This window comes from Poecilia reticulata, linkage group LG21, assembly GCF_000633615.1.
Source record: "Poecilia reticulata strain Guanapo linkage group LG21, Guppy_female_1.0+MT, whole genome shotgun sequence".
NCBI classification, from domain to species: Eukaryota; Metazoa; Chordata; class Actinopteri; order Cyprinodontiformes; family Poeciliidae; genus Poecilia; species Poecilia reticulata.
In genome coordinates, this window is record NC_024351.1 from 7210894 (window position 1) to 7282982 (window position 72089).

The following is a 72089-nucleotide window of genomic DNA, read 5'->3' on the forward strand; positions in this document are numbered from 1 at the left end:
ATAGCAATTTAAGGTATCATGCTCTTTTAAAAGACCTATGTGGTCTCCGAGTATTACTTGTGATTGTCATGGTTTCTGTACTAATCTTCTGGGAGCCACTCTTATTTATCTGTACATGTTGCAGATAGTTCAACTGCAGCAGCTGGAGCCGCGACCTCACCCATGTTCATCTCGAGTCGTTTCTTATTCCAACGTCTCCCCCTGCTGGACTTAAATTGACATTACAATGCAAAACAGGATTTATTGCTGGGCAATTTAGTAAAGATTTCATATTTAACAATTTACTGTAGACACTTAACCTGCAAGTATGTGCGTGACCAAGGTGGCCTACAAACTTAAATGAGTTATCTCAGTTATGGCAAAACGAAGGGGTCAAAATTCCAACAAACTATTATCAGACACTAGTGGAAGGATGCTCATTACATTTGACCATAGGAATACTGTTTCAAAGATAATTATATCAAATAATAAAGCTATGAATATAAATGTCTCAATTAAAAAAAAATCTGCAAATATAAATGATTTTGGTGATCCTAATTGATCTTGTAATTTAAATATCTGGTTTCGACTTTATGTCCTTTAATGTAGTTTATCCACATTTTAAATAATTTTCTTCAAGGATCATCATCATCATTAGCGGTTCATGCAAAGTCCTTCTTTAAGTTATTTGGAAACACTTTACTTCTTTTCCCTTAACTTATATGGTTTGCGAGTTTAATGTCAGTAACTAGAGACCCTGCACTATTCACATTCCGACAAAATGAGGTTGTATTGACTTATGAAGTGTTTGATATGTGAGAGCATTTTGAGGAGGGAGGGAAATAGGAAAGATACTGCAGCTTTCAGTTTCGCCATCTCCTCATCGCCTCCTCGTATATCAAACACCTGAATCCCTTTGAACTGTCAGCAGGAAGACAGTAAAAACGAGTCATTATCAAATGGTGAAGAGCTGCTGCTGCGAATGGGTAACATTTAACCAGAAAATATAATCCACTGACCAAAAGAACAAGCAAATCCTTGACACATGGTGTTGATGTAAAATAATGAGACCTTTAAGGCGCACAGAATTTCAGTGCTCTAACGTTACTCAGAAACATTCAATTATGTGGCGATTTGAATATAATATAAACAGAAAAATAAGCTTACGCTTCAAAAGTTGGGGCTTGTTTTCTCGGGAATCGTACAATGACAAAGCACTTTCTGCCTGTATCACTTGAGCTCATCTAGCAGTGCAGGTGTGTCACTGAAAGGGGTAGGAGGGTGTTTGGCAGCTCCACAGTCATTGTGCTCAGTGTCTAGAGTTCCAACCTTGGAGAGACATCATGTCTGCCCCGCTGTGCTTCGCCTCCATCTTACTGGCCTGGACGGCAGGAGCTTGGGCCACAGACTACAACCTGCCTTTCATGGAGTACCTGGACAAAGACAGTTTGGTACACCTGAAGTGGGGATTTGATCATTTGCAAGGAAACATAACATTCCAACTGACAGTCAACACCACAGGCTGGGTCGGCTTTGGTTTTAGTCCTCACGGAGGCATGGATGATGCAGACATTGTAATGGGGGGACTTGGATCTGATGGAAGCTATTTTGCAGTAAGCAGATACTTTAAGTATTAGGTGTTGATATGATTTTGTCCAAAAGAACTGGTTTCAACAGAAACCAGGAGTTATTGGTGCCTTAAATTTTTTTTTCCTTCTGTCTTTTAGGATTATTATTCACTAGGGGAGAAAATGCCTGAAATGGACAAGGAGCAGAGCTACACCCTGCTCTCCATGACAGAAAATGATGGACAAACAATAATGACGTTTCAAAGGCCAATAGAGACCTGTGATGAAAAAGACTTCCAGATCACTGTAAGGCAACTTATTCTGCACAGTTACAGGCCAGCATGTCAAAATATTAAATAAGCTGTTGTATTCACTGAGCTTTCACAGCTACATCCTGCTGGTATGGTTTATTTACAGGGTCAAATCATATTTTACTTCTATTCTAGACTTTGTTGCATTTACCATGACCGTGAAAAGAAAATTTATCATTTCTGTTGCACAATATGTTGCTCTGTTGATTCTCTTTAACCTATTTCTTCTATTCTAAGTGTAAGCGTACAGCTCAGGTTTCTCACATTTCACAATGTAAAATCAGCTGTCTTTGTTCAGCTTACCTTACCCCTTGCCTGGTCCAACTGCTAAAGACAAAAGAAGCATAAAAAAACGTCTCAAAAGATTTCAATAGAAAACTGTCTTTCTATTGAATATGTGAAATATAATACTGTTCCTGTGAGAGAAAGAACAGTTTTGTGTGTTTTTTTTCACCGTACATGTTTCTGTAAGAGAAACTTGCATGTTGTTTCTGAAAAGTTTTTCTGTTTTTTTTATTTATTTATTTGTTTTTATTTTGTTGTAAAACCTCTTGTCCAACAGGCTCAGTCCATCAAACTGATCTACGCATACGGTAAAACAGATGACATCAAATACCATGCAGGCTTTAGAGGCACCAAGGGAATAAATCTTCTCAACTACAAGTCAAAGACCGTCTCACCTGATGCCAGATATCTCAGTGTGAAGATGGACAATGTAAGTAAGAAACACAGAAAATTGTGGAAGAAACTGACCAATACACAAATTAATAATTGCATTGTATTTAAATGCAATTATAGAATTTCAGTAATAATATTTGCAATAATACGTCAAAAAACCCTAGCTTGTTTTTTAGCACATAGTATAAAAGAGAGGGGAAGAGAGATAATAAAAATGGCTACTGATCACAAGAGTTTACATGATACACTGTCAAGTGTACAAACTTTAATGGAACATATGTAATTGAAAATTTTATTTTATTGATTACAATAAAACAATGTGCTATTCTTTTTTGTTTCTAATTTGCAGATCTCTGTCCCTCCCAACACAACCTACTATCACTGTAAAGTAATGAAGCTTGGAGACTTGCCCACCAAACATCATATTTTTCAGGTAATGTCACTGTCTTTAAAGTAAATATATCAGTGTTGTACATTTTAGGTACAATGAAGTATTTTATGTTAACTTCTAAACTGCAATATTAGGTTTTGCTAATTTATGTAGGAATATCAGAATATATTGGGATCATACAAATCCACGCCACAGTGTTCATTTCTATAGGAAGTGGTTTTGAAAACTACCTTTTTCACTTCACAGTGTTGCTCCTATTTGATTACACTGAAATGTGTTACTCTTTCAAAGCTGCAAAAAATTACTGGTGGCTTTTGCTGCTGCGATGTTAAATACACTGTTTCATTTGAGTCAATCATTAAATAACTTGTTTCTTAACTTTTAGATTGAGCCAGAGATTGAGCACCAGGACGTCGTCCATCACATGCTCCTGTATCACTGTCCCTCTTTTGTGAAAAAACCATATGATAAACCGTGCTACATGGGTGACCTGGGAGACGCCTGCTTTGGAGTGGTGGCTTCATGGGCAATAGGAGGAACAGTAAGGGAACATGACCTGTAGATATTCTCAAACAATCCTAAGACTAAAAGGAACTCCTAGAGATGTCATTTTAGGAAAAATCTTAGAATTTCTGGGGTTCAACGATTTTTTTTCCCCTAGGATTTTACCTTAATAAAATAAAGATTATTCACAAAGCATTTTAGGAGCCTTGGCTCCTAATGTGACAAATTGTTAAACGAAGGGAGGTTAATTTTTAGTGAGCCTAAAAATGCCCTAAGCAGGGAAGATGGTGGAGAGACAGACAAAAAGGATCCGAAAATAATTCTTTGACCCACAGACTCAGTTTATTTTTGTTGGATAGTATGTTTCTACCTTCTTGGTATATATTAATGCCAATCCGTCTAAATATTTTACTGTCATTATTATTGAGTGACCTATTATCATTGCAAACATCTTTGTCTGAATTCTTAGGCATATGAGCTTCCTGAGAATACGGGTATTCCCATAGGAGGAACTCAAAGTGACACATACTACAGGTTGGAAATCCATTACAATAACCCACAAAAGAAAGAAGGTAACATACTTTTTGAACAAAGGCTTTTTGTTTGCCATTTTAGGAGTCATTTATTTATATTCCTTTCGTTGCGTAGGTATCATAGACAGCTCAGGACTGAGACTTTACTACACGGACAAACTTCGACAGCATGACGTGGGCATTCTAACCACAGGAGTGTTCCCAGTGAGTCCCATGGAGTATGACATCCCTCCTAAAGCAGAAAAGTTCCACTCGTATGGCATTTGCAACACGTCTTTGTTTTCACAGGTACGAAACTCTGTATGCAATAGATAAAACTGCAATTGAGTTACTTATTCTACACCTACATTTGAAAGTATTTATGACCCTATTGCCTTTTATATATTAATACAATATCATAAAAATAAAAAAACACATAGGTTTGCAATAAGAGCAACAAATATAAACAATTAAAGAAAATAAAATATTAACTGAAACAGGACAAATTGATCAGTGTTGATTACTGACCAACTATTCCTCAAGCTGCCACTTAAACGAGAAATAGATGGTGCCGTCTCCTATGGTGACAGCCTGGTAATGTATTCCAGTAGCTATTCTTTAACAAATAGAAAATTATGTAAAAAAAAAAAAGGATTTTCTGATTTGAACCTCAAAGTTCTGTTTATGTCATTTTCTTCTTTATTCACATCCTCCAAGGGAGGAGGGACCTTATCTCTTGTTGACTCATAATTGAAACTGTTGTTTATCAATCATTTGAAGTTCTCAAAACTGAAAAAAAAATCCTAAATTATGCAAATATGATATGACTGCATGATAATAGAAATCATTGAATATTGTGGTTTTAACATAATAAATCACAAAAAAACCCAAAAAAAACAAAAAAAACGTGACTATGTTTGCAAGGCACTGTGTGTTGATGCAAGTTTTCATTTCCACCCACAGCTTGTGGACCCCATACCTGACCTTCAAGTGTTTTCAGTGCTCTTGCACACTCACTTGGCTGGCAGGAAAGTCAGAGTGGGCCACTTCAGGTGAGGAAAAACAAGATGAGTACTTGCTTCACGCCAGCCACCCACTCTTTAACCTGAGGCGTAACATCATACCAAAGAAAATACATTTGATCTCTAAAGCACAGACTGTTTGTTTTTCATACATAACTTTATATTTTGTGGTTGATCTTTCCAGAAAAGGAAAGCAAATAGATTTCTTGGGAGTAAATGAAAACTACAACTTTGACATGCAAGACATTGCCGATTTAGGAACCATCAAGACAATCAAACCGGTGAGCTTTATTAACTTCTTTCAGCCAAGAACATGTTTAGTAAAAGATTAAAATACTTTGGGCTCTCATAATGCTAAATTACTTGTTTCTTTTATTTCAGGATGATGAGATCATTGTGGAGTGCGTCTACAATACCTTAGATCGCACTCAATCCACTAAGGTGGGTCAGCCTTGTTGTATTAACAGATGTTTACAAAAAATAAAAAATAACAAAAAGAGAAATTGCTAATTCAAAGTCAGAAACCAAAACACATCAACATTGCTGCAAAATCTTTATTATTTACGTTGATCGTTAAAGAATCATGCCCTGTCAGATCTTTTAACAGAAAAGCAGTTGGTAGAGCTGTTGCCTTGCAGCAAGAAGGTTCTGGGTTTGATTCCCGGCCCCGGTCTTTCTGCATGGAGTTTGCATGTTCTCCCTGTGCATGCATGGGTTTTCTCCGGGTACTCCGGTTTCCTCCCACAGTCCAAAAACATGACCTTTCCAAATTGCCCCTAGGTGTGAGTGTGAGTGTGTGTGTGCATGGTTGTTTGTCCTGTGTGTCTCTGTGTTGCCCTGCGACAGACTGGCGACCTGTCCAGGGTGACCCCGCCTCTTGCCCGGAACGTTAGCTGGAGATGGGCACCAGCACCTCCCAGCCCAACTGAGGGACAAGGGTGAAAGAAAATGGATGGATGTAATTGGAGAAGAAACAAGAAATGTTGATTGTTATTAGATCCTACTCTTTTGAGTAAAATTAGGAAGTACAGGTTCGTCTCAGGAAATCAGAATATCATCAAAGTTCTTTTATTTCACTAATTTGATTCAAAAAGTGGATGTAACACATAAATTAATGAAATACAATGTCACATACTTCAAGTCGTTATTGCAGTTCATTTTGGTGAAACTTAGAACTAATATAAATCCATAATTCAGTTTCTCAAAAAAGTTGGAAGATTTCTTACAAATTATGAAGAATTTTCACAAATCTCATGTTATGGTCCGTACAATCCAATGGAAGACTGTCAATTTTTGTTGAAAGTTGAGTGGAAGATAACCTTTTAGTGTGGCTTATATGTAATCAGTGCGTCAAGACTCCAAACACGTATCGAAGACACGGGCTACAACGTTGGAAAACAAAATTACGGGAGCACAAAGGAAGAATGGACACACAGAAAATCCAAACTGTGGTCCAATTTAAAATTTTCACCTTCACTGTCGATTAGGAGAACAAGGTCATCTGCTGGTGTTAATCCACTGTGTATTCTCAGCAAAGGCATTTTTTTTTTCAAAGTTAAGCTCTAACTGCTGATTAACGTCATGGAGACGCTGGTTTCATTTTCCAGCAGATCTTGCTGACATAAGTCCTGTAGGGAACCTTTGAAGTATCTCCAGACAAACTGAGGGTTGATTTGCTTTCGTGAAGCACTGATGCTGCTATTCCTGCAAGAGAAACCTGAATGTGTGTATATACCATAAAGCACAGAGTTTTGAGTAGGTTTTCATTTCTGTCATAAACATTATCATTTTATTATTGGTCTTATGGAATATTTTGGATTTTCTGATAAACTGACTGAACACTTGTGATTTTTCACTCTGTCTTCTGTGAATCTATTGCTTAGAATTTAAAGTGAAAGACTAAAGTAAACTTTTTAAAGTTGTTTGTTGTGTTGGACCTATAATGGCATTATATAGCTGCATATTACAGTAACGGACAATTCCGACATATTTTTGTTAACATTAAGCAATGTGTTTTGAAAAATAAGGAAACTTCTATTTCATATTGTCAACCTTTCAGATGGGTTTGTCCACCTCTGACGAGATGTGTCTGGCTTTCCTGTTCTACTACCCAGCTATCAATATTACTTCATGCACCAGCCGCCCAAATACAACACTTCTATCCACCACAGCTGATCAGTAAGAACAGTGGAATCAAACACTTGGCGTTTTTGCTAAACTTAATGATTTAAAGTGTAAACGTTTGTTGCATAGTTGTTATCTTTTTTTTTAATACAGCTTTAATTATTTTTGACAGAATCGCTGAGTATCAGAGCTTGATGAATGCCCTGCCACAAGTTCAATACATCACTGATGCCAATGTAAGTTGACAGTGTTTCTTTGGGTAATTTACTTGCTTTTCATATTGAGCAATCATAAGTTTAAGCAAATAGGTCCAGTCTGTTTATTAAAATGGTGTGGTTATACAATAATCATTTCAAATCGACTTTTGTTCAGTTGTAACCAGTATGGATTTTCTCTTTGTCACGTCATATTTAACATTTTCCTATACTGGCTACTTTCATTGGTAATGCAATATTTATAAAAGTCTACCGCATTATGTCACATATTTATTTTAAAATCACAGCCCGTAAAAATATTTATTCAACAGCTTCTTTTACCATTGCAGAGCAAATTATCGCTTTACAGATATGGCACTGTCAGGAACGTAATGGAGACGCCCACTGCTACTTGCAAAAATACAAATGCTGCAAGCAGACTCTGTACTTCCTGGATGGTGAAAGCTGGAGGAATCATCCTTCTGCTCCTTTCAATTGCTATAATGTAGCATGGCTGTATATGAAACAAATCCATAAGCCAACTTAGGACAGAATGAAATAGACAATTTTGAACTTAAATGATGTTTATGATCAATAGGTGTGTTAGCAAGTATAAGAGATTTTATGAGCGGATCAGTTTATATTTTTATCATAAAGTACAATAGGGGCTCATTAGCTGCAATTTTAACTCTCTATATTAAAAAATAAATATATATATCAGACAAAAATTATTTTCATGGTAATAAAGCAATGAAATGTTGTAAATAGATTTTAGTTCCAGAAAATGTTTCACATTTACTTTTAATTCCTCTTCATTCCTCGCACTTTCACAGTAAATTGATCTATATGTAGTTACAGCAGTCTGCATTCATAAATGTTTGTTTGACTTAAATAAAAAGGTTGATGCAAAATATAGATGTGTTGTATTCTTTTTTTAATACTTGAAAAGAATGAAGCTAAAACATTAAATTCAGTTAATTAATTTATTTATTGTATATTGAAGCAGTGCTTCCCCAGTTCCGTTACTACACGTAGTACTTCTTTTCTTCCTCAGGGAGGCGCTCTAGTTTAAACTTCACGCCGAATGTGATTACAGAATGAATGTGTGCGGCTAGCCGGCTGATAGCTTCGGCAATGTTGTCACTATCAGAATGATATCACAGCGGGACAGAGGAGAACTCGCTCGGTTTTATACAGTGACAGATCCTACACGGCACCAGAAAGGCTACACTGTGTATAAAGTCACAGCCAGGGTAAGTAAACCGAAGGTGGCCTTTGTGACAGCTCGGGAAATGCTAAATGTTATTAGCTAGCTTGCTAGCTAGCTTGTTAGCTTGAGCTGTGCTAGCAAAGCCAATGAGATGAAGATTTCATGCAGTGATAACAGCAATTTAAGCCGTCGAGGACGACTTTCCTATTGTAACAATTCATATTACCTTCCCAATTTCAATGCTTTAAGAATCGGGTAGCATTTCTGAGTGGCTAGCTTCTAATTTTTAATAAAACAACCTTTATTACGAATCATACTGCTATATATCAAATTTAAGACATTGTTGACACGGAGTGACTGACCTAACCTAAATCTGGACAAAACAGTTCTGTTATTGTTGTCACAGTAATGTTTCACAGTATATGTGCCTTAATAGAGATTAATTGAGACTCCTCAAGTAAATCACAGCCTTAAGAATAGAATCAGTTTCGCTTTTACCTACAGGAAGAACTATACACCCTGTAATGAACATTCTTGATATGTGGGGAAATCACGATAGGAGCAAAAATATGGTTTCTCTAAATACCATATTAGTATAGGAATATATTTCTTAAATCATTGGCTGTTGTCCCATAACATGTCTGTATCTGGAGCTGTGTGTTTTTCACAAGAACAAGCTGACACAAAATAATCATCCGCGCTAAAGACAGCTGATTTACAAAGAAAAAAAGGAACAACAATTATACACGTTTTAGTATAATTTGCTGTACAAGCAGGCATGCTTTCTTGGCTAAAAATAAACCTAAGGAGGACTTTATGCAACATTATCATAAATAAGATTGCACAATTATTTTCAGAACACCAAAAAAACGCAGAGAATGATTTATCGTAAAGTAAATCTTTTGAAACATGGTTTTCAATTTATTTTCTAAGAAGACATGTAATTTACTACTAAATTATTTTTAAAATGTGCAGTTCCTGTTGAGTTTAAATAAGGTCACATGTTAAACAATGGTGAGAAGACGCATTAAAATGAACACGCCTGTACATTTGTTATTCTCATTCAGTCCAGACTTACCACATAAATTACCATGGCAATAACATCCCATCATAAAGTGAAGCACTATTGTGAAACTAAAGCCCACTGCTGAACTGGATTTTACCCCATTAAGCTACTAAATCCGACCCCAAAGTTTAAATTGCTCCTGAAATGCCAAAGTATTTTTGTGATTGTTTTGATTTTGTTTTTTTCAGATTTTACTTTTTTCTTTTTTTTACTTCTGATTTGTTAAGCTGAAAGTATCTCTGAAATATTGAAAGCTACCCTTTCAATAATAAAATATGAGAGGTATTTCATTATTCTTTCAAGCACCAGAGCTCAGCACTAGTTTTAATAACAGCTGACAGAGGAGTTGAGTTTGTTTGTCTCCCCCTAGCTGCCATGTTGTTTATCAAGATTTTGGAGATGTCCCGTTCTAACACACAAGCCTTTCGTCATGGGCTTCATAATGAAGTCATTGTGACACTGTGGGCTGTCCGCCCCACTCGTCCTCGCATCTGCCTGTTTAGAAAGTCTCTATCGTGCTAAAAATCCCTAATTCTGCTTTTTCTCCTCGTTACAGTTAATCTCTCGGAAGAACCCAGAAGATGTCCAAGAGGTAAACACTTATATTTCTGTATTTCTATTTACAGGGGGAAAAAATACAAAATTACAGACTTTTTTTCTGTAATATTCTGCCGTTGTTTATTTTTACGATGGCATTTATTTGTATCTATAAAAAAAATGCAAGTTATGAAAACCATTCAGGGACTAGGTGAAAGTAATCTTTCTTTTGCTGTTTTTTTCAGTTTTTGTTACTTTAAAAACAGGATTTTACCATCTAAAGCTACATTGTTTATGTTTACAATAGTTTTACGTAACATTTTGGACCTTTTATAGAGCATGTTTTCGCAATTTGTTTTTCTTTTGCATCTTTCTAAGTATTGCATGTCAACAAAAGAAACATTCAGTTCACACTCATGACTACACAGCTTTCTGTCTCATGTCAGAAAAGCTTCATCTCCCCACTTTATTGTGTATCCATTAATGTGCATTAAAAGCGCAAGCATCCATTTAAAACGGAGAGGAATTCAGCATTGTCTGGGCCCAGAGCTAATTCAGGAAGCATGATGTCAATTACATCTGTTTCCTTCAGACTAAGTTTTGCCTCAATGCACTACATTCCTCAATAACTGAGAAGTCCTTCAGGTCAGCCCTGGTGATCTGCTTAGTTTCCCTTTGAACCAACTTAAAGTGTGAGATTTTTGAAAGCCAAAATTTCATCTCAACATAAGATTACTGTGTTTTGTTGTGTGGAATGTCTTTATCTGGTAAAGACATTCATCTTGAATGTCTTTACAAGACATTCAAGATGTCTTGAATGTCTTGATTGATGCGCATCTGATTGATGTGCATCAATCAGATGCGCATTTGTTTGTGATTGTACACATGAATTTAAAGCTTGAATTTAAAGGTTTATTTAGGAAAAAAAATACAAATGAATAAAGACATTTAAGTTGTAAGATAAGCCAGATTTGAGTGGTGGCTTAAATTCTTTACAAAATGGCGAACGTATATAAACAAATCGATGTTAGCAACTCAGAATTTGTATTTGAACAATGATAAAATTACATTCATGCACAACTTTTATTTAATCAATAAACTGGTACCTTTAAACAGAATAATATTGATTGGTTCTCTGTAGTTGGCTTCCTCTCCATCTCCAGCAACGCACTTCTGTTTCTCTCACCACAGATAATAGTATGGAAGAGATACAGTGATTTCCGGAAGCTACATCAGAACCTCTGGCAGCTGTACAAGAATGTATGTAGCCATTCTGAGCTATTTCCTCCCTTCGCCAAAGCCAAAGTATTCGGTAAGATACTAACCATTTTTACCCATTTACATCAGATGTTGACTTGTAATTATAAAACTGTCATAAACAACACGGTTAAAATGTAATATTTTTGAAAACACAACGAATTATCTGGAATGTCTTGAACATACACTTGAATGTCTTTTTTTCTTTTATTAATGGCCTTTAGTTGTTTTTGAAAAGAAAATGAAACAATTCTGTTTCATAGTTTGTTGTTGCTGTAATTTATTTTGAGGGATTAAAGAAAAAGGGGCTAAATGTAAATGGACAGTACACTTTTCAGAATTTTATTTGTTAAATACTTATTTTAAAAAGTGTGTATTTCTTTCCTTTCACTGTACTGTGAACTACTTTGTCTTTGTATTGTGTAAAATTGTACACGTGAAAAAGCTGCGATGTTATGAATGCATAATGTCAGAAAAAGGTGTTTTTAAGTGTTTCTGTGCTTATTAAGGTCGATTCGTTGAGTCTGTGATTGAGGAAAGAAGACAGTGCTCTGAGGATCTCCTGCAGTTTTCTGCAAACATTCCCGCTCTGTACTGTAGTCAACACATTCAAGATTTCTTCAAGGTATTGGACAGTTTATGCAGAAATAAGTATTAGACCACATAGTTGAGCTTTATCTATTCATTTAGAGTTTTTTTTTTCCTCCTAGGGTGGGGAGATCCACGACGGCTCAGATCTCATTGGACCAGCTGAACCTTTTTCTGACTTCCTGGCTGACAGTTTATCAGACTGTAGTTCTGATGGTAGGCGTACACATAAAACGCTTCCAAAATGTTTCTCTTTCTATTGTATAAAATCTTATCAGTCATGCTTTTTTCAGTACAAAGAGACATCGGTGGTGCAGAGGAGTTGACTGTCACATCTGAGTATGGGGGTAAATTCAGCAGATTTTTTTTTTTAGAAACATGTTACCCTATTATTTGTTAAACATTGTTTCACTAATCTATTTTGTATCTCATCTTTCAGGCCCTTCTAGTGACAGCGACCTGACCTCCCTGGCAGTGGATACAGACTCTCTGGCTGAGTTGGATGATGGCATGGCCTCAGGTAGCACCTCCCCAAACCAGCCACAGGGGGAAGCCAACAACATCAGTAGTAGCTGCAGTCCTCGTTTGCCCTCGCTGCGTGAACGCCGTACCCCGTCCCCTGCCCCCGTCCCCGCCTCGTCAGCCCCTAACCCAGAGGTCAGCTGGCCAAATCGAACACCACTCTTCTCCCGCAGTCTAAGGAAAACCAGCGGCGTCAACGCTACGGACGTAAAGTCAGACTACCTCGACAAAGCCAGTGAACTGATCGGTTTTGCTGTACAAAAGGAAACTGAGCAGGATTACCAGGCAGCGTTTTTATACTACCGCAGTGGAGTTGACTTGCTGCTTCAAGGAGTACAAGGTCAGAGAGTTCAGAAACATTTATCTACAGGAAGTAGACTTGAGAGCTGAAGCAGTTTCAGTAATGACGTTTAATGTGCCAGATATTCAATTTAAATTTTAACGTGGTCCTTTGCTGTTCTTCTAAAAGGTTTCTAAAAGTTGCTCAGTTTCTTTTGGCATTTGCTTTTAAATGTCTCTCTCTTTGGTGTAAACACAAAATAGGGTGCACTACCTCAGAGTAAAGGGTTTTTTCACTGACTTTGTCTTTGCCATAAAAATCCTACTAATTGAAATATTTTCAATTACCTCTGTTCAGGTGAACCAAGTGCCTCACGACGAGAGGCGGTGAAGAAGAAAACTGCTGAGTATCTGATGCGTGCAGAGCAGATTTCAGGTCTGCATCTGAGAAGCAATATGGGTCAGGGATCAACACAGACTGTGGTGAGTGGTCACTTCTCTGTTTGGTTCATGCAGGAGTTTTTTTTGTTTTTTTCTTTAATAAATGCTGTTAAACACATAACTTATATCGCATTTCTTTTCATTTGTTATAATTTAAACGTTCTAACTAAAATGTTGCTGTTCTTTTTGTTTTGCCAAGGCCTTTGGAGCTCAGTGCTGTTCTTCTTCAAGCAGAGGAGGGCAGCAGAGTCCATCTGATGAGCTGATAGCTTACAGGGTGATAGGTGTTATTAACAAGGTAAGCTTACAAGATCTGTAACCTGCATAAACTCATTTCGATTTGTTTTGATGTTCTTTAATTCCAAAATGTAATCATGAAGTGAGCCTCATATGTCTTTTATAAGGTCAAGTTCCTCTGCTTAGGAAATAAATCTGTCTTTGAACGCAGCATGATTTAAGGTTAGATTTGTTTTAAAATGACAACAGTCAGGTCGAGCTAGCGGTCATTTGTTTCATCATAACCCCTGACCAAGAATGCGGATGGTATCCATCTTCAGACTTCTCCTCCTTGTGTCCTACCTCATATTCTCCCATCTCTTTTATCTGAGGCAGTAAAATATAATAGATTTACTAGATGTATGGCAAGGGCTGAGTGTGTGTATGTTTAGCGTCAGTTATGACTACCACAAGGTCAGTTTGGGTAGTTGGTCCTCTCAAACAGCTGCCGGCGAAGCAACTTCACCACTCAGCCATGAAATGACTTGGCACGGAGCTCAGAGAATGACACACAACATTGAATCGATGATGCTCAGCCTGTGTATACACACACACACACACACACACACAGAACCCGAAGGAAAACATTGACACTGCACCAACACGTGTTATATCGCACAGTATTTCAGAAACTTGCTCAAGTGCAATGCAAAAACAATTTACACATTATAGACCTGGTCTCCTCCTCCTTCTACGTCCTCTGTTTTTATTTTAAATGAGGACAGAGGGGACAGATGGTGGGAGCTCCTCACCCTACTGCCCCTCCCTCACCCTTTCTCTCCATCTCCCCCTCCTCTCTTCCCTGATGTTTATTTCTTAATTATATTAGCACCCTGGCTAGCACTGCCACTCTGTTTACTCACAGCTCCATTCATATCCATTTAGCCTGCACCTGTTTGGTCCCAGTCAGGGTCGCCTGGCGAGAACAACACACACACACACCGGGTCACACACATATGCTCAAGCTCTCCCCTGAGATGGTTGGAGACCAGAGCAGCAATGGAGATGTTAGGGAGGAAAGCAGGGATCATGGAGTGAGAAAATGAAGATGTTTTTAGAAAAATGTTTAGGATTGAAAGGGAAGGAAAATGATAAATGATTAGACTCTTTATGAGAAGGTTTACATTTCTTGATGATATAGTGAGGATATTTTCAGTACTTTCCACATGTAGAAAAGTATATTTTTTCATGTTTTTTGTCTGAAAGTTGTACATAGATACACATCCATGCATACATTGACAGATACATAAATTCATGCATTTGTTTGATCATTTCACCATCTAACCATCTGTTTTTATCCAACCGGGAATTTTTTTTCATATTCCACATTTAAATCCTGGTACCTGCTCAGAAATCTGCCAAAAATAATAAGGGTCCTAAAGAAATTTGCTAAAATCTTTGAAAATTAGCTTACAAGTTTGACAGGAAAAAGTGGTATGAAATACTGATTGGCGAGATTTATTATTTTTTGGAATAAAAGTAAGTGTCAATTAAAATGTACAAATGCACCACAAACTTTTTTTGGCACTTCAGCGATGACTGTATACAACCAGAGCCCTGCGAACATAAACACTGCTCTCAGAATAAAGTGTTTACAGCACACATGGTCACTGATTCAGTCATGTTGCTCTCATGGGGCCAGTAGTGGAAACCACAGTCAGTTATTTTAGTTCGCAAATATCATCAATTTAAGACCTATTAAACCTTTTTGTTATCATCATAAAATACACTTCTTTTCAGCATATTGATGACAGTAAGCAACACAGTAGTTGGTGTTTTTATAACCCTTCTTTGTCTTTGCCCATTCCTGTCATTTTCAAACAGGAATGTAACTTTAAAGTGATTTTTAGTCTACGTTATTTTTTAAAATTTGTTTTCAAGTAGTAAGTAAAGATGCTTTTTCGCTGCAGGTTCTTCTGGTCATTGACAAGAGGACACAGGAGACATTCATCCTCAAAGTTAGTATCATTCCTGTGCTAGTGGGTGTTTGTGAATGTTTTGCTGCATTCTCGTTGTCCTGGCCATGAGTGTGAAGTGTGCCAGAAGCCCCTGTGTGTGACCGGTGTAATTGATTCTAATGGGCCTGTCTCTGTCAGCCCCTCTGCTCTCAGGTGTGAGACATGCGCCAGATGCTAACGCACAAATGACTACATACGCACACACAAACAGGCGAAACCCACACATTTTCTCACAGAGCCTACCTAATGCGTGGTGCTCTTTTAAATCAGATGCTGCATATAGCTTGATGAATTCAACGACTTTGGGTTGCCCTGAGGCGCAGACGACACTTTAATGGAAGGTTTCTCCTTAGCCAGTTTCTCTTTTTTTACTAAACCCAACAGCAAACAAAATCCTTCCGTTCCTCGTTTGATCTTGTTGTGCAACACATGTTCTGTTGTAGGGACTGAGGAAAAGCAGTGACTGTGGGCAGGCTAAGAAGACTATTATGCCTCTCTCCGTGCCCCACATGGTGCAGCTGAGAAAGTTCATCATCTCTGAAGACACTGTTTTCCTTCTGCTCCACTACGCTGAGGGTGAGACATAACCATTCTACTTATAGGCTTAATCTTCTCAGCTTCTTGTTATTTCCCTTGCTCATCAGATCTCCTACCCTTTCTGTGCCCTTGTTTCAGACGTATGTTTTATTGAGATGGGTGTGTGTCACAGGTCATTATTCTGAATACCAGGTGGCGCCATGCTTCATTACCTATCGCAACACCTGGGCCTCCTTACAACCTACTTACTCTAGGATGTAGATGTACGCTGTGTGAATACAGGGAAATACAGTCACATTTTTTAACACCCTCATAACCCTTTTAACCTGGTGTACTCCATAGTTACATTTTGCTAACATTAGTAGTAAATACTAACCCTAATGCAAAGTTGGTCACCAGTTTTGTTATTCAGTATTCTTTTCCGTTGCAAGATCCTGATGAGAAGAGACAGGCAATGACCTAAGTTACATTAGACCCGACAACATGCGGATGGGTTTACTTCTGAAAGCATCGAACTGCCCTGACATTATCATCATGACTGTGAACTCCATGTTCTTTTCAGCCACGCACAACAGATGCTGATTCCATCTGTCATAGCTTGACCACCAACCCCCTAAAAGTTATGTCTGTCCTTTTACACACACCCACCACAGATACTTTATGGAAGGACCCCTGTAGTTATCTCTCAAAACTGCTTGGTGCTTTCATTGCCAACTCTTATATAGGAGGCATAGTGAAACTTTGTTTGGGATAATGACCAAATTTTAGAGCAAAGAATTTGTTTACCTTGAACCAAGGATTCTCAGACAGTGAATTTCCATCACCTTTTAGGAATTCTTTTCCTTCCTGTCTTTTCTGATTTGTAATAGATTAATTTCAGAAGGACCAATAACTCTGGAAAGTTGAATCAAGAAATCAATATGATTTTCTGAAATCCCTGGGAATTTTATGAATTTTGTAGATATTTAAGATGTGAACTTCTGTTTAGTCTTCAGATTTTCTGTTTTTCAGAAATTAAGATAATATTGAAAAATATCAGTCTGACCAAATAGCCATCTTTCTTTAAATATTTCATGAAGGATTCTCACATTTTGAAACCTTCAAAACTATTATTGCAAATAAGCAGCTCCTCACAGCAGAATTTATGGCAGGAACGTTTTCTTAAGAAAGGGATATAATGATTTGAGCTTTTTCAGAAATAGAAAAAAAAAAGGACTTAAACGTTTTCTTGGAAGTTTTGATTTAGTGGAGACCAAACTCTGTCTTCTTTGTTCTTCTTCCCTCATGTGTAGTCCTTGTTTCTTGAATTTTAACTGTGTTCTTCTTTTCTCTTCAGGTGGGAAGCTGTGGTCTCACATCGGAAAGTACCTTCGTAATTCCAGCCCAGAGGAGAGCTTTGACATTCCTTTCATCCAGAAGAGCCACACAACGGCTGTACATTCTCCGCACCACATAATACCACAGCTGGATGCAGGTTCTGCCAGCTGTGATTCGGAGCCGTATGCTGGTTCACATCTTGCTTTAGGCCTTCAGAAAGAAGGGGAAATCCCTTTCATGTCTCCTGTTAAAAGTGCCGTCCCTTCAGGGCTCCGGGACCAAATTGGAGCTCAGACTGACTCTGGTGCGACTTCTGAGGAGGAGTGCACAAACAGCTATTTGACTCTTTGCAATGAGTACGAACAAGAAAAAGTAGAACCAGATGCACTAGAAGAGGAGGTCGATGAGAGGAGCGAACAGGAAATGCTGTCTTTGGAGGTGCCTAATGCAACTGCAACAGCGTCTTCATACAGCCGTTCGCTGCTCAGCAATGACAGCCTTTCTTCCCCAGGAGGCTCTCAGGAGCTCGGCTTCTTCAGTGAGTTTTCTGATAAGAGCGGCCAAACCCTTGAAACGGACCAGACCCGCAGTGAAGGACATGATCACAGGGAAGTTTTCAGTCCTTTACGATCCCCCACAGAGCCTCTCTCTTTGGATCAATCCAAACACACACCAATGGAATTTTTCCGCATTGACAGCAAAGACAGCACTAGCGAGGTCACTGGCCTCGATTTGGGAGAGCACTGGCATTCTCAGAAGCAGCCGCCTCAGTTTTCTACGTCTGACCTAGGTTCAGAGGTCACCGAGGAGCTACCAGAACTGGCTCGGGAAGTAAAAGGCCCAAGCTTGGAGTTGTGGGGGTTGGACAGTAGCGATAAGGGGTCTAATGAGTCAGTGCCTGTCATCTCCTTTAAAGAGGCAGTAGTCGAAGATGAGGGTCATCCACCAGACTTGTTGGTCAATCTTCCTGTAATAAGTGGGACTGCAGACTTTACACAGGAGGAATCAGAACCTTCAGGGGTGTGTTTGGGCCTTGAAGTTGCAGCCACTTCTCAAAAGTGCATCCAGCCTGATGTCTTGCAGCTACATAGCCAGCATGAGGACCTGGAGGAGCAGCACCTAGAACAAGAACTTTCATCTTTCTCTACAGCCTCTGCAACTTGTGACAATAGTCTTGCATGTACTTCTCTATGGGACGACAGCCTGGCATTTGGACTTGAGGCATGTGACAAAGTCTTTGACCAAGACGACAGTCAAAGCAGTGATCACCACCTAGAAACAGGAGTTTTAAGTGAGAAACCTCAGCCTTGCATGGCAGGAAACACAGACTCTGCTCCAGTCCTCGGTGACACCTCCACAACCTCTATCTCAGCTATGAACGGTACTCAGGCTTGCACAGTCGTTGAGAGTTTATTAGATCTTGATGGTGAATCATCAGGAGTCAATAAAGCCACAAGTGGCAGCGACTTTGATAAAGAAGTGTCACGGCTGTTTGCAGAGTTAGACGAGCTGTCGTTGGCTGCCACCCAAGCTCATATCCCAGAGGAGTTTGTGCGATGTTGGGCAGTAGAGATTGTTACGGCCTTGGACTGTCTGCATCAAGAGGGCATCATCTGCCGGGACTTGAATCCCAATAACATCCTGCTTGACCATCAAGGTTAGATATATTGGTTATTGATTCATTGTACGCTTAGAGACTTTTCAAGCTCCCTTTTTTTATTCGTGCTTACGGTTTTATTTATCAGTGTAACTTGAGATTACTTGATTAACTGACAATGTACAGAAAAATTAAAAGTATATATAGTATCTGTATTCTATTAGAGACATGCTGGTAAGTTACTGAACACCCATGCTTTGCAGAAATATTCACATTTTGTCTGTTTACAGCCACAAACTTAAATGACTTTTAAATGATAGATAAACACAAAGCAGTACTTATGAAGTAGTAGGGAAATGATCTTGATTGGCTATAATTGTATGGCTGGTTGTGGTCTCACATCAGAATAGCTTACTGATCAGGCTGTAAGGTGTTCGTTGTGTTCATCAAAGAAATGGCCTGTACATTCTCGGGAAACTTTCTGTGATGGCTTATTTTTTTGCAAATACTGGTCTGTAGTGTCTACCTGAAGCTAATAGTTAGATCAGTTTTTTATGTCCAGGATGCGTGAGAATGCAAAAATGTTAGCTACCCTTGTCCTGAGACTACAGTTCTTAGACAGAGGGAAATAAGCTAAGCCTAATGATCCTCTCTGCAAACCTAATTGTTCATTGCATTTTGATTCTGTCCTTTTTGTGTGGTTTAGCTCATCCACAAGTGATTGTTGTGCATGGATCAGACAGAATATGACCAGCTGCTGTGCAAGGTTGTATTTCTTTGAGTTGCTGCAGGAGGTAGAGTCTCTGTTGGGCCATCTTATGAACAGTATCTACGTGAGGACCAGCTCAAGTCCTGAGAAAGGGTCGTTTAGGGAAAGTCCATCCTCATCTCCAAAAGATGCATAAATATTTGCAAGTTTTTATGAAATAAAATGTGAAAACTGTTTAGTGCATTTGGATTGTGCCTCTCCTGAGTCGAACTCTTTAGTCCTACAAGTCTGTCAGATTTTCAAGTCTTGCCACAGATCCTGAGTTGTGCTACTATTAGTTTTGCCATACCGCCCAAAGAGAAGCAACCCAAAGCGTGATGTTGCTATTACCATGTTTAATAGGTGGATGGATTGTGTGTTCACATGGCCCGTTTCAAACTGCAAAGGGGAACTTCTTGTGGTTCTCTTTCTCTTCCCAGACGATAGATTAAGCAGTGATCAGTGAGATGTCGGGTTACTGTTTTATAAGCTGTCTGTGGTGTTTCAGATTGCCATTTGTAAAAAAAAAAGTTTATTATGCAATACTTTATGTCTTAAACTCCAAATAAATTAAACTAAGTTTGTGGTGGAGACATGTGAAAATCTGAAAACATTTCAGTGGTGTGAATAAGTTTGCAAAGCACTATATATTGCCTATTTATTGCAAGAAAAAGAAAATCCAGCAGCCGTGAGTCTTACTTCTCACCTTCAAAATGACTTCTTACCATTTTTTTAAACCCACGGTGACCTTTTATTGCTTAATCACAAACTGGTTTATGAGACTGATGGCGGCTCCTCTGGCGTTGTTTTAGCCTGATGTCAAAATTTCCCCCAACAACTTCTTTTGTCGTCCTACAATCATCTCTCTCCACCTCGTTATCAACAAGCGTCTAATTAGCTGAGTGGCTGTTTTCGTCTCCCTTGTGGTAATTATTGTTCTAAAGGGCCCATCAGCGGCCTAGTGTGGTGCATCAGTCTGGCTAGCCTAGGCTAATGGCTACGGCTACCTAATGACACCATTAGTTCTAATGATAGCGTTAACGGGTAGCCACTAAACAGGAGTAATCGCAAGGGCTGTTTGCTTGAAAAGCTCACAGAGGGCTGTAGAGGGGTAGAAAGGAACGGAGGAAGGGAGCTCTTCAGAGGTCTTAAGTAGTTTGGAAAGTTGAGTATTTTGTTTTCTTCTCTCCTTAGGGCATGTGCAGCTCACCTACTTTTGTAGTTGGTGTGATGTGGAGGAATCCTGTGACAAGGAGGCAATGGCCAATATGTACTGTGCACCAGGTGAGAGACAAAAATGTTTTAACACTTCCTGAATTACTCATCATAAGCGCAATTTTTATTTTTATTTTTTGGCTACTTTCTATCGCTCAACAAGCTCTCATTCAATTCATTCAAGGTTCTCCCTTTTAAGCGTGAAGTAAATATTTAGATTTTTATATAATCGGTATTATTTTTGGACTCTCAACAATATAATACATTTTTAGAATTCTGATGAAGCAAATACATCAGTTTTTAAAATAATGTTTGGGTTGTTTTTCTTTGCCTATTTTTATTATTACTTTTGCTATAGAAACAAAAATAATAACATGAGGAAGAAAGCATCTGTTTTATTTTAAATACCTGTGAATCAAATATTATTTAATTAATTTCTGCAGCAACATTGGGTTGATAAGACACATATAAAAGAGATTTTGTTTTCTGGTCATAACAGATTTCTGGTTGTCTTTGTGGTAGAAGCTACCCATATTATTTTTTTCCTTAAATGTTCTTTTAGAAAATGAAGCAATTTCAAGAATATCTCTTCAAATCATCTGCCACAAACCCTTGTCTGATCTTTGTCAAACAGAAACGTGAATTTAAGTATAAAATGCATTTATAGACTCCAAATTCTTCTTTTTTTTATTAATTTAATGAACTGGGTCAACAAAATCAGTTTTTTTAGTATTTGACCAGCTGATCAGAAAGGAACATTTAGATTTTCTAATTATTGGCTAGTTATTTGCACTCTGCCTCAAACTAAATAAAAGATTTTGCAAAGTTCAAACCATCACATAAACTGGAACTTCTGGAGATGGCTGTCCTTCAAGGATCTAAAACTCATATAATGTCTAAACTGAATATTTCATCCTACTCATTCCCTCTGTACCAAACCAAAGACAGATCTGGTTTTATCTTGTGAGAACTTTGGATAAAAGCTTTCTCTGAACTTCCAAATTCAATCTAATGTAGCTTGAATATTTATTAACAAAAATCTGAAACAAACAACAAAAACAGTGGTGGTGGTTTTACGTTTGAATATTTAATCTCCTAAATTTGCTTCATCTCACTGTACTTCTCATGTTGTCCTGGAGAGGGCGGTGTTGTGCTGCATTCAGCCCTGTCGCCCCCAGCTGACTTGTGGCAGCTCTGGCATGCTGTTTAAAAGCTGCCTAAAACAAGCTGCTGCTGGACTACAGCTTCAAGTTCCTATTTAGCACTTCTGTGTGTGTGAGGGAGTTTTTTTGTTTGTTCATAAGATTTCAATAGGTTGTCATTTTTTTTCCTCATTAATATATCGCGCTGTGCATACATCTACAAACTGCACTGCATGTTATGTTTTATTTCGGCAGGTTACTCTGGATTGTGAGCTAACTGAAAACTCCCTATTTATTCACTTTTACACACTTTTACGTCCTGCTTATCTGTCTTATTTATCCACTCTCACCAGGAATGCTAAATCCTTATTTTGTGTAGAAGCTACACTTCTTACAGTAGATCACTTTTTGAGAAAGATGGAAAGCTCACATTTGGAGCCTGTATATTATAATTATGCAGCTTAGAGTCTAAATGGTAATTAGGCATGAGTTTCTAACTATAAAATCTTGACAAAAAAAAATCATGTTGTCCCAGTAAATCTGTTTTACACAAAAAATGAAAACAAAAAAGTTTGATATGATAACCACTTATTTATAAGAAAAAAAAACACAATAGATTCCTACTGCTTCTGATTTTTACAGTTCTATCAATGTTGCTGCTTTTAGCTGCTTAGTAGCTTTCTCGCGGCTTTAAAGCGGTCTTTAAAACGGCTTCATCTTAATAAAAGTGATCATATTTAAAGTTTCCACACTGTGAATGTAAGAGCTTTTTACCTCTAAATATTTCTGAGCAGCCAAATTTGTCTTACTTGTAAACAAAGGGAAAGTGTGGCAGCCTTGTTTCAGCCAGCTGATGGTAAGGAACCCAGAAAATGGTATGGGACGGGAGCATTTTCTCTGGCTTAATAAAAGGGCTTTAAACTGTATGAATGGTGCATCACGACGGCCTTTTGGTAAATTGAGGGTGAACAATGACGTTTGATTCCTGAACATGTGAATCTGATCCAAACATGCTTATCCTCTAAATGTAGGATTTTATGTGTATCATCCAAGCAGTGCTGCGGTTTAAATCGGCTTGTTTTGATTTTAATTTGACAGCTTCTACGCATCATAAATGAATATCATGTTGCTATATGCAGCCACTTTAAACTGCTGGCTCTTGTGGATCCAACCAGCCCCACTAAACATTAAAAAGCCCTCGTACAAGGTGTGAAGCATCTTGATAGTTACGCTTGATCCCCAGTGGATTATTGGATGCAATGCATAGTATTTCCCAGCAGGGGGTGTGTTGCGATACCATAAAGTTTAAAGACCACTACGACATTTATTGACTGTTCTACTGAATCGCAGACAACTTCCTCCCTTTATCTCGTTTCTCATTGTTCACGTTTACCTTAAACTTGATGATGACGCCACGTTGCAAAAAATGCCTTTCCCATACTGATATTTTAGTCCATACGCCCATACATGCATCCACTCATTATATTTAAGTACAGGGGAGAACACACACACCAATGTAGAGGTTAGTGAGTGTGTGTCTCTGCTGCCCTTGTTATGTATTGCTGTTTATCCAGACAGGGTCAGCTCTTGCTATGGCTTCATTCCTGATGACAGATTTATGAGTGTTTGCCAGAAACCTAGCAGGGCGCCTGCTGTGACTGAAGCTGCGTGTGTGTGTGTGTGTGTGTGGGAAGGAAGATGGCATGTTTTTTAAAACACACTCATTCACACCCAAAAAAACACGGGAGTGTACTTGGAAAATATGGCGACGGGGAATTAATCTGTTTATCCTGCTCTTGTGCTTATTTATTTTCTCACTGTTTTGTCATTACAGATAAACATCAGATGGCTAATGTTTTGTTCACTGATAAGGAAAGAAAAGGTGTTGACTTTTTTTTTTTTTCTGTAGGACAACCTAGTTTTAGCAGAAAGGGGAATTGTTTATTGTTCCGTTTATAAGGAAGCAAAGCTGAAACTGATTGTCTTGGTCGTCTAAGAAAAGGGAAATTCGGTTTTCTTCCTCTCTGAGGGAACAGTTACTGAGGACTTCATCATCCTTGTTTTGGATCCTTTTACCTACTCAGCCAAACATGATCTAAAAGAAGATAAAGTTTAGTTCCTCTTTTGTTGCCCGGCCGTCATGTCATTGTTTTTTGAAAGGCAGTTCAAGGAAAGCATAACCTGGCAGGACTTCTGCTTTATTTTTAACTGCATGTTCTCATACTTCACAATGAAGACACATACAATAATTTGTTAGGAACAGATACATTATTTGATTACTACAGGGTTTCTGTCCAGTCATGATGAATTAAAGAAATCTCAATTTCAGGTCTTTGAAATTCCTATAAATGCCGATTTTTTTTCAAATCCCTGCCTGGGCTCTTTCTGAATGGATTTTTCATATTCTCCCTGTTTGTGCAGGATGAATATCATAGAAAAGTGAATTTATTTCAATTATTTAATTCAAGAAGTGAAAGCTGTTGCTTATAGATTCATTATAGATGGCGATGTACTTAATTTAGTTACCTGTGATGATGATTAACAGGAAGTGAAAACTTAGATTTCTCAGAAAACGTTAATATTACATGAGACTAAAAAAATATATATTATGTCAATGCCGTGGCCTACACGAAGTCACTCACATAGTCTTTGAGAAAGATCACTTAAGTTGAAGGCATGCAAATGGTTGTACTCCACCATGTTAATGGAAAGTTGAGTGGAGGGAAAAATGTGGTAGAAAATGGCGCACACTAGCAACATGGAAAACGTAGCCCTTAGAGGACTGTGAAAAGGTAACCCAGTCACAAAGCTTGGGATGTGGAGTGAGGCTGAAGTCAGCATTTTAAGAGCATCACACAGACATATTGAGGACGTCACCTGTCCCAATGCTTGTGTTAAGCCACTTCTATACTTCAGACAGTGTCAGAACAATCTTACTTGTGTTTGGGGGGGAAAAAAGGACTGGATTGCTTCTAAAAGGTCCAAAGTTCTCTCTTCAGATGAAGTTTACGTTTCATTTGTTATTCAAGGTCCCATAGTCTGGAGTTAGAGTGGAGAATCAGAATAGCTTTTGAAAGACGAGACACCAGATGCAACATTGCAGATTAAATGAAAGATACTAACATATGTTAGTACTGAATTAAAACTATTATGAATTATTTCATAGCAATACATTATTTACATTTTTTTTCAGAAAATGAATTAGAATATTGACTTTGTGTGCTATAAAAATATTTTGAAATCATGTCAAAACCTGTCAATCACCAATCAGAGCTGATCAAAGAAAAATAATTTAATTGATGTATTAATAGTTTTAAAATACTTGACTACAATTGGTAGTGCCGGTGCGTCATATACAGAGGATATGTGGTTGACCTGGGTTCAGTTCCCAGTCTTGGTTAATTTGCTGCTTGTCTTCGCCTTCTTTCTTTTTTTAATAAAGGCTAATAGTGCCAAGCCATAAAAAAAACTTGTATCTGTTTATATAGTTTAACTTTAACTTGTCTCTAATGTAATTTATGTCTTCTTTGTAAATTACATGTGTTCCTTGATTACCTTTTTCAGTAAATTACAACAAAATGCCTAAATGCTTGACAGGTGCTAACCTTATTTATGTATAAACATTTCTTGTGTTTTTTTTCTCATTTTATTCATCTGATTTTCATTTGAGTTTGTTTAAATTGGAAGACTTTACTGTGTTAAAAGGTTATTTTGTCTCATGTGTTGCCTTTGACAAACTGTGCAAACTGTGTGTGTGTGTGTGTGTGTTGTCCATTGTGTCTTCACCCCTGAATATCTTATGTTAAGTTCTTTGTATTGTTTAGAAGTGTTTCGTGAAAGCTTTCATTACTTCCCACCTGCATGTAGTTTACTTCCTCTTTCTATGACGGCCGTCAGTTAAGTTTTTAGGGAAGTCGGTCTACGAGGAGAAGAGAGAAAGTTCCTTATGGTGCCCATGAGAAATGAGATGCTGTGTGATTAAGATACAAAGCTTGAGAGAAGGTCATCGTTGGGTGGAAAGGGAAGGAGGAGAGGCCACAAGCTGGAAACTTTGCTCTGTTGTGCACATTATGTCTTTTAGGTCTGTAAAAGTCTTAATTGTTCAAGAAAACAGCAGGTAACGCACCATGAATCCCGCTTGCAACAGTGGGCTCACGGATGCCGCTAATTCCCCCTCTCCACCCACTTTTCCTCCATCCTGTTTCCTCCCTTCCTCGCTCTGACAGAGCAGTAAGTGTAGCCAGCTCCACTGTACTCCCCCTGCAGCTCCTTAGACATTAATCCATTGTGATGACATCGACCTTGCTCTGAGACGCACACGCGTGTGTATGTCCAGCATCTCCCCTCCGGCTCATAACTACACAGGTATCACTGGTCCGTTCAATGACGATCTTCTCTCCTTGGCTGTCAAAACAGTGGTCCTGGGAAGCCCTAAAGACTGGTTGCTCAGTTAGCTCTGTGTGTGTGTGGGGGTGCATCCGCGTGTGTGAGACATTCAAGTTGTACCGTAGCCCTCTCCAACCTTGGCTGCAAAGAGAGCTGCACAGGGCCCCGGAGTTTTCCGGCAGCCTCCAGGAAACGAGGGGTCTTTGTCTAAAATGCACCCCCAGCTGAGGAGCCTGGTCCCTGGGCACACACAACCGTGACCCTGGGTCCCGGCCCTCTGGGTGACCAGCTCCCCTCCACCCCCATCCCTCTGGAGAGTGGGGAAGAGGCAAGCTGAGCAGCACATGAGGCCATCTGGTACCCAGCGGAGCCACCATACAGCAGCTATGAATGAATGTCACTCTCAGTATCGTTCAGCTGCGGAGTCCTGCAGCCTTCAGTCACGACGGCTGTCAGGCTGCTATGACTTCTATGAAATGTTCACCTATTGGAAGGCTTTATATTTTCTTTTGCTTGGTAGACCTGATTGCTGGTGTTATGATTTCAATGTTGCATAGTTTTGTCATCGTCAAGAGAGAAGCTATTTTTGAAACTTTGGAACATTAAACATATGTTAAGAATAAGTAGTGATCAAACTAATAAAATATACTTCTGTTTTTTTCAAATTAAAACCTTCCTCATTTTGTTGTTTAGATTTCAAATACAATTTTTAAGAAATTAATCCATTTATATAAAACAGCCTGTATTTTAAGATATCAAACACAAACCTTACCTAAAACCATAGGGTAAAAAAAAAAAAAGAGAGAAAATGACATATAGTGTTTTACTGTTACCATGTCTTAGTATGTGTGTGTGTGTATGTTGTATGAGAGTGTGTTTACGTTCGGGGTCAGGTCATGCAGATGGTGTGAAGTTGCAGCACAGACGGTTTCCTCAATTTAACTCCTTTTTATTATGCAAATTGCCCTTCGATGAGACACACTTGGAGTGTGTGTGTGAATAGGTTTGAGACAGAGAAAAAGAGACTGTGTCCATTATTTGTGCTCATTTTATTCAAATTATATAAAGTAAGGCAAGAAGCAGAGCTTAAACTGAAGCCATTAGAAAAGGAAAATACAGAAAATATCACGTCTTAGAATCAGTTTGTGTTTTTAATTATTTCAAATGTATATTTTCTCAACATGAATTATTTTTTTTTACCCTTTTTATTTTGATTTATTTCATCTCTTGCCATTGTCTTCAGAGGTGGGAGGGATCAGTGAGGAGACGCCGTCCTGTGATTGGTGGAGTTTGGGCGCCATCCTCTTTGAGCTCCTGACCGGCACGGTGAGTCAAAAAAGTATTGACTGTGTTCCTCAGGTGTTGTGGGATTTCTGTAGGTGTCTTGGCTTTCAGCTCTCACACACTCTTTATGGCTGTGCCAGGTGGTGTGTGTGATTCTGCGCGTGTGTCTGTGTGTGTTTGAGAAGGTGGAGTTAGTTGGGGGTGGGGGGGTGAGATTTGTGTGTGAGGTGCGTCTTGGCTCCGGTCTCTTACTACGGTTCTCGGGGAGTGCCAAAGGGGTGTCAGTGTGACTTTCTCCCCCAGCCTGAGCTCCATCTGCTGGGCCACTGGGTCAGCTCTCCCCGGTCCTCTCTGCTGGCTCCCGGAGAAGCGCTGGGCTCGGGGCGCGCTGACCTCAGATCAGCATGAAAGGTGAAGACCTGGGCAGCTCTCAGGATGCTGCAGCTTGTCTGGTCAAGGATCAGAGGAACCGTCTTTCAAGGAAGGCGTATGAGGAAATGAAACGTTTCCATAAATCGAGACACACCTTTTTGTCAGCAACAAACTTTGCTGAGGTTACTGAGATTTTGTGCATGCGATCAAAACTTAACCTCCTTTAAGTTTAGTTAAAGGAGGTTAACTTAACTTAACCTCCACTGGAAAAAAAGGCGGGTAGAACCAGGTGTCTTTAGAAGTCACTTGTGTGGACTAACCATGAGCCCACCATCTCCACTGTGAGACATGGTGGTGGCAGCAGCATGTTGTTCGGTGCTTTTCTTGATCAGAACATGGAATCTGATCAGAGTTTATAGATTAATGGATGAAAACTGAATTCACTCGGCAAGAATTGTGAACTGCTGTTCATAGACGCTCTTGATGGCTTGATTACTTTGTGTGGTGTTACCACATCGAATCTAATTAAAACACGTTGCAATTTGTCCTGGTAATGCGTCAAAATGTGAAAACGACAATGCAAAATTATCACTTGCAGATTCCAAATATAACCTTTTATGAAGAACAAATACATCCACAGCGTCAAGTGCAGTCATTGAGTGCAGCTGCTGTGTCTTTTCTATTTTTATTCTCTACCTATTTTGAATAAATTCTAATTGTGCGTCGGTGTGTTTACCTATCTGCTGTCCGTGTTGGGTTAATGTTATGTTTTAACAATACGCACATATTTACCTGGGTGGCAAAAAAAAGAAAAAAAAGAATGAAACCCCGCTACACAGATGTCTCCTTTGATGATTATGCCTTTGTGCGGCCTTGGCAGGAACACACACACACAGGCGCACACGGTGTCTCTTGATCCTTGCAGGATAAGATCTGGCCTGAAGCAGTCTTAACTGCTGGTAGGAACGCAGCCAGAAGTCCTGGAGCATCTTTCACAGGAGAGAGAGAGAGAGGCAACAGCCCTAACTGTCGGGGGGGGGGGGGGGGATACACATCACTTATGGCTTTTACTTGATGCTTTGCTCCAGCGTTTGTAGCTTTTTCGTTGCTGAAGCAGAGATAAGTTATTATTGTCAATTATGTTGACAGAAGGTCCATATTCTGCAGCTAAAAAGTCAAACTTTGAAAAACAACTTAAAATGCTCAGCATGAGTAAAGTACAACCTGACCAGAAACAATAATGTTTTTACTCTTTCTGTGACTTTCCCTCTGTCTGACTCCCACAACAGTTCCAAGAAAGACCAACAGCAGTGAGCTCATTAACCTGCTGTTTGCGTGATCAGTGTTGTTTCAGGTGCTCTGCCTGTCTGGTCTCCTCCTGTCTGTCCAGCTCCGATGCTTTACTGCTGACTTAGACTCTGCGGGTGTCGGAGCGTTCTGTGTTTTACATTGATGGTTATCTGTCTCTCTTCTTTCCACTCCTGCTACCCTGTGCACAGTCGCTGCTGAGCTGCCATCCAGCAGGAATTGGCCGTCACACAGCTCTCAACATCCCAGAGTGTGTTTCAGAGGAGGCCAGATCTCTGCTGGAGCAGGTGAGAGGGAGCACCTACAACAAAACGAGGATTCCCCGACTCTTAATAATTGATTTTACTTTTAGGTTGCTCTTTGGGGGAGGGGGAAATGTTGAATCTATATTCAATACTCCACTAGGGACAAATGTTCAGTTGCTTAACACAAATAGCAAATCAGTGAAGATTAATGGTTAAAAAAAAACGTGCCATGGTTTTTGCTACTATACGAGAATTTCCAAAACAGGAGTGCGCTGGGATTTTTTTTCATTCAGACGTCTCTCAGGTTTATATGGAGGATGGTTGGAAAAAGAGAAAACAATCACTGAACTGCAGTTGTTTGGATGAAAATGCCTTCAAAGGAAAATGTGTAGCCTGGTTCATAGAAAAAAAGACAACAGTAGCTCAAATAAACACTCGTTACAACCAGGGAATTATCCCCAAAATTGGATAATGACAGAGTTGAAAAATGTTGCTTGGTTCATATAGTTTTGATTTTGACTACCCCATTTGGATGCTGTGTTAAATAACCTGAAAAAGAAAAAAAAGAAACATGCACCGACCACCAACAGCAGCTCAGGCACAGTTTGGACCAATTAGTTCCTGACTGAAGATAATTTCAACACCACAGCCTCCTTGAGTATCATCCTATAATATAATTCCTAAGGCCAGGACTTCAACACATTCATTTCGATTAATTAATTACATAAATTTTAATACAAAAAATTTAATGTAATCAATTACTTTTTCTTTGACTTGCAAGGGATAATTTTTTACAAAGGATGTGGCTGGGAAGCCCGTAAATCTGACACAAGCGATCTTGCAAAGCTTGTTGTAGTAAGCAGAGACATCCTCAGCATCGGTGTCCACAGTTCACATTTCTCAAGAAGTTTTTTTTTTTTTTTTTACAATTTACATAAATAATCAGGGTTTCTGAAACACTTCAAAGCGGAATAGGAATAATAGCTTTTTGCACCAAACTGGTGGATGAATAACCTAAATAATAGATCTAAAACAATGCAGGATGTAACCTGGCACCAGCAAACTGTATCTAATGACGGGCCTAGTGAGTCAATATTGTCAAATCTCGCTCCTCATCATACTTTTGGTTGTTTAGCTTAATATTATTTTCTGCTTTGAAAACGGACTAACATATTTCTATGAAACAAGTGTTTTTTGTTAATTACCTTAAAATAAAAAATATATATCTAAGCTTAATATGATTACAACCAAGGAATGGTGTGGGATGCTTTTTGTATGAAAACAAAAAACAGGGTTTAATGACTACCTTAAATGATCATCAATGTATGAATGTTTCCAGACAGATTAAGACAGATAATGAAACATAGTCTCCTCTTGATGGACATGTCCTTAATAATGTTGCTGGCACCATGCTGATGTCTTAAAGCTAATTGCAAATCCTCAGAACTGCTAATCTTTAGATGTACGTTAATGTGATTAGCTTGGATTTCCCTCTGCTTAATGCATAATAAATCTGACAGAAATGATGCGTGGTTGAGCCATGAAGGTGAATTTCCTCTTATATATAGATATATTACTTGCTGAAATAGTGTATTTTTCCTTATTACATTTAATTTCCTTTGCCAATTACTATCTAAATGCTGCTTTCTGTTTGTTTGTTGTGATCCAGTTACTCCAGTATAACCCAATGGAGAGACTGGGAGCCGGCGTGGGAGGAGTTGATGACATTAAGTCCCACCCCTTCTTTGCCACTGTGGACTGGGCCAAATAGATGCACAGCCAGACATTCAAATTCCCACATGCTACGGTGGATAGTTGGGTTTTTTTACACTATCTTGTTAAAATGTCAGTTTTTTATGTGTACAAATGAAACCATGATGAATAGTTTCAAAGTCTTTCCACCTTTAATGTAACAAGTACGCTACACAATTCAACTACAAAACAAATGTGCTCGAGGGGAAACATGTAAAAGAAGAAAAAGTTGAACAAATGTGGATACCCTTAAATTAATAATATGTTAAAACTTGGTTTAATTCAGTATTATTTTTTTTAGTTTGAGACTGCTACATCTTAACTTAATATTTGCCTCCTTTACTTTCCAAAAATTATCCAAATGTTGTCAGAATCTGACGACATTTTTCATCTACAGTAGATCTACCAGAAACCTTTCGGTCAGATGAAGTTCTGAAATCTTTGATTTCAGAATCTTAATTCTCTTCTGTTAATACCAATATTTTGTTGTCATTGCAAGAAAAAAAATAGATCATGCAGGAAAACAAAACCTTGCTTTGTCTTCTGCTTCTCCATGCGTTTTGAACCAAACATAAATATATTTAAGTTCTATTTAACTTATTCTTCTCCTCCTACAAAGTTTAAGAAGATTTTAGCCAGACCTTGAGATTTTCTTTCCAAGAATTGTCTTCTTTTTTAACCACTTTACTGCTCTGTCCAGACATATGGAGAGGTGATTGTTGTCAAGGGACAATTAGTACGAACAAGATTAAGGTTTTAGTCTTAGGTTCCCATCTTATTTAAATGACTGATATAACTATGACATGTATATAGATAATGCTGATGGGTCTTTTTTCCGCTTTTCCTGACTGATACCTTCGTAAACTGAACTTTTTCTAAAATATGCAAAAGGGATAGTGACAAGAATGACAAGAAAAGCCTTTTAAAACAGGAAATAAAGCTGAATTTAATTTCAGATTCACTATAACCGATGGCAGACATGTTTCAACAATGTATTAGTTTTATGATTAACATAAAGTTGTTGCAGCTTTTTAGATTTTTTTTTTTTTTTTACAGGTTTCCCTTAAATTAATTTTTCAATTGAATAATATTGGGTCTCTGTCAGATTAACGGTGGAAAGACAACTGAAAATCTTTTTTTTTTTTTTTTTGCCATCAGAAAGAACACCCATATTTTATTGGGACTGTGTAGACTTTTTACATCCACTGTAGAGTGAAATCAGATTATGCATTTCCTCACAAACCTTTAATCACGTTCGAAATATCACATCACGAGTGTTACGTTTTTTTCCCTCTTCACCTCATTGATTGTGAGTCGTTTTGTGCAGGAAACGGCACAACGGTACCAGGTAATAATTCACTACAATGTTGTTGCTTTTCCACTCCTCACTCAGTCCCACAATATCTTCACTGCATTAACTCTGTGTCAGGAAGACATCGTTATTGACAGAGGCTGACATCATCATCCCATTTATTGTTTCTCGTTACTCAAGGAGCTCACAGACTGACTGACGTAAAACTGTGCAGCTATGATTTAAAAACCGAAGTCTAAAAACCAGCCTAAGAACAGCAGCATTAACGGACTCTATGCAAAGGTGCATAAGCAAAATACTCAGAGAAAGTCGATGTTTGTTGTTGAATTTAGTCATAGTCGAATTATTTAATAGATCAGTGCAGAGAAAAGTCTCAGGAGTAGAGTCATCTCTGCAGAAATCTGAGAAAGCCTCAAGCGTGTATTTGTAAACGGCCCTTTTACAGTTCGAAGATATTTTTATGACTGTCGGAGAAAAATCTCTGCCCTTTGCTCTTTACCCTGCATTTTGTGCATGTTGAATTCGAATTATTGTAATATATTTAAAGCAATGAAAAGTCTGTGGAATAATAAATGGCTTTCGTCTTGTAAAATTATCTTTTTAAGAATGCTGTGTTGGGTAAAATGTAAACATGGACAAATCTCAATCATGTTCAACTTTGTCAATCACCTGCCAGTCAAAATCTTAATGCGAGACACTGGAGTAACACATTTACCAATTTGCCACTAAGGTTTAAATAAGATTGTGATTTCTACTGTGGCTGGTTTACATTTTTTCTAGTTGCAGACCTTACCATGCATCACTTCTCTCATTATGAGTTGATTCTCAAAATAGTGGAATCAGAAACATGTCTCCAGTGTAAATATGACTCTCCTGCTCTTCACTAAACATGGTGAAATACATTGTAAGTTGCTAGCTTTAATAACAGTTTTTTTTTATTATTATTAAAAACATTGTTGCTACTGATTTTTTAATTATTATTATGCTCCCTTTTGTCCGTGCTCTGTTGTGTCAGTGCATTTTGGAGAACAATAAACCAGACCTGGATGACTAAAGTGAACATTGGTGGTTCTTCTTGAGTAGACACACTGTGTGTGTGTGGGTGTGTGTTGTTTGTTTTCAGGCTACAACTTGTCTTATCCGCTGCAGATGATGCTCCTAGAAAGCTGCTGTCACTCCAGCTGATCGTCACATCGGCCATAATGTGAGCTGAAGAACTCTAGTTTGTACCCAGCAGTCAAGTGATTCCTCTAGGACTCGGTTAGTGCTTTTTCCGCCTTCATTTATTTACCTGCTGATTTGTGTGTCACTAAAAGCTATTATAAATGGAGAATACAACCAGGTCTATTTAGTTGCACCTGAATAGAACTGAAGTTTTCAGTAATTTGTCTCTTAATGTTGATCATTGTTTCTCAAAAAAAAAAAAGGTCAATTATATCAAACATTGAAAAATGATTCCTAATATGCAAGACGACTTTCACAGTCATGGGAAAACTACTGTCTTGACATTTGCTCATCAGACAACCATCCTAAATGAGCACAAGCCCTACCAGGCCATTGCTAAAAAAAAATGCTGGGTTTTCAGAGTGCTGTTTTCAAAAGATGTTAATGAAAGATTAAGTGGAAGGAAAAAGTGTGGCATAGAAAATGAGTGCATATAGAACGAACAGGGTTCACTTCAGCCTTGAAGGAATTGTGATGCAATGTCCTTTCAAGACTATAGGCTGCAGCTGGAGTCGATCAGAAAATGATGAAGCACTTCATGGTTCTCTGTGCTTATAAGCTTTATGGAGATGCTGATTTTGTCATTAGACTTATACTTGGTTTAGTAACAATGCTGTTACTGCAACTCTGCTTAATTGGTCAACAAACCTGACTTAAACCTTACGGAGAATCTATGGACTATCGTCAAGAGGAAGATAAGAGACATAAAGTTTATTGAAAAGGAGCCTGTCTAAGAAAAATATGAGTTTATTTTTCTGTAGGCTGATATGTTTTTTTAAAGGTGTTATAAGTCGAATAATTAAAATTGCAGTACTTTTCAATTGTTTTATAATTCATACAAATCCACATGGGTGTTTGCAACATGAATATCTTCCTTGAGTTCATGTTTTTATACATTTGCATTTGAAATGTTTTGAAATTTGTTTCTATTTATTAATTAATTAAGCTTTTAACAAAAAAAAACCAAACTGAAAAAGCCAAGATTATACTCGCTGGTTCTAGACAACTTAGGACGGGAAGTAGCAGCGTGTTTACCTCCCCACTCCCTCCTCTAAATGTGTTTGACTAAGTTATGATCCCCAAGCACGACTACCTTCATCGAAGCCAGGGTCTTCGCAGTTTGCATGTGGGTTTGTCACACAATGCCAAAGAAAGACATCAGCCAGAACCTTAGACAAGTAATTGTTACTTCACATCAATCTGGAGAGCGCTGTGAGGCCATTTCCAGACAATCTGTGCAGTGCACGGACTGATCCAATCTTCCCAGGAGAAACAGATTAGGGGAGATTTCACCCTAAGATCTGACTGTTTAAAACTCAGAAATACCTAGGATTACAGGATTACAGCTCTCCTGCAGGCTGTGAAAAATTTGCTTTATCGCATGGTGGAGCTTGTAGTTTTGTCCTAACTTCAAAATTCAAAGACCTCAGCCAGAACTACAAGTTATGGGACAAATAAATGAATGCCACCATTACATTTCACAAAAACACAATCTTAAAAGCAACGGATGAAAATTCAAACGTAACTACAGGTGAGCCAGCATCGAGAATCTGGGCGTATTTAGGAGTTCTTTAGGCCTAAAATTAGGAGCATTAATTATAGAGTCCTCAGAAACCCTGTAAATTATTTTACAGCATCTCACCAGATGGGGTCTTAAAACTGTTGCAGACCCAATTTTTCAGCCACTTTGGTTGCATACATCGTAATTTTCCCCAGTTCTCTCTATCAGATTTATTGTTAATAAAACCGAAAAATGTTTTATTACTCATGATTTTTGAGGAATAAAAATAAAATTTGCTCAGATTAATTAATCTCAACCAACACCCGGGAATCAAGATGAAAAAGAAAGTTCCTGTATAAAACTTGACGAAATTTTGGTAATTTCCCAGTAATTTTATGAGATGGATTTCGCTGAACGTGAACTTGTTCCTTCTCTGTGTCTTCTACCTGAAGTGACACAGTCATGCACTCACAGGTGGAGTTGTTAGCTGTGTCGCAGCGTATTCCTTTGTGTCAGCTTTACGGCCGTGGGGGTCAAGAGTGTGAGCTGATTAGTGCTTGTCACAAGACCTGTCTCACATTACACACACTCTCGGGGCGAGAGGTTCACTTCAGCTCTCTGCAGATAGCTGTCAATCTTACTCAGGCTGGATGTGCCGTCGGTGAGTTCATGGAGGCTGTAGGAATTCCTCTGAGCACATTTCATGATCTTCATAAAGACTACATTTAATTCACTCTCTGACATTGTGTGGCTTAGGGTTAAAAGAATTAAAGCAGTTCTATATGTTTTAAGACTTTTCGTAGCTTTTAGGATGAGAGAAGCGGACGGTTAAGTAACCGTTTTAAATGCAGACGTATTATCAGGAGTGTCTTCCATGTTGTGCGATTAAAAGTCGTATTTTTATTAAATTTAGAAAAAATATTTCCCCATTTGTCTGCTTTAATATTAGTAAATGCTAGTTTGATAAGATGATGTGACTAAAATATGTCGTCCATCGTCTTTAATAAAGCTGCTCAGATCTTTTTATTGTTCCCCTCCTTTCACAGAGAATCAAGGTGCATGAGCTTTAGTTGTGTCTTTTTGTGTGGAACCCAAATAGATGGGCTCCACACATCTCTTTTATCTTCCGTCTGGTCAGAGGGAAGATAAAGAGGACACGCCAAGGACTACCATGATGCAACACGGGCCTCACTTTCTGAGCCCTGCAAACATCAGCAGGGCCTGCAGGCTGAATTGACCCCTGAACCCCTTCTGAAACTTCCAGATGCCCCCTTCCTCTCTGGTTCTCTCTCTCCCTGGTCTTTTCCCACCTCTGTCTCCCCTTAAACGCAACTCCCCAACGCTTTCACGCAGAGGCACCAGTGAGCGCAGAGCAGCCAAATGGCCTGCCCTCTGCTTCATATTGCTGGTGGTCAGGTTTTGTTTTTTTGTCTTTTACGGTTTGACTTTCATTCACAAAGTCCAGGAGGACTCGGATAGCCCAGGGACAGACACACACACACATGCACATGTACACTTGCACCAAGCTGAAGAGTTTCGCTCTGAAACCTCGGGCATCTTCTCCAGCTTCTGTCAGAGCCATGATGTCATTATTAGGAGACACAATGCCTCTTCATCATCCCCTATTCACAGTCTTTCTCACACACTCACCCTTACCACAGAACAGGCAAACACACACACACACACAAACAAGCTTCATGGTCAAACACATCAGGACCAGCAAAGAGCTAGACACAGGTGAACAGTGGTGTGAAAAAGGTAAAAACAAGCGCAGGTACATTAACCTTTTGGATTCACTATTTCCTGTCAGTGAGTCTTTGTTAATTTGAAGGAAGCATGTATGCAAGATAAGTCCCAAAGGCATGAAAAGGCCCTTTATTACTCTTAAAGTCTTTATATAAACAGACACATCTTAATATCATTTAAACATTTATGCATTTTATAAGTGAGCCCTTCAGGGAACTGAAAATGATCCAATTAAATCAATGGACCTAGGAGTAAAATAGGCCTTTCTTTTGAGTGTTGTAAGGCCTTCTGACAAAAATACATAAATAAAAATGTTTTAAGGAGAACACGGAACATGCCACTATAATTGATTTAAAGCTACAGTCTTTTGTGGCACAAACATATAGTTTTATAATAAATATATTTTGAGCAGAATTGTGCAACAATGAGAAATTAATTAAATTTCTTGCACTTTACAGGTTAATGTTTTACAATTATTTTTGCCATGCACTTTATGTTAATCTATGCATTATAATCCCAATTAAAAATACATTGAGATTTATTGTTGTATTGCCACAAAATGTGGGAAAAGATCAAGGGGTGTTAGCACTTTTGCACATCTCTACAACAGTCATATTAAACCATAATATGACCAGTGGTCCTGCTATACATTATAAAGAAGATTTAATATCAAAATCTAAGAGAATATCCAAATGTTCGCTCTGGTGCAACAACAGTGACTGAGCGGATTTGGCCCTGCAACTCTAGAGAGCTTTCAAATATGCTTAAAAACTCTTCCCAGTTAACAATAGGTAAAGACTCTGGAGGTAAAAAATAAAGGTCTAACTAAATCTCCTCCTGGTCTGACTTTAATTAGCTGCTGTTATTCTACGTGTTAACGTGGGTTCACTGCTCTTCTGCCTTAAGGCTGTGTCACGTTTTCATCTGATCAGATGGCACAAAGCAGCTCTGTCTCTTGACTTAGCTCCTTTCATTGGATGGAACATGTAAAGCACTCCTCTCGTAATAAGGTTACCATGCTAAATACTTCATCTGTCAGCTTACAATCCATTTCTCATTGCTGTTTCAGCCACAGATTAACTATAAATTGATCGTAATGTCAGAGCGATCTTTGGAACAGATCACCCAGTTCGTCCCCCCTCCTGCAGTGGTCCTTCGTTAGCTGTATGGAGGCCGAATGCGATCTGATCTTTGCCTCAAGACAACATGGCAGGTTCACTGACAGGCCACTTGAGAGTTGTTTCTTTTGTAAGGCAATGGATAACTAGTCTCTAGTCTCTAAAGTTTGTGAAATTACTCTGAATAAAACTTTTTCCGTTGTCATTCGGTTGGAAATCTGTTAGACTGAGAATAATAGTATTTCTAGGTACAATTTACTGCGGTTTTTCTAAATAATAATTTTGTTTTCACAAGTGCTTGATACACAAACCTAATTGTTTCTGATGAGTGATTAAATAAACCTCCAAATTAAGTTGATGCAATTAAACAAAATATAACACATAAATTGATATGTAGAAGGAAATACGTCACTTTGGCCACAATTCAGACACATTTCAGGGCCCAGATGATGTCTGTTAATCCTACAGTGTCACAGATAATAATGAGAAATCTGCTTTTATTATCACACAAGGGATATGGCAACCACAGAAGATAATATAGACCTTTAATCCTAATCCTTGGAATAAATTATTCGAAAGTTTCCTGAAATAATTGTGTATTTTTGCTTTGGTTTGCATTTCAGTGGGTAGCATGTAAAATGGGTTAAAAGTACTCAGCCTTTTAACCCATTTTCTCCCACTGTGACCACTATTGTCAATGGATTTTATGTGGCAGATCAACACACAGCAGTACATAATGTTCTCATGGCAGGAGGATACATGACTTTCAAAGCAGTTTACTAAAACAAATCTAAATTTATTTTAGAGGTGTAGCTGGAATAGTCATTGCTGCAAGGTTAGAGATGACAGGAACATGGATGGAGCACAATGTAGGCGATTTTGGAAGAAAACCTGTAAGAGGATATAAAAAAACTGGAGACTTTAAATGAGGTTCAGTTAACCTAGAGCTGGAGCTAATTTGAAAAAAAGATTGGGCAAAAATGTTGTTATATTAAAGTGGTTGAAAAACACTTACAGTAGATCTTTACAGTAAAAGGTCGTGCTACAAAGCATTGTCCCTGGGGAGACTTTTTTTTCCCTACAATCACACACTTTTGGTTTTTGTGTTGGTGCATTGTATACAGTACAAATAAAATCAATAAAATAAAAAAATAAAATTCTTGGGGTATTTTTAAGGCACTTTCTTAGAATGACATAAAGACAGGAAACAGTAGCCGTTTAAGTCTGGACTAAATGCCTGCCAACCCTTGGAGATCTCTCAATGTGCTCCAAGTCATATTACCCAGGGTGTCTTACTGCATAAAGTTGCCTCTTTATACCTCAACTTGAAGTGCCAGTTATTTTCCCTGCTCTGAGCAATGTTCTACCTCACCTTCCCCGCCACATTGGATTTAAGGGTCTCTTTATATAACCCACATGCCTGTGTGTGAGTCATGCTAGAAGAGGCTCAGATGGTAAAGGAGTCCCAACCGGGGCCCAAAAGATGTGTCACTAGTAATACCGCCCCCCAGGCCCGAGGTGTCTCCTTTTGTTGCGCTCTTGGCTCCAATGATTTGTGTGGAAAGGCAGTGCGCCACGGCTCAGGCATGCCGTTAGCGGCTCACTAACATAGCATTAGCTCCGCGGTCATCTCAGTGGGTCCTTGCTGTCGCAAATATTTCCTCACGCTTGACTACACCCCGCCTTCTGTGGCTTCACACCACTTGTTCGCCACAGACCTCCTCTGTCATAAGATCACCCTCCTCTCACTAATTTCCTACGATCATGTCTCCTTCATATACCCCTTCCTACTTACTTTTGTGCTTCACCAAAGGATGCCATCAGATCACTTTTTCCTCTCAGTGTGCTTGGGGTTGCCAATTGCTACCCGGGGGGCAATGCTTGTTAAGGAGGAGACATTGCTGGGAATGCAACTCAAATGCTGTGCTTGGAGCTATACTTTGGACGCTTATCTGTCTGTTCCTCCAAGGGGCAAGTCTTCCTGGCAGTGATACACATTCTCTTACTGGATTCACACACAGACACACACAGTTCAAGTTAAAGTACCAGCCAGATGACATCTCAGTCACCCTGAGGGGAAAGAGCAAAGGAGGATACTTGGAGGGGGTGGAGAGGGTGGTTGGGGTGAGGAAAGGGACAGCAGATTAAGGGAGGTAGATGACGTCTCACAGATTTATACACTAGGGGCATTAGGTGGAAAAGAGGGGATAACAGAGAGGTTTGAGAAACCTGGATGGGAGAAGGCAAAAGGGGGGGAAGAGATTAACCAAAGAAGGAACCAGGTGGGGTGCCCTCATCTGCCTGAGGCTAGAAAGAAATGGTAGTACGTCAGTGATGAGTGACAGGGGCAAGAAGGAATATAGACCAGCTTTGGGGCATGAAGAACCGAGGCTGCAGAGTTTAATGGACGTCACGATTTCACGGCGTCTGAGGTAAAAGTAGAGAGCAACATCTGACAGTGAGGTGGGAAGAGGGTAGAAGGGGGGTGCAGAGTGAGGTTAAGCAGGGCATAGAGCGGTGTTCTTGAGGGGGTGTGGAGGATCCTTGGAGTCCTGGCACCTTATGGCATGGCCTGCAGTCAAACAGATGCTGCAGGCCTTGCCAGCCTTGAGCAGGGCACAAATGAGACCATTAGTAGCACAGGAGGAACGTGCCTTGTCTTACAGAGCAGTGAGGGAGCATGTGTGTTGCTGCAGACCTGTCTTTCAAAGAAAAAAAGAACATGATCTGTTTGTTGATAATATGCTAATGCATCCAATTTTCTTCAGTTAATTGTACTCAAAGTGGAAATTGTGATGTCCTGGCTCCCAACTGCTTTTAGAAGGTTCTTGCTCACTGAGTACACATACACAGTGATTAGGAATTTATTGATTCACTTTTTCACATTTTTGTAATGTTACCAATAAAATTCCATGTATTTTGCTGGAACGTTGCATTAGAATGCTGCATTCCACTTCCATTAAGTGCATTAATGGAAGGAGAATTATAAGTGGTTTTCAGGACTGCTTTACAAGTAAAACAATAAAATGGTTGCTGTTCCTTGGTATTTGGCTCCCCTGAGTCAGTACTTTGTAGAACTGCCCTTTGCTACAGTTCCAACTGCAAGTATTTTGGGGCATCTCTCTATCAGCCTTGCACATCTAGATATGTCAAGTTTTCTACATTCCTTATTGCAAAATAGATCAGGTTGGTTTGAAAAAGTTGCTGAACATGCATTTTCACTTTGACGGATTCAAAATTGGACTTGGGTCTAGACTTTAACTGGGTCATTCTCACGTATGAATATGCTTTGATCTAAGCCACTCCACTGTAGCTCAGACTGTAACGTCTTAAGCCTGCTGAAAGGTGAATTTCCACCCCCTCTGTCTTCTCACAGCATAATATTTTCACAGCATAATATTTTCACAGGGAAAATAGTGTGCTAATTGCTAAACTGTTTTAAAGAAGATTGAGTGAACGGGACACTGTGTGCAAACCTTTTATTCATAACAAGTCTACCATATGACTTTGTCTTCATTTTGCTGTTTGTCCACTAATGTTTTCAAAAAAATATGTTAGGACTGTATATTATAAATGGCAGTTGGTTGCAATGAACTTTATTAGGGGTATCAGAGTAAAAGGGAGCTTAGTACAAATGCATTCATATTTACAAATCATATATTGTTATAGTTGGTATTCAAATTATGAGCTAATTTTTGATGGTTAATCAACTAAATATCTTGAAATGTGTAAAAGTTCAAGGGGTATGAACACTTTTGTAATGCACATACTTTTAAATAAATATACCTTCGGTCCATCCCATCTAGATTTTCACATCTTTCCAAATAACACTGCTACGCTTGGAGGAGGTAGTAAAGCCAGGAAAAAAAAGGATCCTGAAGAATCTACGCCTCTGTTTTGGAAAATACTGACTCTAGTGGGTGGAAGCATGAAGTAAGTGGAAGAAGAGCAGCACCAACTCTCTCCTCACTGTCTATTTTCTCTCTTCCATTTCTATTTTTTCAAGTGTAAGTGATAATATCCCCCCCTTTTTCTACCTCTCACTGGCTTGAGTGATTTTGCTAAGGCGGTGTGTTCAAGTGTGTGTGTATGTGTGTGAGCGTCTCGCATTAGCCTTTTTCCATTAAAGCAATTTCGCCACCCATTGTATTCCTGAAGAGGACCTGGGAAGTCACTAATGGTGCCTTGCGTCCACCCTTGCACGTTAGCACACACACCGGCGGCGCACGCACACAGCAGAACATCTCAAAACGTGTGCTATCATCACCTGTCGCCTGATTGCTGTAAAACACACACATTAGCATAGAATGAGACACATTATCACTCCTGATTATGGGACGCTAAGAGGTTTCACAGGGGAAAAAAAAGACCTCACACCTTTTCTCCACAATGCCCGCTGCTAGTGAGATAAATGCATGTTGTCCAACATCTCTGATGCTGCTGGAACAGCCTGAAGACTTTGCTGATGGATTTAATGGCCTCTTGTTGTTCATGTTCATAACTGCTCAGATTTGTCATGTCAATACTAATTTTATTTTTTTTTTCAAACCCAGACAGTGCCGTGATCCAGTTGCCACTATGAAAAACATGTACTTTGTGTGTTTCCGGCTGTGTTGAAAGTGGAGAGAAAAGCACCAGGCTGGTGGTGATTTCAATAGGTATTTTAGTGGGATCAAATCAAAGCAGAGACGGAGAAGGCCCAGACATAATGAACACATCTGCTGTGAAGAAAGATGGTTTCATGTCCAGCAGGTGGCCTCCTCTTCTCCGGCTTTAGGTGTGCAGAAAGTGTTACCTATTCTGTCCTAAGCAGATAATTTAGGTATTCAAAGTAAGATAAACATTTCGGCAAACCAAGAAATCATCTGCAGAGAATGTGACTCGTCAAATGATCGCCTCGTCAAACTCCACAATGTAATGAGTCCGGTCAAGATTTATTTCAATTTGTGAAAATGGAGGACTGCACGTGTAAACGATATGCTAATTCATTTTATAGCAGTGTCACAGAATCATAATTTATTTATTGTGGCAGTCAGAATGGCTACTCTGTCATATCAAATGCTTTGTGGGCATCAAGAGTGAATAGTGATGCCCTGTTACCTTTGGTGAGATCTGCATATGAGACAGAGAATTTTATTTGCGATACTTGCGAAGTAGAGGAAGTACTCTGTCTATCTTATATAGAAGATAGTGGGTAGAAGTGTTTGAAGAAATTCTGTATAGACAGCCTTCGCTCAACTAGTAGATCACCTTGACAATCTCTACAATTCTGCGTGATTGATCGAGATTTATTTGCAAATGAGCAGGCTTGTTAATAAAAGTGTTCCCTGATCCATTTTTGGTGTGGGGCAGTTAGAAATGACCACTCTATCATACCAAGTGCCTGAAGAACATTCAGAGAATATTAATGCTCTTTTGTCCTTGTTGTTGTCTGCTTGTAAAATGATAAGAGTTTTGTAAATGTTTGAAGTATTTAAGTTAGATTAAATCAAAGCAGAGAGGCAGCGGACAGAGACTAAAGAGCAATCGTCTGAAGAGGTGACTCTGCATGGCGAACAGGTGGCGTCCTCTTCCCCAGCTTGATGAGTTCAGGATGTGTTGGCCATGTACAGCGGAGGCGGGAGACACTTGTTTGCAGCAGAGGTCATCTCTTTCTGCTTAATGCACTGTTTTCTTAACTTGAGAGTATCTAAAGAGGTCCTGTCATGTTTGACAACCTGCACTTAGTTCATGGGTGAAAGGTGAAAAGGAGGAAGGAGGGATGATGTTGGCTTCTATTTGCTTTTGTCTTTCCGGTATTTTTTCAGACTGGAAATGAGGAAAGGTCTTGTCTGCATCCCGATTTAGCCGAGAAAGGTCACAAGGTAACGGGTGGGGGGGGGGAGGGGACTGAGATGGGAATTCCCTTGTGTTTGAGTTTAGTTTAACTTGTGAAGAAAGGGGACTTTCCTGGCTGGCAGCAGATTTATGTCTGCAGAGACTGAACTTCATGATGTTAAAATAGAATCAGTGCTTGGTTAAAGAAGGCCTCTGGCTCATTTGGTCTTTTAGTACAGCCTTTATTGAAATATATTTATGTATTTTGTCATCAAGGTTTAATTTAAACATTGCATTTCACACAAAGGCTCTGTTTAAGATGCTTTTAAGTTTAAGGCTTTTGTTTTTGGTAAAAATAACAAATATATATTAAGAATCAGACATAATCATTATTAAGTACCCGTGTTCAATTTTTAGATTAAAAAAAAAAATCATGACCTTTTAACCATTTCAATTAAAAAGTGGCACCCTATGGCCACTTTTTTATTTTTATTTTACCATCTTTAGACATAATCTTTTATTATTATTATTATTATTATTATTATTATTATTATTATTATTATTCTTTAAATTCTGGAAACTTCTCTCAGTCACTTCATGTACTCTAGTTGTTAAAACAAAACTATCCTAGAAACCCTCTTCATGGATGGTCGTGGTTAGAGCATTTTACAGTTTTGAGGAATAAAACCAATGGAAGCTGGTGGATTAAACCATGAACACAATGTTGAGAAATTTTAAAAGCTAACACAAAGCGAGTTCAGATTTCTTTGGCACTAAGTGTCTTCATTTTCCAACCTGTCACCCAGCACACACACACACACATGTTCACGCACACACACTTACGGAGGTCTGTGATAATGACATAATTGTCCCAGAGCACACGACCATGCAAATGGGGAAGATGGTTTGTGTTGCCATCTGTAGGTCTCTGCCATCTATTTCCATTATTCTAATGCACTGCTACTTATGACCTGCTTTTACACGATTAGCAGTTAGCTGGAGAGAGGCGGTAAGCAGAGAGATGATCGGAGACAGATGGAATGCGCGGTGTTTGAGAGAACCATTTTCCCATCCATAGTTGTCCAGGTTTTAAAAAAAAGTACCACTAAGGTCTAACTTTTTTTTTTTTTTTGGTGCTTGACATCTTTACTTTTCATCTCAGAAGAAAGTTGGAGCAAGTGAAGAAAAAGGTTAAACTACTCTTGTCTGCCCACACCTCTGACTCCGTCCTCTCCTCTATATTCTTCTCAGCATCCCTTCATCCCTCCATATTTTCAGTGTGTTTGCGTGTGTGTGTATGTGTGTTTGATCTTGAGAGAATGGGCTGTTGATTCTGGTCTGTTCCTTGGCTCCCCATCTCGTGGTCTTGGCCCAGGTCTGATCCCTGTGATTGGATCGGAGGGCTTTTGTGGTGGCTGATGGGACAGAATTAAGCCAAGTGGCACACAGTGAGCACGCTCCGTGGCGGGCAGATGGACGGAAAGTGAAAGAGCTGTGATTTCTCATTGTGTCCCACCATCTTTTGGGGTGTGTGTGATATCCCCAGAGCACATCTTCCGTCCAAGAGCTCTGTTCTCAAATCAGTGGCCACCGCTTCCTGAGTCCAGGGACACGCCTCTCCAAGATTTCATCTCCGTATCGGGCCACAACTGGGTTGTAAGCAGCTTAGCGAAGAATAATGTAGGGCAAGATATGGCTGCTCAGTTTTTGTTCAAGGCTCTGTCGACTCTGTCAGAACTGCGACTGATTCCAGAGAATTTCAGGACTATATAATTAAATAACCCATTTCACTACATAGGTTTAAGCTTCACATTTGTATATATACACCCTTTTGGGTATTTTTGTGACCAAAAATTTTTTTTTTTACATTTGTCTAAAACAGAAGAAAAAAATTCTAAGCAATTGATTTTGTTTTTCTTTTTACAAATGGAGATCTCAATAGTGCGGGATGTATTAGTATTAAGCTTCATGGAACCATTTCATCTGCGATTGCTGCAGCAATCCTTTCAAATGCAAGCTGCCCGCATTTAAAGATGGACATTTTCTGCTTTGTAAAATAACTCAATCTGGATGAAGGGCATAAAGAACATGACGAAAAATGTTCAAGTCTTGCCAGAGGTTCTCAACTGGGTGTCGGTCTGGACTTGGATTGGACAAATTGGCACATGGATATGTTTTCCTCTACAACATTCCCTCTCCATCAACTCTGACCAACTTCCCTGTCCCTGGAAAAGAAGATGATTCCCATACCATGGTGTTGCCACTTCCATGGTTTCACTGTCGGGGTCACATGTTCAGGATGATGTGCGCTGATGATGGATTGAACAGCGCTCTGAAAGATGTCTAAAGCCTAAGATAATGTTCTCTACAACTTTGTCTGTGTTCCTTGTTATCATGATGCTGTTTGTTAACTAATATTATCGAAAATATTGGAATTGGTTTCTTGGGAATTTACACAAGTGCATCAGAGTAATGGAGGCAAAGTACAAATGCATGTCATACTTGTTTTTGTTCATTAAAAATGTTGAAAGCAATTTATAATTTTTCTTTGACTTTGCTGAATCCAAATCCTGATTCAATGCAATGGATTTAATTTTATCCAAATAAAATCCATTGCAGTGTGCACCTGTAATTTGACAGAATGTGGAAAAATTCAAGAGGTAATGAATACTTTTTCAAGGCACTGACGTTATGGGATTTGCGTTCTACAAAATGTGCCCAGCTGGTAATAACAAACTCATATGCTCTTGAGATTTGCAAAGTTAACAGATGCTCAAATTGTCTGTTTAAACATTTCCCAAACCCGATTACAAACACATAGAGGGGTTAAATGACTGAGGCGGTAATAGTTTCCTCCGATAATATTTAACCTCTTCCCTCTAACAGCACCCCTGCTGCCCAGCCCCTGCAGCTTAGCCTCAATGAGATTTACACCACAAAGTGTGTGTAGTAGTAATATGATTCACTCCATTTTATTATGCGTGTATACATGTGGATGAGTGACTGGGTGAGTGTGTTTTGGGGAATTTTCCGATTAGAGCAGATTACTTACACCGATGTTAAAACAGGAATTAGTTCCCAATAAGAACTGCTTAAAGGCCCATAAAGCATCAAGGATAATCATTAGGCCAAGAGTAACATCACACATTTCATCACGTAAGCATGTATTCTCTGCAGCACTCATGAAAAAAATACCTCCATCGTGAGGATTTTCAGGCTTTTCAATCCTTCGAAAATTTTAAAACTGGGTTGTCAGTGATTTGGAGCACTGTGAAATACCAAAAACCTATTCTCCCGGAAGTTTGGATCATTGAATGCTTTTGCAGGAGAAGAGACAGAAAAAGGTGACTATCAATGGCAACAGGGCTAACATGGCATCACCAGTAAGGGGCTGAGTGATCTACTTAGAAGGGTGATGGCAGGGCTGACCAGCAGCAGCCAGATAGATGCCTTAGCAGGCTGGCAGAAACCCAGACACCCCCTTTAAATCTGCTACTATGGCTAATCTCTAATCTGGAGATTTACTCTATCTGTTCCCTCTCTGTTTCTCTTTCTTTCTGTTTCCACGCCTCCAAATCTAAAAATGGAGCAATCTGTGAATATTTCAAAAATGCATTTATCCGTCCCCCTGAAATGTGTTATTAAAGACCATCTAATTCCCTGTACATCTCTCAGCTCTTTTAGCCCCACCCCAACAGACTCACACACACCCACACGCACAACCAGTGTTTTGCAGATGGCCACATAATGCACAATCAGCCAAACAAGACGGCTGATTTTGGGGAGGAATGTTGGACTCCCTTGCCTTTGGAGGGCATCCTTGGTGGACATCGCAAGCTAGAGACCATTACAAAGCTGGATGCAGCATGCCAGCACCAGCCACAACCAATCCCAAATCATCTTCTAACTGAACCAGGTTTGAGTCCAGGACTCCAGCAAGGATAAGCTTCCCTGCTTGAGAAACAAACAAATTAAAATGTTTTTCACTTAGTGAATTGAGTTAGTGAAATAAATTCACTTTTCAACACCATACACAATTATTGAATGGAAATATAAACACCCAATAATGAATAGATAATATATGCAATCTGAGTAGGAATACAGGTGTTTTGTGAAGGCCTCAGAGAAGATCCGTCATCTGAGAATATAGAGAGAGTAACGCATCTGCAAAGCCTACCAAGACATTATTCAGAGAAACAACCAATATGTCTATGGTAACACTCAAACCAGTGACTCTATTCGTTCTGCATGCCACAGATCTGCTCTTTGTGGAAAAATGGTGAGAAGAATGTTGTTGAAATAAAGCGCTAAGATGTCACTTTTAAAGTTTGCCACAAGCCATGAAGTGGACACATTAAAAACTAGGGCAAAGGTCACTTTAACAAACTTTCTGGCCTACATGCAAACTAGTGTTGGAACATTAACATTGCACATAACCCTTAACACACTTTTACTGTTCTGAAACCCGGAGGTGAAAGCATCATGCTGTGCAGGGACAGAGAAGCTGGTGAAACTTGATGGGAAGATGGATGGAGAAAAATGCTGGGCAGTGGAAAATGTGTAAGAGGCTGCAAAAGACTTGAGCGCAGGATGTAGATTAATCTTCGTGCAGGAACACAAACATTTTGATGTGTTACAATGGCCCAGACAAAGACCAGACCTGCAGAAGATTCTCCTGGGAATCTGCATCAATACATAGAAGCTCATGTTCAGGGATCCAGATCATCCAGTTGGATAGAGATTGAGGTAATTTGCTGAGAATAAGGAGGAAAATATGTAAATATGCAAAGCTACCAATGGCATGCCTCCAAAGCATTGTAGTGAAAGTGGTAGGTACTTACTTAATGGGACTGAATATATATATATATATATATATATATATATATCTTTTTTTTTGTAAAAAAGAGTTAAAGCCATGTACAGTTTGCTGTTGGCGTATCACATAAATCCCCATAAAATACCTAGAGGTTTGTTGTTGCGTGACAAAGTGTGTAAAAGGTTTTGGAAGGCACTGTTGTTGGATCACAGAAAGACACACTGTGTCCCATCAATTATCTGCATGATTACTTCACCATGCATCAAATAAAACGAGAAAATGTTCCTCTTTCACAACGTTAATAATAAATCTATTAATAAATATTGCACTGATTTGGTTTGAATACACTTTAGAGCCATTCACAGCTAATAAAATCATCTTCCTCCCCGGTGGATTCATCACATGGCAGTCTTGAAACTTGCATGATGAAGACATGATGTGCGATATTAATTAGGAGGTAGACAAAGACCTGCTGTTTAACATGGAAATTTATGCAGTCCCTTGTGTTTTCCACGCAGCTAAATTCTTGCGTTTTCTTTCATATAGCGTGCTCGGGGTCTGGTCTTGATCACTTTATTTTCATTGTCCCTCCACTGAGAGTCTGCAGCGTTCAATGACACCGATGTGGTGCAGGTCAAGAGAGGAAGGGTCCTTCCTAATACATATCTTCTTCTGAACTGTTCTCTATCAGCGCTGCCAAAACAACAATGCCCCCCCCCTCTCTTGTTCCCGCTTCTTCATACTTAGACCCTCTCAGCAATTATGCCCAATCACAGGGCCTCAATAGGAAGCAACCAGGGCTTGTTTGTGCCTCTGCGGTCATTAAGAGGGAGGCGAAGAAAGGAATTAATGACTTAATTGAGGAGGAGAGAAAAAGGGGGAAATCACACAGACTCTGGGAGAGTATGAATGGGGCGCCTGGAACGCTCCTGGAGCAAGGGATTGTGGGATTGCTGAAGTGTGTCAAGATTTTGGTTGTCCTCCAGAGCAGATGGTGGCTTGTCGTTCGCATACCATCTATTCTCCTCTTTGTCAACCAAGAGCGGCGTCTTTTGTCACCCCTTAACGCCCCCCCCCCCCCCACACACACCTCCCACCTCGGAAAAGTTCATGCAGGAAAACAAAAATGGAGTGGAAAATTTTTTTATAAAAACACACAACACAACAAGACCGAAACATCTCTCTCCCCTCCCTGCTGAAAGTTTTGACCAAATCAAAAAGGATGTTGTTGTCTCAAGTGTGGCAGTGCCAGGCTTGGCGCATTGCTATTCATTCCTGTCTAATGTGGCAGTGCCTCCCCACTGCCAAGCTTCCACTCCTGCTCCACAGACACCTGATTACTGTGGATAAACACACAGGAGGAGATTCCCCCCCCCCCTCCTCCACACAGCCTCCTCCTCTGCACCTCCCTCCCCACCAACTGAGACTTAGGAGATGCGCTACCTCCAGGAAATTCTGGCTCGACCCACTCTCGCAATTACTCCTCCTGTCCAAGATTTCAAATGGATAAAGTAATCAGGAGGAAGCCGAAAACAGAGTGCGGACTTACTGTTTTTGTCTGCTGAAGAGAAAACATCTACTATTGGACGGGCAAAGCAAAGTTAGGCTTCGGGGTCGGCAAGCTGACGATGGCAGGCTTTAATTGTCTCCTCTCTTTCATGTGTCCAGCTTCCTGGAAGCATTCCTTCTGTATTGAAAACACAACAGAGGCCCGTTTAGGGAGCGGCTTGCACCTTTTGCAGGGCTGAATAATTAATGCGTGCTAATGTTAACAATGTATTAGTTATTCAAATGTAATCCTTTTAGACAACAGAGCTGTTTACCCCCCATTACTCCCTCTGATCATCCAGTCCAGAAGGGAAGCCCATAAAGGGAAGAAAGCAAAGGAAGAGAGGAGGAGACACCGGCCAAAACAACAAAGAAATGCTGCAGGATTAGCATGACAGAGAATACCAGCGCTTCACACATTTAATACACAACATGAACTATAGCCATAACCCTCCGGGGGCCCAATCCAATGTGCATCTCCTCTACCTCCTTCTGTCTTTCTCCGTTCACACATCTCTGTGTTTTGGTCCTCTATCTCTTGTGTCCTTCACCGTCTTCTTTCCCACCCCTCTGCCCTTTCTCAGTAGACGTCTGAAGGGCCCTTCAGTGCAGAGGAGTTGAGGACTGGTCTCACTGGGGCAGAGGCCAGTACGTGTGTGTGGGAGGGGTGGCACAGAAGGAGAGGAAAGAACTGTCTCTCTGTCTGGAGGATGGAAGAATGATTAGGAGTCTGAATGTTGGGAAAAGAGGGCCTCCCATTGATATATTAAGGACCAGGTTGGCTCTACTTGAGAGCTATAGTGCTCTATCGCAGGAGGTGAGACTGGAGAGCCAGGTCATGCATTAGCATGTGTTTTGTTGTTGGCTTCACCAGCCTGGGTTTGGGGGGGTATGTCACAAGCTGAATGAGGAAAAGTTCCACAATGTTGTCTGTTGAGTAACATTAACACTGTTCAGCATTCAAAGAACTCTGACAAACATAAATATTGTCATAAATGTCCTGTTTATTGCCAATGTTTGTCTCTATCTGATAGACTTTTGCTAAAATAAAAATAAAAACCATTGTAAATAAAAGTTGAAGGAGTATGAGTGCAATAAGGTGTAAAAGAGGTACAAGTTTAACTTTTTCACCTTTTTCATCTTCCGTCTATTTTGTGTGGCTTTGATGTGACAGACCAGCACAAAGTGGCACATTTTTGTGAAGTGGAGGCAAAATTATAATAAAGCAATGTTATAATATGTTTTCATTCCAATATACAACTTAAAAGAATCACAAGCCGCCAACACTGTGTTTAACTGACAGATTTTAGGTTTGACAAAATGCCAGCTTTTGCATGTGTGTGGTCTATTTTTCCTCTCAACACATCTTGCAGGCATTAATTATCAAAAAATATATATTTTGACATAGAAGTGATTTTTAATTGTGTTTCAGAGTTTAAGCATTGCAAAATAATCCTAAATTATGACAGTAAAACACCAGGCACGAATCCCAGCAAGAAAGCTGCTCTGAGAAATTAAACACATGGGTTCATATCTTTACTTTTTTTTTCAATAACTTCCACAAGGCTTAGAGTGGCTCTACATATGTCATAAAGACGTTCTCTGACAAAATCATTTGTTATATATTTGGAGCTAAATACAAACAATTTAAAAAAAAACTGTATTTAATCTTCACGAGGGGAACTTTCTTCTCTCCTTTTTACATAAGGTTGCAAAATATGATAGATGTAGTTTATTTATAAGCCATTGCAGTTACGCATATAAACAACGTTGATATGACTTTATTCTACGTTTAAACTATAATAATTTCAGGTCACTGACAATAAAGTAACAACACAACTTCTCTGCTTAATTTTATGAAACAGCCCAGTTTCTGTCATTTATGATGATTTTGCTCTACGGGCTACTGAAAACACAAGATTAGTATATTATATCAGACCAATAAAAAACATTTATAATTCATACATTTAATACCTGCTTAACAGTTGTTAAAGTTTGACAAACCTCACAGCCTCTTAATGTGGACATAAGCTGGAAAGTTTTGTATTTTGTTGTTGGAAATGTGTAATTATCTTGGGTTTTACAATTTTATTGCAATTTGGAATTATATCAAATTGTGTAGTAACAAGAAGATGTTGGAAAGAAAAAGAAAACATTTAAAACTAGTAATTAACAAAATTAGAAACTTTGTCCCAAAACACTAACTTTATAGTGCGTGGATAATGGCCATCTGCCTAATGTTATACAGTTGATAAAAAAAAGAGGCTATTATTCAATATGGACCCAGCTCTATAGTTTATTGATTGAGTTCAATCTAGTTAACAACTCCTTTTGAACTAATCCTTACAGGGTCTCTTAAACATGTACTTTGTCACATATCAGACTCGGCGTTGCTAAGAGTACCCGAAGCGAGATCTTCAAGGTGGCTCGGTCTGCCGAATGTCTTTGAACCGCCCCTGCGTTTCTCCTGCCGACACAAAAAGATCAATGCGTTTGGGAAAGTGCAAGCCCAGCTGAGTTTATCCCACTCCCCTCCTCTTTCTCTTCATCAAAGTGGGACTTAAATGAGGTGCAATTAAGGTGCTTCCACAGTCACCATAAAACAAAACCCACATGATAGGAAAGCCATGGCTTCAACATTTACAATAATCTCCCACTAAGTTCACACATTGTCACTCAGCAGCAACAAGGTTAAAGATGTGAAGCTGACCTGCTAAAATAAAAAGTCGTTCTTGCCAATCATGGCAGCAGTGAAATCCCACTAAGGGGTTCTGAAACAAAGTCATTTAAACATTGACAGCTACACCCCTCCACAATACCCTCTTTTTGATAGTAATATCAGTAATAGGGTCTTTTGTTTAATAATGAGAACTGCTATAGTGGATAGGGAATAATAATACATTGCTATTATAGTTTCATCTGTTGGGAACAAATGAGTGGCAATGTGTCGTGCAATATTCAGCATGACACCAAAACGCACATGCTGCACGTCTGTAATTGTGGGGCTTCTGAAGTGGACGGCCACTTCGGTCAGGCGGAGAGAAACACAGAGGTCCTTGGAGGTATTGTCGGTGGTACAACAATGAATGAGATTTGGAGTATTAATCAAACACTGCCTGTATTCACCCTTTGATGAGGCTGTTTTCATACTAATTGAGAAAGAACTAATGATTAGGTTAATGAAATTGAGCTCTTTGGGAGTGATTCAAGAGGATGTGTTTGTGGTGGAGGTGGCGTGTTTTTGTGACGCAGTTCTGTCTGCAAAAGTTGCACAGGTTAAGATCCTAGCAAGTCTACCTTAGGTATTTTTTTTCATGAGTAATGTTATTTCTTCAGCTTTTTCTCAAATTTGCATCTACATGAGTTTACGTATGCTACACCACTAGATGATGAGTAAAGTTAAAGCTGTGCGATAGAACAAAAAATTGTTTCTCATGTTTCTTCTTCTTGTAACTCTCTGCTTCCTGACTTTTACGGACTGCGTAGGAACCTGTTTTGTGGCACAAAAGGCAAGAGATGTTTTTTTTTTTGTGATTTCTAAATATGCACACCAGTGTTTTTAAAAATCTCCACTTTGCAAAGGGAATTAAAAATATCGCCAATTGTTGTTTGGATGCAAACATGGGGAGCAAAGGTGCAAATGTTGTTTTGCACAAAAAAAAAAAAAAATTCCGGGATTGAAAGGACTTCCTGCTCAATTCTAAAGCTCTTGACTGGAGTGAAAATCCTGCTGCTCAGAAATCCTAGCTTTTTTTTTTAAGCAAATCAAAAGCAATAACTGAATGCAGCTTCAAATATTTCAGAGCAGCTGGTTGAGCTTTCCACGTTGTAGTGTCGAAGAACGATGAGCAGCTCCACAGCAAACTGTCAACTTTCTCCTGTGCCCCAGCTTCCTGCCAACTTCAGCGACTCCAACCGCGAGTGCCAAAACACTGATTCACAAGCTGACAAAACTAGATGATGACAAAAAGCACATTCTTAACTCTAAACGCTGTGCCGATGCTTGAGATCGAATTTCTCTCCTTTGTGGGGTGGATGATAATGGCTGAAAACAAAGAAGCAGGGTGTAAAATGCTTCAGCTGAGCGTGATTACAGCTGTGGCCGTCATTAGGCAGCCTCTTTAATGTAATTGATGGAGTGGATTCTCATAGCAGACCTCAATAGACTGGGCAGGGTCTGCTCGTTTGTTTGGACTCATCTGCATTTGGTCTGTGTGTGTCCGTGTGTTTGCGTGTGTGCGTGTGTTTATGTGTGTATATAAGCATGAGGTAAAGCCAGAGTGTGCAATAATTATGACTTCACACTCTTCAGACACTTAGAGAAAAGAGCAAAACAAAGCCCAGTAATCAGTGTGGATGTGTGTGTGTTTGCACATTTTAAGTGCAAATGTGGCCTTATTGTGTGTGTGCTACACACACATACATATATGTGCGTGTGTGTGTGAGTAAGGGATAGAGAGACTGTTTGCATTTGCTCAAGGATCCTGACCCTTCAGAAATGACACGTTTTCTCTATCTACCCCATCCTTTCCCCACACATTAGGTGCTTACAAAAGACAGAGCACTAATGCATCATCTAATTGGCCTAGGCTCCTGCCTCTGCCTCTCCCTCCATCACTCTATTAGCTCAGTAATTACCCATATGCCTCGGCGAGGCGGGCGTCCAGATAATGGCCGCCTCAAGGGCCCTTGAGCGCGGCAGAGAGGGGCCGCAGTCTGTCGCAGCGGGAACAGAGCAAGCTCTCGAAGCTATCCCAGCATCGCACTGGGAAAAAACACAGTGGCGGGGGAAAGAAGTTTGGCAACAATGTCCCCCCCTAACCGAAAGCAACCCCCACCCCACAAAAGTTATGAGTGGAATGAGCAGTGGGAATATCAACTGGTGACGGGAATTTCTCTACATGACATAATGCACACGTTTTACTTTAAAGTGGAGGCAGGGGATTAACCAAAGCTTCCAGACCAAAGAACTCTACGTCCCAAAATGTATAGTCTTTACTTTAGCTGCTAGTCACAGACTATTGGCCAGGATCTCTCAGTGTGACATTTCACAACTAAGACACGTGCATTAGCAGACTTCTTTCATTAAATCCCAGCATCCAACAGGCAGAAAACAGAACAGGTGACCAACATAACCACGCAGGAGGCAAACAACAAGCACACAGACATCCACCCAGAAGGTCAATAATTGTTAAGGAACCTAACAAGATGGCTTGCAAAAACGGCTTGAGAATATCTACAGCCATGCTTTGCCATTCTACTTTGGGCAACAAAGATTTATTTTAAATCTTTAGCTTTTTACGTTAAGTGACAAAGAATACAGGATTTTATCCCCTGTAACAAGTTCCCCAAGGTCCTGGGAAAGAGAAATTGACCCGTAGTCTTAAGTACTATTAATTGTACTTAAGAGTCGACATAAAGTGTTTTCCACATATCCTTGCTTTGTTGAACATTTTGATTAAGAGTTTCGTAGAACTATTAAAGGATGTACTGATATATGTCCCCAGGCCCATTTTACTGGGGCACATAAGAATTTCTGATTAAATCTGTGGATCAATACAGCAAAATATTGAATCTGTTAAACAGAAAATGCCATACAAATCCACTTAAAAAATTGCGAGAAAGTCTGAATGCACCACAATGTGGGAGCATCAGGATATGGAGATTCATTTCTTGAACCCCATGTACCATATTTTTTTTTACTCCAGTTGTTTTTTTTTTACTTTAGCTAATATTACACACTTCCTTTCTTCCCTGCACCCTAGTGAGTGGTCGGCAACATAATATATTGGTCATTGGGAAAGAAGAAAGTCACGGATCAATACTTAGTTCCAAGAACTTCCGATCAATCTTAAAAAAGGTGGGAAAAAAAAGACAAAAAAGCAATTTCCCCCAATAAATGTTCTCTAATTAAGGTTGTATTTTCTGTTTTAGATTTTTCACTATCTTAGCACATTTTTATAAAGCATAGTTGTGTCCACCAATAAATCTGGCAACCTCTGTGAAAGCTGAGATACTTTAATTTCTATTAAAAACTAAACGTTACTTTCAATTTTATTAAAAGTAACAGCAGTGTCACTGTTCAAACACTGCAGGTGTACTACGAGTAAAATGTGTTATCTAATACGGAAGATAAACAAATGCCCTGGGGAGGGTTTTATATTTTAAGTATTCAAAATCTAACCTAAAAAAGTTAAATCATCTTGTGTAGGTAGGAATCCTGTGTCCACCAAAGCAAAGCGCTCTTTCTCTTTATTAATCTCTAAATTACATTTTTATTGAGGCACAGTTAAGACTATATTTATACTATTGTGGCTCTTTTTGTGCTTCTTTCTTTATCTAAATCGCTCTCTAAATCTAACACTTTTAAAAACAACAAACTTCCCAATCTTCATCCTCTTAATTAAAATCACATAATCTACAACAGAACAGAAGGAGCCATTTTCATTCCATCCCAATGCAACACTTTCAAAAAGAGCACAACAAAGAGCTTCTTAAATAATTCCCAGGATCTGCTCAACATATAATATGGATTACAGAGCTCTCTGCCTCTTTCACTCTCTTGCTCCCTCAATCTGGGATATGGTCTCATCCCTTCATCCTACCCAAGGCAGATTTTGGGACACTCAGGCTGACCAGGCAGCATTATCTGTTAAAAAAAAAAAAAATCTGATAAGTATACAAATAAAGCATCCAGCAGTAATGCTAATATACGTCCTAAGAGGGTCTAAGGCTTCAGATCTGTGGACTTAATCTGGATTTTGGAGAGGTATCTTCCCTTCGTCGTTCAGAGATTTGTGAGATCGCTGTCAGCGTTGGGCTGGCTGAATTATCTTTGCGCATTGTGTTAATCTGTTGGCATGCAGATTGCGGTGGACTAAGGTTCAAGTGGGAAGGATTAGGGGAGATCTGAGCAAAGCTGATGCAGGCAGCCTTCTCAAAAACGATTCAAATGCTCAGGCACCTCTGAGATTTTTACTTTTTTTTATTGCACACTGACCAACGGGACCACTGGAGCTCTGTCACATACACACTCACACAAATCGCCTTCATTTCACCCTCTCCATTCCAGATAATTCCCCTCTTAAAATCTCCCTTCAGACCGACCACTGTGAGAGCGGGACCTGAATTGCAAAAAAAAAAAAAAAAGGAAAAACAGTGACCGTGCCCACTCCACAAATCCCAAAACCTTTTAGAGCTACTTGACAGATAGAAATCCATCTGAAGAGGATATCTACCATCCATTACTTAGAGACTAATGTCTAGTTTTAACTCAGCTGTATTTATTTACATCAGAGCATCTAAATAAAGCACATTTCATGCCCACAAAGCCTTGCTGGTAATGCCTTATTAAGACGTGTGTAACGTAGAGCCAGGACAGTGACGAGGCTTCTAACTTTAACAGTACAGTACATTGTCAGTTCGATAAGTCGGACTCTCCATGATTATCTCTGGAGAGTGATAAAATCACTTCAGGTAAATGAGTGATTGGACTGGAGGGCCGCTAAAGTACAACTTATCAGTCCTTCAGCAGCTTCTGTTTGCTAAATGGAGGCACGGAGTTGGGAGGATGAGGAGGCTGGAAGGGTCAGAAGGGTCCATGTGGACCAGCAATTGGATGACTCTCGGAGGGACGAGCAACCAATCACGTTCTCTACTAATTCTTAACCTCAGAGGCCAGGAGATCCAGCAGAAGAGGCTTGATTTTGTTTCTACCAATCAGCTTCAACAAAAGCTGATTGAACAATGCTAATCTCTCAACTTATGTTATTTGGTATATTTCTTGATAACAAAAACGGAAGACAAATAATTGTGTTAGCTGCTTGTTTTAATGACCAACAACTTTAAAAAAAAAATTTTTTTTGTTTTATCATAACATAATTACATTTCTTTAATGACAGTCATTTCGAGTCATACATAAACTAAACTTGACCTCTGACCTAAAATACAGATTGCAAAACATCACATTTATGTTTGAATTAAAGAGGTGATGATGTCTACTACTCTTCCTATTCATCATCACCAGGTCCCCACCACTCTGCCTGAACTTTAAGATCTTGATCACAAAGATTTATATCAGGTGTGGGTACAATAGACCGTGAAAGCCCATTCTACCGGTGAATATATATGGAGCCTGAAATAATTGCCTCACAACTGTTGCATCCAAGCAATCTCTCGCGACTGCAATATTGCGCACACACTCTTGTGTAGATGATTCAGCTCTGGTCCCGATTTAACGTTGATAGTTTAATCATTTCTGCTGCTTGTGTCGGTGCTGGAGTCATATTTCTATGACTGTGTAACAATAAACGAATCTATAAAAATAGTGAAATTGCAAGCGAGCCAACTGGAGAAGCCAACTGTTTGCAATGGTTGAGAAGAGGCAATGAGTTTAATCGCCACCGCAATTTATGTCGATGTGCCGCATCATGCAGCCAGTGACAGACAGACTGGGATCAAAACGACTACATAAAACAAAGACTGGGAGCTCACAGGCTGAAGGTGTAGCGGCGGAGGACTTGAATGCAAGAGCGTCAGGAAAATTGAAGAGAGGGGAAAAGAAGAAGCATTATCTACATTAACTGGAATTGGGATCCAAATTAAATTCTGCTTCTGGACCCACACAATCGCTAGCTGGCTCTGAATCAGAGTCTTATCCAGACGTTTGGTTTAAAGAGCAGTTCAGGGCAGTGATTCCTACAGTTGTCTCTGTGCACTGCCGGCCAGCTGACTGAAAGAAGGCTCCTGAAATTTTTCTCACTTAAATAAAAAGTATATTTGGAAACATTTTCCAGGAACCAAAGAAGCATCACCCATCACTCCTTTAAAGATAATCCTATTTAAAAGAAATATAATGGGTACGCTATGAGGCATCTCTTTCATCTTTTGTGCAAAAATCATGTTTGTATGCGAACTACTAAATTCAGTGAGTGTTTATTATATTTCCTTATTTAATTGCATGTGTTGTACAGAAGAGAATTAGGACCAATGAAAAAAAATGTCAGAATTCTAATGGTTTTTTTTTTCTCAGATCTCTGACTTTGTTCTCAGAATTCTGAGAACAAAGTCAGAATTCTGAGATTAAAGTCAGAATTCATTTTTTTTCAGTGGCCCTAATCCTCTTCCGTAGTGTAAGCGAATCCTATTTATTTTGTTTAAATCCTTGTGATAAAACAATGAAAGTGTTGTATTTTTCCTTAAGGCACTCCAGTTCCTTGAAAAAAGTAGAATTTACCTGAAAAGGTTTTCAATATAATTGATTTATTTCCTTTTCTTGAGCAAAATTAGAAATGATTGATTATTTTATATGTACCTGCATCTACATTCCAGCTATGTTTTTTTTTTTTCTGCAGACAAAGAGATTAATGTGGGGACAAACCAAGACAGATAAAAACTGATCTGTGCAGTTTAATCAACCCATGTGCTCCATTATCCAATCCTGCTTTATTAGAGACTGAATTTTCTTCATCTTTCTGCTTAGATTCATGGAGTTAATAAGTCTGTAATAAGGTAATTGCCTGGTCGGGGATGAAGGGAAAAAAAAAAACATTTTTAATTAAGGAGTAAGTGGCCTTTTTGTTGTCCTAAATTCATTTGTTCTCCGGTTTCCTTTAATTTACCTCCTAGACATGAAGACTTCAGGATGCAGTTGTTGTTCATCTCGCTAATTAAAACAAGCAGGCAGAGGAAGTCACTGCCTTATTTCTTACTCCTGGTCGTGATGCATGAGCGGGCAGCGTGGATACTAGTAAAACATGATTAGCAGCGGAGAGATGGACTCCTTGATTTCCGTCTCATAAACCTAATCAGGTCAAGACCTGAATGTTAATTTAGCTCATTATTTCACCAACATTTTAGTTTTGAAAAACGTTATGCAACTAATTTCCTGCTTTTCGCAAAATGTTTTCCACCAAAAAAATAAATAAAGAAAGAAAGAAAGAAAGAAAAACGCATTTAGGGCTTAATGAAGAGACAAATCCATGTAAGTCTGGCAGAAGAGTTAAAAAGAAAGACAAAAGCTTGATTTGCATTAATGTCAAACAACAAAAGCAGGAGTATTCATAAAGGGAAGGATCTTATTAACTGGAGAAAAGCAGAAAGAGCCAAAGCATTTCTCAGCTGCTTAAGCTTGAGAATTACCCAACCTTTGGTGGCGGAGAAGAACAATGTGGCTTTTTAAAAACCATTCTTCAGAGGAGCATCTGTTTGACAATTATATGCCTCTAAGCTGTTTAATAGGTGTTTGAGCGAGCTCTTTAAGTTCCTTATTCAGTGGCGGTGATCTGGCCCCCTCTGTGTGTCAGGCAGCTCTTGGAGTGGGTCTGTGTGGCGGGCGTAAGGGGGTGTGGAGAGGGTTTTAGAAAGAGCCTGACATAAGGAAGAGAAAAATGGCAGAGTTTGTAAGCCCTCTAAGAAGATCAGCGTCTTTGTGTGCGGTCAGCAGTGGCACTCAAAACTTTTCGTTGGCCCCAACTGTCTGGAGCTAATTCTTCCCTTTCTGTGTTGTGGTATGATTAGGAAAAGGACATTTACAGAATACTTGCAAAGCTACTGTTTTTGTTTGTCCAGTATATTCTGCACCAAAATGCAACATATCCGATGACTGGCAGTAAATGCTATCAGTGATGTAAAGCCAAACAGATTTTTGTTAAATTAACACAAAATCACCTATTTTGACCTCTTCTGACTCCTTAAAGCAGACCGTTTCTGTTTACAGATCGATTTTTCAAAAGAGTCAATAATCTGTTTTCCCAAACGACTTTTAATCACCCTTTCAAATATTTGTGCCGTCGCTTGTGCGGAGTCGTGTCCTTTAGGATTTCAGATGGCCACAAACAACAGCAGTAGAGTGCGGAAAAAAGAGGCAATGCCGAGAAAAAAAAAGAAAAAAAGATCAACAAACAGGCGAAGCATAGAGACAGAACAGTTTGAGGATGAGCGCTGCTAATCCTGACCCCCAACTAATGCTAATGCAAATGCGTGTTTATCAAATATGTAATCGACATTAGTTAGAAAAACAAGGATCTGCCAGCACTCTGCTCTTTGTTCCGTGATTGTGGAAGAGGGAGATTAAGATGGGCTTTAGTAATGCTCAGATGAATGGAAGGAGAGAGGGATGGAGGGACGGCTGGGTGCATTTGTGCTCATTGTCAAGTAAAAAAAAAAAAAAAGTCAACCTTTGCAATTAAATTTGCTTCTCTTCTTCCTTTTAACTGAATCAAACTGCAGCAATATCTGCTGTGATATTATTGATTTTAAGGACACTTTTAAAAATGCATTTTGAACTAAATTTATTTGAATGAATTAATTGGTCTGCGTTCATTTCCATTAACTGTGACTTGTACTGTTTGAAATGTCAAGTCAGGTCAAGTCAAAGTCTATTTATATAGCACATTTACAACTACCTCAGCTGACCAAAGTCAAAACAATAAAATTAAGGTTGATTAAAAAAAAAAATGACAGAAACTTTCCTAGGAGGAGGACAACAGGCAAGGTAAGCAGAGTCTGCAAACATGAAGAGAGGCCTGATTACCACTAATGCTATGGGACTATCTGACGTCTCCCTCAGGGGATTCAGCTCCTCTTAAACTCCTGTCTGATTGTTCTTGTTGAACTACCACTGTGGGAGCCCACCTGCCACCTGCACTGTAAGAGAGGGCAGGTGGGAAAACGGCGCGCACATACACCCGCCACTGCTCAGGTCTGTGACTATGGCACACAAGAGTACAAAACAGCACAAAAACAGCAATTGGTGTCACTCAAAAAACACCCACAGTAAAACATGGTGGTGGCAGCATTATGCTCTGAAGTTACATTTTGCCCATGCTCTAAAGCAATAAACCTGATCTTCTTTTTGACTACCTGCTCTGTCTCTTTTCAAAGTCCTTTTCTGATAATAACCTCATCATCCCTCCAAACTTGATCTCCAATCATTGGGTCTGATGGGATTCTGCTGCCGCAACAAGTCTGGCATCTTGAATGATGCAGTGTTTCAAGAGTTAGTATTAGGAGTTTGTCATGTCGAGCTTACACACTGAGGTATGCAAGTTATGTAACATCTTTGAAATTGAAGAACGACAGGAACACATTAACTTGTGCAGGTTTTTTATGATTCTGCTTGGATTCAGCTGAAACATCTCTAGTTTGTTTTCTTGCCCCTTTTTTGTGTTCATTTTCAAAGAGACTGTAAAGGATCATTTTTGATGCTGTGTACTTTTTACATTATAATGTTTACAGGGTCACTCAGGGGCAACAGCTCTTGCCAATTAGTAGCTCCCTCGAGTCCCAAGAGCAACAGAGGCAACTTATTATATTTGGCAAGGTTGAGCAGCCACACAGAGGCTGGGTTTCCCTTGTTTGATTGTGTTGCTCCGTGAGGACTCTTCACTTGCTTCTTTTATCCTCCTTTCCCTCTTTGGAAACACTTTCTCCAATTTTTTGCATCTTGATTCTCCTTTTCTCCACTGTCATAGAGGAACAAAGCACAGGTCTTGTGTGTTTTCCTGCTTGGTTGCAGGGTGTGTTGCTGGTGACAAGGTCAATAGAAGACACTCTGACTTCACCAAAGGCATTCGTCTGAAATCTTTTTCTTATACTATCCTCATCTTAATATAAATCTAGACTTTAGATGAGCTTGGAAGATGCCGGGATCATTGTTCTTTAAGTCTGCCAGAAAGTGACAGTAAAAAAATGTGCTTACATTTGTTTTTACTCTTTAAACAGTTGTGTGAGTCAGGCTCACTGAATACATGTCAGATGATTTAGATGATTTGGTGCATCTTGCAGTAGGGTGGCAGCTCTAAGTGAGCCTTTGGGCCTTTGGGTTTGTTCTCTGCCAGTCCCCCGAAGACGCCTGTGAGCTTTGGCGGACATCCTAGTGTACAGTAGCTGTTAGCGGGTTTTATGTCAAACAAAACACCGACACAATGTGTTCTGTCTCACTACAACTCAACCGCTTCCTACCCTCAAATGACTCCAGCCCTCTTTCTCGTGCTCACAGAGTGGTTGCACCTCTTTCTGTGAAGCAAACACTGCCAGTGAATTAGTCTTTCTCCCCTGCATGTCAACGGGTTTTAATTATCGGTGAATGTCAGGGATGTCTGCGAGGTCCGCCTCATCCCCTCTCCAAGCCAAACCCATTTCTTGTGTTGTGTAACACTGTCCTCCATTGTCTGAGCGCACTCATAAACATACTTCATGTGCAGCATCTCTGGAGTGTATTCCATTGTTCCTCAAGTGGCGAGACGAGTGTTACTCCTCTCCAAATGGACACTGGCGCATCTCCTGAAACAATGTGGTTCCCCCGCGCCGCATAGCTCGCGCGCGCTTAAAATCGCCAGACCTTGACCACTTACGCCTGGAAAGAAAATTACCTGAGTACAAAGCACGAGCTCTCGTCCGCACCCTAAAAAACGCCGTAGCACTCTTGTGATGGCAAGTGGAGGGTCTATTATAAACAATTATTTTAGCCCTTCACGGACAGTTTGGTCTTTTTGACGCATTGTGTTTTTGAGTGAAGAAGTACGAGCGGTAATCAATAGAGGAACCGTTCGGTCAAGGTAAGGCTGCCTAATGATCTAAACATGAGCATGGCAGGGAGAGGGACTCAGTGGACGACACTTGATTTACTTCAAACACGAAAAACCAAACAACTGTGGAGAATACTCCGCTCAAAAGGCTCACAGATTAGGTAGAAAAGGATATTTCAAATCTCCAACTTAGTTTTTAGCATCTATCGAAAGACAGAAAGAAAGAAAGAAAGAAAGAAAGAAAGAAAGAAAGAAAGAAAGAAAGAAAGAAAGAAAGAAAGAAAGAAAGAAAGAAAGAAAGAAAGAAAGANAGAAAGAAAGAAAGAAAGAAAGAAAGAAAGAAAGAAAGAAAGAAAGAAAGAAAGAAAGAAAGAAAGAAAGAAAGAAAGAAAGAAAGAAAGAAAGAGACTTTCAACAGACAACAGGAAGGTGAATAGTCTACAGGAAAAGGTGTTCTCTTTTGTCCATTTCAGCTGCCAACCTGTCGGCCATGAATGTACTGGCAGCCTTTCGGAAATCATTGATTTAAGATAACGATTTCTCTTCTCTACACAAAACACTCACAGACTGCTGTTTAGACTTACACAAAGCTGAATGCATTAGTGTCTAGTAGAACATACTAAACTGTTAAGTCCTTTGTCATGTTCTTTTTGTTTTAAAATGAAAATAAACTTCCTATTCCTAATATGAATGATAGCTCACAGCAAGAAGGCTAGAAAATGAAAACTTTGAAAAAGAATTTTTCATTCCTTCTGGTGTCATTCTTAAGAGAAATTGCAATTAAAGTTTTTGTAGGCCAGGCAAAGGAGAGAGCTAGGAAAAAGTGCCTCTAAATGGTTGATATTAATTATTTGGGTCTTGGCTTACATGACAGAGGAGCTGGCAGCCTCTTTGGTTGTTTTGTTTGTCTCAGCACTGCCACATAATTTATTTATTTTCACCCCCCCCCCCTCCCGCCCCCCGAAAAAAAAAAACAATAAACAATAAAAGGCCTAAACAATGTTAAAGCAAAAAGAAAAGTGTCTTAAAGAAGGAACAAGTGATTTCAGAATGTAAAAATCATACTTCTTAAAATTTTATAAATTAAATTTACAGTTGTTCTGGAACAACTGTATGTGAATTGCAAGATGAATTGTTGACATTTGGAATGTTTTTTTATATATTGGAATGTGAATGTTCACTGGCATTATCCACCCAACTACCCCACATCAAACAAGTTTCATCAAAATTTAATGCAAAATATGTGCTTTGTTTTCATTTTATTCCACACTTTAGTGAACAACGGGATTGTTTTTAATTAATGTCACAGATAACACATTTCATGAACACCCCTTGTATTCTTTTTATGGTTTCATTCAGACTAAAAACTTAGATTTTAAATGTTAATTTGATGTATTGTAACTGGTCCAGGGGACGTAATAAGATAGACACAACAGACAGCAGGACAGAAATAAGAGACAAAAAAAAAAGGAGGCGGAGAGGTGTGAGACGTGTGGGTGGACACCGGGCATGGTGGCAGTGGGCACAGGGGCTTAATGAGAGGTGAGCCAGAGGAGAAACGAAGCAAGGGCAGACAGGGAGAAGGCAGAAGAGAGAAAGAGAGGTGAGAAGGAGGGAGAGAGTGATAGATGGTGCAGCGGGAGAGAGGAGAGGATCGGGTACGAGAGACCGAGGACGGGACTCTGGAAAAACAGAAGCAGTAAACAAAAGCCAAGAATAGAGTCCAGATGTAGGAATCAAGAAGCAGGTGGGAGACGGGGATAAAGAGGACGATGTCGACAGGAAGAGCGAGGCAGGCAGGGTCAGGGAGAGTTGTCCTCTAAGGTAACCGCTGGGGTAAAGGAGCGAATGAAACCTCAGAGTAGCAGAGAATAAATGTGAGGATAGTTGTGGAGGCTGAAACGACTGCAAAATACCTGAAGTGGAAAAAGTGTCATGAAATGCCATTTAGTCATACGGCCACAAAACTGCTAAAACCAATTTTATTTAAGGTAGGTAAGCAAAGTAGGCCATTGCCAAAAAAAACAACGACTAATGTTAACATTTTAATAACTCTAATTAAATGAGTTACAACAACATTTAATTTCCCTCTGGGATCAGTCAAGTATTTCTGAATTTGAATTTTCACTGGATCTCAAAAGTGTATACACTACTGTCAACCTGCCAGGTTTATTGTGATTATAAAAAAATTTATACAAAACTACTTAAAAACTTCAATAAATTATATAATTTATTCTGCACAACTAACCAGATTTCTTTGAAAAAAGGTGATGTCACTTGGTTACATAGGTGTGTTTTTCAAACATCATTAGTTGGAGTCTCTCAGCCCACAGCTTGGTTTGTTTAATAGTTCCATTCTCAAATATATATTATTTGTATTTGCAGTCTCTAATGTGCTGATCTGATGAATTAAGTCCTGGACTCTGACCAAAGGTAAAGTAAGGTCATTTTATTTATATAGCACATTTTCAGCAACGAGGCAATTCAAAGTGCTTTACGTGAATTAAAAGGAAATACAAACAAAATAACAAACGAAAGGAAAGAAAAAGAGCAAAAGAAAAAAAAAATCTAATGTTAAAGTATGTAAATCAAAGTTGCTCCTCTGGTCTAATTCCTTTTCTGGGTTAAAAGTAAGTAGTCACAGTTTCTAAAAAGTAGTAATATAAAAGTAACTAAGCAGTGAGTGTTCCTGTTAAGTATTTCTGGATTCTAAGTTCGTAGTTATTCTAATTCTAATTCTGAGTCCATTTCTGGGCTGTATATTGTATTGATCAATATATAATATTGATCTAAATAGTGCGTACTCCACAATTTCTAATATTACTAATAAACTAAAATGACAATTTTCTGGGTTAAAAGTGAGTACTCCACAGTTTCTAACAAAATAAAGCAAAAAAAGAGGAAAGGACACATTAGGGCAAATGGCAACATTCACACAAAACAAAGGGCAAAACAAAGGTAAAGGCGTTTGACGTCACAGGGCCTTGAAACCACGTTGCTCAGTCTCCCGGCAGAAGTCCAATAAAGGTGTTGTTATCAAGGAACGTCCTTGGGAGCGCTCAGCTCCACAGCTGCATGGATAACAGGTGGAGGTGAGGTGGGAAGGAGCGTTATGTTTACAAATCGTTAAAGAGATTGGAAATATGCAGCCCTTCCAAGGCCAATTGGAAGGGAAAAGCCAATTCAGATACCGAATGTTTTAGGTCGGGAAGAATTTTTCATCATGCAAACATGCTGTTTGCATGTCACTCTAAAGACAAAACTTAGTTTTTTTTACAAAGTATTTTTCAGACACAAAGGAAAATGGCCGATGGACACCCATGAACTTGGCTTTGTCCCAACAAATGAAGGAGTTTGGGACACCACTGCGTCCCCCTTCACTGTCCCCCCCATAAAGGTGATGTATGGTTAGGGGATGGATGTGCCCTTGTCAGAGCCCTGTGTCTGAAAATGCTGATGGATGGAGAGAAAGCGAAAGGAGAAGAAGGAAGGCAGGTGATGGGGAAATGACATTGATGAAGCATGGCTGCGCCACACTGACACTTCTCAGACAGATGTTTAGCAACGGGGGCTGACCCTAAGTGTGTGCGCCTGCAGTATCTGCAGGTTTGGAGGATGTAAGGGACAGAAGACTTACTCGATTTTGAGAGAAAGATGATTAAAAAAAATGCATCCATGAAGATGTGAAAAACTAAACTTTCCCATCCCATCCTGCGATTAAACACAATCTCTGTTTTCAAAACAAATCTGTTGGCTTTAAACAAGAAAGTAAAGAGGGAGCTTCTCCTCTTTTCGTTTCTCACGTCCTTCGAGGCCTGACGGTTGCCTCCAGGCAAGCCTCGGGCTCCAAGGCTCCCCTCGTGTGGCAGGATACCAGATCGGACTCAGACACTCGCAGCTGTGGCCCAGGGGCCTCAGCTCCGTCCAGAGAGTGACACTCAGACTCCCCAGAGGCATATTTAAGAGCAACATTTAGTGATTATGTGTGTGTATTATCTGTGTGTTTTTCTGTTGTTTTGAGAGTGACTTTTAGCCTCCAGCCAGCAGGTATGTGAAGTCTCTTTCAAATTAGAAGTAGAGGTTGAAGGGGGGGGTGAGACGAGGAGATTAGCCGATTCCCCCTGGAGCTCAGTGGGTTTCCGAGCAAGGACTCTGGGAATATCACCCATATCTGTCAAAGCTAAACATGGCAAACATCACAGCAGCAGTCATAAATCACACAGCTTGTCCTGTTCACCAACCGCAGGCCACAGGTTGCACTGTGCGACTTTTACTGGCCCACATGTCAGGAACAGCAGATAATGACATAAAACAGGACAGAAAGAACTGAATCAGCTGGATCTAAAGAGAAAGTTTATCCCCAGATGAAATCTGGCCTGTGGAGCCACGCACTCGTTCAGGTGGTTGACGCTACTGGCTGCTGAGACGCTCGTGCTCGTCGTTCTGTTTAAAGGATGAAAGCCAAAAAAATGTTCTCACTTTATTTAACCAGCTTTTTAGACCCACGGAGATCAAAACAGGGAGACCGACGTGAGATCACCAACAATAATACTTGCTTACGTTAAAAACACTTTCCAACAGACAACGTGAATTGAAGTGATTTTGTCATAGCATCGAACTTGTTCATGCTAACAACCTGAAGTTCAGTTTATAGTTAATGCCATGAATTTCATGCTGAATTTGCAGTTCAGTTCTTGCATCAGGGATGCTAAATTTCAGAGCTGTCATGGATGGTTTGACTTCCATGTTTTCGTGTCAAAAGCTGAAATAGGAAAGGATGACACCCAAAATGTTTTTGTATAGTTGTCAGGTACGTATAAAAGTTAAACTATCTTTACAATAAAGTGCACTATGGTGAGTGGAGGCCAGGTTTGGTGATACGTCTCAGTGCTCCGTCCAACATGTGAAGACTGTTCAACATGTTCACACTGAGAGAAAAGCAATATTTGATTCCATATTAAAATTCAAGTCATTGTTTCAGGCAATTTTATTTAGTTATTAATTTATTTTTGGACACCAGCAGTTTTCCCTCATCTATGTCTTCTTTGTCATGATTCTTTTAAAGTCCTCAGCAGGAGTTGGTGCTCTGCATCACTTATCGGTATAATCAGCATAGAAATAAAAGTATGAATCACAGTTCATGTTTATATAAACAGTAAATAATGATGGACCAAGCACAGAACCTTGAGGGATGTTTCTGAGGGTATTTGTGAGATCATTTCCAAATCACCCAAGAGAAAAAAAATAAGTGATAACGTCCAAAAGAAGATCCATGAACTCCTTCCAGGACATTACAGAGACAATTTCCTTTTACTCATGTATGGTCTTCAGCTTTCTCAGAAAAAAGGCTCACTTTAACAACAAGCTGTTGATCTCTCTTGTATCTGAGCAAGACAAAATCCCTTAGCGCTGATTTTAATGTTGCTAATCCTGCTGAGACGTTTGAGTTGAAGTGATGCAGGTTGTGATTGAGACATTTCTCTGTTTTCTAGGAGGGGCTGTTGTTCAAACAAACCTCATCATTATTTGATTTATCACAAGTAAAGACTACTTAATTTCTCATGTTCGAGGGACAAGGGGTATTGACATACTGAGCTAATTTCTTTATACATTTCTACCAAGGAGCCAGACCTTCTTGTAATCTTTTAAAGTGGTCATGATCAATACTTCTCAGTTCTTTCTGAAGGTCTTGCAGGTTATTTAATGTCAGTTGATTTTTGACTGTTTTTTTTTTTTCTGTCTAACTAATACGTATGTGTACCTAGCTTTGACACACACAAAAAAAACAAGCAAGTAAAATACAAATGTGGGGGACAAAAGAAGTGTCCGGGGTTGAAATGATCTTCAGCAGATGAACAGCATCTGAAGGTTGTGCCTTTGAGAAACAAAAAATAAAATTAGCACAGTCTGAACCAGGTATAAATCATCAGTGAATCATCATGAGTTCGATGCGCCTTGCTCTTGAAGAGTTTCCTTGTTGAAGCGAAAATGTTACATATTGTCTGCTGAGCTTTGTTATGTTTTGTGCTGTTCAAACAACTGCAGAAATGAGAATACATTTTGGCTTTGTGACTGGCTTCTTCCTCTAAAGTGGTGCGAGAACTGATTTAAAATTGGATTTCTGCTAAATTGTATTGTTTGCGGAGACAAAACTGTTTCCTCCCTTTGAGTGTAGGAGCCTTTTTTTTATCCCTAAATGGGTTTCAATTAAGTGGTTTTGCAACAAAAATAAAGCTGAGACACGTTGAGCTTAGTTCTCTAACTGGAGCTGGATGGGTCAACAAAGCCGTTTCATACAGTGGTACATTTCTTTGAACTATTTCAATTCTAATCTAGACATTGAAAACAACAGAACATGGGCAGTGGGTTAAAGTTTATCACATGATATTAAGATTTCAGATAACACTCTTCAACATTACCGCCACCTAAAGGGTCACCAGTTGCAGTTATTTTTTATTTTAAATTCCTTTTATCTAATTTCTACCAACACATGAAAATACATAGTGGCTCAAACTCAAGCTATGCTTTTCCTTTACATAAGTTTAAAATATTTCCTCCTTAAATGAAGGAAAGACTTAGGAGATGAAGTTAAAAGACATGTCATGTGTAAGTTAGGAAAAAAATTGGAAGTTCATCTAAGAACTGAGGGAGCGGCAGACGCGTGTTTTGAAGAAGTGGGCAAGGGGAGAGGTCCGGCTTCGGAGAGGGAACTAGAAGTGTGTTTGCGTGTGTGCGTCTGTGTGTACAAAATGCACTTGTGACACAGAGCATTATTGACAAGTGGGTCTGATGCCCCTGAGAAAACCTTCAGAATTCAATCTCATTGATTCCCACAGAGGAGTAGAGGACGCTGCCTCTGGTCCATACCCTGAGTCATTACACACACACACACACCCGCACACACATGCCCCCAACCTGTACAACGCTGGCACATTTTGTTACAACCCACATAGTAGTTAAAGTGGAAATAGAGCCTTTAAACTGTTATTTTTTTTTCCGTTTTACTCATTTAGGAAGCTATCAATCTATAACAATCTGCATCCACAACTAAACCTTCCTCAGTCCTCAAAGCCTCATGTTGAGCATCAATATGGTTCCTTTTTTCCCCCTACATTTTCTTTGTATGTCAGCATGAGCTTGATAGAGAGAACGCATTCGCATTAATTGGCTCACGCATGTTCTCACTTCATGTGTGTTTGTGAGCGCATTAAAGGGGAGGAAGAGATTATGGTGGGTGTTGAATGGGATGTAGTGGCGGTGGAGTTGGAGGGGTGGATGTATGGCACAAAGTCCATGTGTTGTATGACCTTGGTCACCGCTGAGGGGACCTAGATTCTTGCCAAGCCAATCAATAAGCTAAACAGGCGGAGGATGGCTATTTGGAGCATGGGAAGCCAAATTCAAATACTGATAGTTTATCTGCCTGTCCCAGCACCACTTCTGTGCAAATATTGGACCAGCACATTTTTCACGGTGACTTGCATTTGGAAAAAAAAAAAAAATGAGAGAGAAAGAGATTCAGAGAGGAGCAAAGAGGGGGGAGGCTGGGTGTGAGAACAGATATGGTTGAGTGGATACGTTTCAGGGCAGAATCCTCCCTCCTCCCTTCATTTCCCTCAGACCCCATCAACCTACCACCCAAACATTCAGCCAACAAGTGCATCTAAACTCTTTGTTCACATTTCACACAAATTATAACAAAGTGACAAAAAGACAATCAGAATCACTCTGTTTAGATTTTTGGAAATGATAATGGATAAAACATAAAAGATTCTGTGGATTCAGGCAAGTACCAACTCTAGAAATAAAAAGTGGTTGGAGGAAAGCTGCTCTATTAGTAAACTACACAGATTGGTTTGCAATAAGTGGGATCTAAGTTTCAGTAGCTAGGGATAAATAATCTAAATAAAAGCAAGGGAGGCAGAAATAGAAAACAAAAAAAAGAAATAACTCAGGTGGAACATAAATAAACGAATAATGAAATTGCAAGCCTCAAAATCTAAAACAACCAAGATCCTTACAAGAACTTTGCAACAATAGAACCTTCCCAGGAACTGAGTGCCTACATAGAGATTTCTGGAGAAAAACATTATCAACAGTCGAGCAACATATTATTAAAAATATGTATTTCTTACTTCAAAGAAAAAAAGAGTCAGCA

At 39.4% G+C, this 72089-nt stretch overlaps 2 protein-coding genes across 2 annotated transcripts; both read left to right on the top strand.

Annotated features, from left to right (window-relative positions):
* Positions 1 to 1276: 1276 nt before the first annotated feature.
* Positions 1277 to 8196, top strand: moxd1l (monooxygenase, DBH-like 1, like). Its single transcript, XM_008397821.2, has 13 exons — positions 1277 to 1592; positions 1707 to 1853; positions 2421 to 2573; positions 2886 to 2969; positions 3313 to 3468; positions 3901 to 4003; positions 4080 to 4252; positions 4907 to 4995; positions 5150 to 5246; positions 5347 to 5406; positions 7025 to 7143; positions 7262 to 7325; positions 7634 to 8196. Exons 1-13 carry the CDS (start codon positions 1323 to 1325, stop codon positions 7790 to 7792), a joined length of 1674 nt encoding a protein of 557 aa, XP_008396043.1. The 5' UTR covers positions 1277 to 1322; the 3' UTR covers positions 7793 to 8196.
* Positions 8197 to 8362: 166 nt separating this feature from the next.
* On the top strand, positions 8363 to 33692 carry rps6kc1 (ribosomal protein S6 kinase polypeptide 1). Its single transcript, XM_008397820.2, has 16 exons — positions 8363 to 8536; positions 10116 to 10151; positions 11288 to 11408; positions 11863 to 11978; positions 12064 to 12157; positions 12235 to 12288; positions 12381 to 12803; positions 13101 to 13225; positions 13383 to 13481; positions 15370 to 15417; positions 15861 to 15993; positions 17291 to 18928; positions 20811 to 20900; positions 27603 to 27685; positions 29515 to 29610; positions 31238 to 33692. Exons 1-16 carry the CDS (start codon positions 8435 to 8437, stop codon positions 31337 to 31339), a joined length of 3360 nt encoding a protein of 1119 aa, XP_008396042.1. The 5' UTR covers positions 8363 to 8434; the 3' UTR covers positions 31340 to 33692.
* Positions 33693 to 72089: the final 38397 nt, after the last annotated feature.

Bases quoted from the DNA above. Each gene is read 5' to 3' on its own strand.
- moxd1l (XM_008397821.2), top strand. From the start codon at position 1,323: ATGTCTGCCCCGCTGTGCTTCGCCTCCATCTTACTGGCCTGGACGGCA. The intron at 5,407-7,024 runs GTGGGTCAGCCT...TCAACCTTTCAG, and splicing joins ATCGCACTCAATCCACTAAG to ATGGGTTTGTCCACCTCTGA. The intron at 7,326-7,633 runs GTAAGTTGACAG...TTACCATTGCAG, and splicing joins AATACATCACTGATGCCAAT to AGCAAATTATCGCTTTACAG.
- rps6kc1 (XM_008397820.2), top strand. From the start codon at position 8,435: ATGATATCACAGCGGGACAGAGGAGAACTCGCTCGGTTTTATACAGTG. The intron at 11,979-12,063 runs GTATTGGACAGT...TTTTCCTCCTAG, and splicing joins ACATTCAAGATTTCTTCAAG to GGTGGGGAGATCCACGACGG. The intron at 13,482-15,369 runs GTAAGCTTACAA...TTTTCGCTGCAG, and splicing joins TGATAGGTGTTATTAACAAG to GTTCTTCTGGTCATTGACAA.